The sequence below is a fragment of the Lolium rigidum genome, chromosome 1 (assembly GCF_022539505.1).
Source record: "Lolium rigidum isolate FL_2022 chromosome 1, APGP_CSIRO_Lrig_0.1, whole genome shotgun sequence".
NCBI classification, from domain to species: domain Eukaryota; kingdom Viridiplantae; phylum Streptophyta; class Magnoliopsida; order Poales; family Poaceae; genus Lolium; species Lolium rigidum.
The window spans coordinates 53,566,237-53,638,325 of record NC_061508.1 but is presented as its reverse complement, the minus strand read 5'-3'; the positions used below and the strand labels follow the sequence as shown (position 1 = coordinate 53,638,325).

The window sequence follows — 72,089 nt, the reverse complement described above, 5'->3', positions numbered from 1 at the left end:
TCCGGACGCTACAACCCTGGCGTCCGGCACACATGGTGGGACGAGAGCTCGTCGCATACGACTATCATTTGCCTCCTCTTCGTCGCGTCTTCCACGCGTGCGATCTTCCCCACGTCGTCCTGGTCGACTTTGCGCCCTGAATCGTCGGACTCATCTCCCGCCAACACTTGGCGTCGTACCCATCGCCTCGCCCCGCCGCGCAATGAGCATTGTCATCCACGAGCCTTCGCGCTTGTCCTGGGCTTGGATGCCCCATCGCTCGAAGAAGGAGCGAAAGGTGCCCACCCTCCATCTCCGGTGCCTGGAGAAGGAGGAACCCCATCCGCTGCCGCGTGAGTGCCTTTACTCCGGCGACCAAAGAAGCATAATGTCGTCCTTCCCCCGCTGGCGTCGAAGAAGAGGACTTGGTGGGAGCAGGAGCTGGAACTCTAGGTGGCGCTCCGCGCGCCCGATGACTATGAAGACGCGTTGGGGCCACCGATGCTGCTACGACGATGTCCCGCCGGCCAGCGACGCGTTCGTGCAATGGTGGTCGGCATGGAGATAACACCAACATCATCGACTACACCGCCTTCTATTTGTAGTTTTTAGTTTAAATTTCAGTTACTATGTATTAATTTCAATGAAAGTCCGCGTCTTTTAGAGTTTTTAAATTTTCTAAAAAAAAATCAGTTGTATTGGCTGAACTCCAGCGCCACCAGTAGCTCTGCCTGCGCCGCCTGCCGGCTACAATTTGTGACGGGCGAGGGTGGAGATGCTCTCATTTGCACAAATGATGATCCCCTCGAATCTAATTAGTTCTGCCCAATGCCCATAATTAGTTGTGCCCTTCCGGGCAGCTAAAGAATAGCACCGCCGCAGCGAGACCCCTCCTAGAAAGCTTCATCTGCTCAACTGAAAAGCCTCTTCACCAGGCCTCCATGGCAACACTAGTTTGACCGGCGGCGACCATGACGAAAAGCCTGCGCACCAAAAGCTTTTGCAGCACTGTAAAATTCGAGGCGGTTTGAGTATCCAGCATCCTATGCATCCGCGAAAGTAACCACAAACCCTTTCCATCCATCATCCATGTTCCTCTTGTAATCCACCGAGTATATTCTCGAGCACTACCTGCAGCATTATTTCCGCGCCACTCCAAACCAGACAGCCACGACACGAAAAAGATTATCTCTACAGACAAACATGGGAATCAGCTTAACATGCCGGTGACAGAGAGAGAAATAGACTCATATGCGCATGATAACAATGCTCCAAGATAAGATTCAAAGGCGAATCTGCTGCATAAACGCAGGATGGCCACGTTCTCATGGTCCTGGTGCGATGAATCCAACAAACGAGGAGCGGCCGGCCATTAGTGAAGCACATGAAGGGGCCAGAGCTGCCTGCAGCCAGCGAACAAAACAGTTTTACATTTGACAGGCGGCAGCTGCACAGCACCTCAGTGTTACTCAGCTACAAAAACTGACACTGCACTATTACTGCATCGTCACACCAACTTTTACCGAGAGAGCCCCAGCATGTACCTTGTGTTGCTCCTACACAGTGTGCATTTGCGCAACGTGGAAGTTTCACGAAAATACTTTGCCATATTGCTCAACGAAAAAGCGTCAACAAAGCACCCAAAACAACGGTCAAGATTCGATTGCCTTATCGATCATGATTGTGTGGGTAAGTACATTTCTCAGTTCTGTAATAGGAAAGGACCCTAGTTATATAGCTCACAGTTCCTTCAGAGCAACAACATAGCAGGGGCCAACAGGAGTCGGTCAAATTGTATACCCACCACACCCAGCTGTGATCTTTCCGAGAGAAATCGAGATGCTACTGCCTCCTGCCACCCCGTCCTTTCTTCGATTGCTGTTGCTCGGCCTGTTCCTTCCCTGAAACCTCGCTTATATCAGCTGCACAAAATAAATGAAAAGATCAGGGAGCCGAACCAGCGAGACGACCATCTGGGGCTTGATACAATAACCGTTAGCCTGGAGAAACGTTTATAATGCATACCGTCAGGTCCACGAGTCATGAGAGCGAAAAAGATGTTGTTGAGCTTCTCCATCTTCTTTGCGTCCTGAGCTTGGTCCGTCTTAAACTTCAAGCACTGCAAGTAATTCCATACTATAGTCAGCAAAGCAGGAGTCATTCCAATCAGCGTTTAAACTGTTTATAGCTGTCGTATAAATATTCAGACATTGTGGAAGGGCACATAATAAAACTTGCTGCTAGGTAACGTAATCATTAAACTTCAAGCACTGCAAGTAATTCCATACTACAAAGCAAAGCAGGAGTGCTTTACTTCAATGGATGCTTAAACAATTTATAGTTGTCATATTAATATTACAACACTCAGCCATTGTTCAAGGACACATAAAACAGCTCGCTGCTAGGCAACGTAATGTAAACCTCTGTTGATGGATGCCAACTGTGTGCATCAGTATTTGCTGTTCGTTGACTTCGTTGGCAAGAATAAGAGATCCATAAATGGCCATTCAAGTAGTAGCATCAGTTGAGTAATAAGCTAGGCATTATCAGTTTAACTAAACCAAGAGTGCACACAGCTGCTTCTATAATAATCGCGTAAGAAGCAAATATCTCTTTATGGGCAACCACAATGTAGCCAAAAACCTGATGTCAAATTATAATGTTGTGATTTAGCACCATAGCCAGATATTGCTGAACCTAGTACAAATATCAAAACGATGAAGCCGGAGGAGAAATCAAAAGCTACCTTAGCAATTTGACCAAGCAATAAAATAATCCATCCTCACCCTACCTCTTTTTTTGGCAGATTTAGAAGTAGCGAGTAGGGTGAGTAGCAACAAGCAATCGCAGATTCAGACAAAATAGACACATCTAATGTTTCGATTTTCAATCATAAAAGCCAGAAATGACTATGTGCTTTATCTATAGAACTTAATACAGTTATATTAAGAGGATAGAGAATAAGTATATAGAATGATGACTAACTGAAGAGAATAAGGTCAAGTCTAAAAGATGGGTCAAGAGTAGACATTCATTTGAACATAGCTATTACTGCTAGTTCAGTTAAGGTTACCATACTGGTTCTGGTAATGAGCTATTCACTAGGAGCTCTCAAGCACCCTATTTGGTTTGTAGTTTTACGCAGCACAATGCTAGCCAAGCCAATATATTGGTAAAAGTAAAGTTTTCTACGGAGTAATATATTTTCTCTGAATAGCATGCATTGGGTCACATTTCTATTAAGTGGGTAGCTAGTTACAGGTTGTGTGCAATATAGGAGATAATGTGCTTATCCTAACAAAAAAAAAGTAACACTAGATGAGAACATGTTTCAGATTTACGTTCATTTGAATTAAAATAACCACTATTTCTTATTTCATTTGACAGCGAATTACTGTCAGGTCATAAGCTTGTCCGCAGTGACATACAAAAGCCTAGAGATTCATTCAACTGCAGGACTCCTTAGCCTTTTTGCACATCAAACAGACAGCAACAATGCTGTCAAATAGATAATTGACAGTAATTTTTTGACACATTTTTACAGTTCTAATTAGAACAACAGATGAGCGCCAAGATAACAAAATCAGCACAATCATAGAATGATCAAGAATCTGATTAGAAAATGTAGGCATGCTTTACATATAATCCAGACTCTTGATAGCTTATATATAATCCAAACTCTGGATGCCATATTTCACATCCACCTATCAGTAGAATTGCATAGAAGCAATAGATAAAGAAATGCAGGGCTGCAGACCACATTTTATTTTCAAGACAGTGCATAGAATAGGATTGAAAATTTGAAATAACTCATTCAAAGAAACACTGCATTGAACAATAACAAACCAAGAAAATCGATCATTTGCACTAATGCACTGTGAACACATGAATAAATGCTAACGCTATGATTTTCCAAATCGTTGTGCGCAATCAGATGCACAACTACATGGTTTGTATTATATTCCAAAGCAAATATGTCAGAGGGACTAGGACTTGGAGTTGCGAAGCAAATAGTACCGATTGCACTATATGGCTGACAACAATACAACATAACACCAGATGTATGAAATGTGGACAGTGTAGTTGTATAAAAGGTTTATCGTGTCAATTTGAAAATCAAGCACCAACAAAAATATCTGAATATCTCAAGTACACTAAGATATAAGCTATGACTCAGTTTCCAACATTCGTGTCTAGAAGCTGCAGTATTTTACAAGTGCATGTTGAGCTGCAGCACCTACGGATTCCACAATGGTGCAAAAAAGCTTTCAAGTTGGAGCTTAACCAAATAGTCCTTCAACAGTTTACTAATCGCATATAAAATGCAAATATGACGATACATGCAAACTAAGTAGGTTTTCAAATGAAACCAGCAGATGGATGATATATGCAAAAGCAAAACTATGTCGTCTTCCACACAAAGCCAACCAAGGTTCACTAGGATAAAAAAAACCATAAAATTAAGCATATAGCCCCCAATATCAATTTCCTGCCTTCGCATTCACCAGGAAAAACAGGCTTACAATGGGCATAAGAGCACTTTCTTCATGCACAACATCATTTGCTTCCAAGTGCTAAAAAAACACGCATGACATACCTTTTTTCTTAATAACAGTAGTACATTGCTATATTCAATGATTGAGGGAGAGCGTTTTACAAAAAACATGGTCCCTATTGTGAGAGTGCTAAATCCTTTTTTCTTAAAGTAGGTTTTATGATAAAAGAAAACGCAAGGCAAAGATAATGTGCTCCATCCTATTGTGCCACCAGGGTAGGGTTCATAATGCTAACAGGGTAGGGTTCATAATGCTAACAGCTGCTAGGATTTAATCGCAAAATCACTGGGGTTTATGATAACAGGCCGACATTCAGGTATAATTAGCATCTCGCACTCTCACTACCTTTCTTTAATTGAAATAAGCTACAGTAACAGATTTAGTCTAAACTCCTGAGATAGGAGGTTACTGCATTTTGGTAATGCGGTAACACTAGTGTAGCAGTATTTTCCCAAGCCACCTGCTACTGTATAGCAAGATATGCTACACAACAAAAATCAATAAACAGTCCGAAGCAACAGAGTAAACCGTCCGTATGCGAGGCACACCAAAATTGCGTGCATAATATCTACCAGGATCCTCGATCGGCTCAATTCTGAGTTGTAACACGTATCTCGTAGTGACACTGGTGATCGGGATCTAAACTACACTACCTCCTCCTGGCCAAGAATCTAGAAACGATCACAAATCTAGGCAGAAGAGAAAGTCCGGGCGCGCGCCGTACCTGGCGGTCGTCGGTAACCTTGAGCACGAGCTTCCCGTCGCAGTGCCGGTACTTCATCATGTAGCGCGTCTGGAAACATGGGCGAAACGGACGAGGGGTTAGATCGAGACGCGGGATGGGGGGGGAGGAAGGGGAGGAAGGGCGGGCGGGGTCGCGGCGTACGGTGATGGGGTCGGCGCGGAAGAGCTGCACGGAGCGGTCGACGAACTCGTCCCACGAATCGAAGTACACCATCTCTGCTTCGGCGGCGGCGGCGACGGCGACGGCGGGGGCGCTGGCCGGAAAAGCTAGGGCTTCGCCGCGGTGTGGTCTCGTCGGATCTGGGGGTTTGGGTGCGGGGAGGAGTCCGCCGCGGTTCCAATAGGGTCGCGTTGGCTCAAGTCGTGTTTTGGATTTTGGAAGGAAAAAGTTCAAAACAAACCTTAAAGTTGTAGGCAAAAGCTAAACCAAACCCCCAACTCACGATCCTTGAAATCAGCACACCGAACTTATGAATCCCAGTCTATTTTAAACCTTGAGCCTATTTGAGTTACAATTTTGCTGACTTGGCAGGTCAAACCTGGGATTGTTGACTTGGGCCCACATAACAGCAGCACACCGTGTGCACAAACTCGCTGATGGGTAGCGCTGGCAACACCAAGCAGCAGTACCGCACAGCCGTGCCACCGCCGGTGATGTCCGCCCCAGTCAAGATGGCGAACATCATGGCCGTTGTCGTCATCTCCGTCTTCCCATCTCTCGGGACCTCGTCAGCTTCTTCACCAACGGACCGCCGCCCCTGACCACTACCTCCTTCGGCCTTCATCCGAGGCCCCCCGACCACCACCTCCTGTGGTCTCCTGTGCAGGGCTCAGTGCTGCCGCCTCCATTAGAGGGAGCCTTCTAGATCAAACAGGCCGAGGAAGGTTCCCTGGGAGGTTTGAGGATTTGGGGATGAGCATCGATAGAGGGAGGCGAACCAGGAACGACCGGGAGTGGAGGGGAACCTAGTCGTGGGCCCAGGAGAAGAGGGGGTGAGGCTGGGTGCGCGGGGAGGATCGACTCCGGCCGTTTCCATCCGGGGCGGGAGGTAGGAGAAGGCCCTGACAAGCTAGGGCCACATGTCGGCATCTTGTTTGTTCCTTTCGTTTATTTTTCATTGAATGGGGTCCATCTGTAATCCGAGTTGGGATCATAACTTCCTAGCATGCCAAACAGATCCAGGGTCGAAAATAGACCGGGATTGAGAAGTTTAGAGTACCAATTTCAGGGATTGTGAATTTGGAGTTCGATTTAGCTTTTGTCTACAAGTTCAAGGTTTGTTTTGAACTTTTTCCATTTTGGAACGACCGGGCTGGGCCGTTTCCCTGATAAAACATACTTTTTTTTTAAAGACGGAAGGCTGGAAATAAGTCCGGTTTTGAATTAACGAAATCATCAACCGGCCAGGAGTTACATCACACACATATAGCGGAAACTGAAAACTAACAATAAAAGACAACACAAATAGCGAAGCTAAGCGCCAGGTTGAGGGAGCCTTGTCTTCTGTTGCACCGGAGCGAGCACGTCGTAGTCCACGCCAACAAACCTCCTTCGTCCCAACACAACATCACAAGGGGAACTCGACGACGGGCTAGCAACCTAGCAGAACTTGAGGATCCAAAGGGGAGGGGAACTTGCGGTGACGCCTCCAAGAAGGTACATGGTGATAAGGGGTGGCCCGATCTTCTCAGTAAGCAACGGTGGTGATGATGATCACGGGATGAACACAGCGGAGATAACACGGTGATGAAGTGGATGATAACTTGTATGACGCACGAAGTCTCTCGATTGGTCCCTGTCGCCAATGCAACAGCTCTCAACCCTGCAAGATATTCGCAACTCCACACACTTGAGCACGTAGCCGCTGACCACGAAGCGGTAAGTTGCAACCGTCTAATTCCCAACGGAACAGCAGATCACACAAGACTTTCAGGGTATACACCAAATCGATGCAATATGGTGTAGGAATTCGATAGAGTTGCAAAGCAATCAACTATGAACTAGGGTTTATCTTAAACGTGGTCTCAAACCTAATTTAGAAGCGTCCTAAGCACTTATATAGGAGTTCAGGACGACCAGGGTTCGAGAAAATACATAGATAACCGACCCAGATCGGGATCTGGTCGAGACAGACTCGGACTCGGCCGGCTCAGGAGTCGGTCGACCGGGCTTGGGACCGGCCAGTCCGGTTTGGACCGGGTCATGACCGGGGCGTCGAGGTGACAAACAGAACACCCCCGGCTGGCACCAGTGCAGGATCCGGTTGAAACCGGGCTCACCCGGCGTGGGGGTCGGTTGGACCGGGTCTGGTGCCGAGTCGGCCGGCGTGGCGGCCGGTCAATCCGGGCCTAGCGCTGGCTGGACTGCTTCTTCTTCTTCCCTCGCGCATGCCTCCCGCTCCTCCCTCACGCGTCCATGGGATATCTTCATGTCCAGCTCCATGTCCAGCTTCACGTCCAGCTGCTCCTCTTCTCCTTGTGCGATGCTTGCTCCCTCTTCGTACATGATCATACATAAGTAATAGGACTTTGGCAGTATAAAGTTCTCATCGATCAAAGTATCACTTAGGAACAAGTTCACCTGTTGTTTGAGTAGCTTCGCACGAGCCCTTGTAATAGGTCCAATCCTGACTTCATTGGACTTGAGCTTCACAATAGCATGATACGTCTCCGACGTATCGATAATTTCTTATGTTCTATGCCATATTATTGATGATACCTACATGTTTTATGCACACTTTATGTCATATTCGTGCATTTTCTGGAACTAACCTATTAACAAGATGCCGAAGTGCCAGTTGCTGTTTTTCTGCTGTTTTTGGTTTCAGAAATCATAGTAACGAAATATTCTCGGAATTGGACGAAACAAAGACCCAGGGGCCTATTTCGCCACGAACCTTCCAGAAAACCGAAGAGCATACGAAGTGGGGCCACGAGGTGGCCAAACCACATGGCGGCGCGGCCAAGGGGGCCCACGCCGCCCGTGGTGTGGGCCCCTCGTCGGCCCCCGACTCGCCCTTCCGCCTACTTAAAGCCTCCGTCGCGAAACCCCGATGCGAAAAACCACGATACGGAAAACCTTCATCGAGACGCCGCCGCCGCCGATCCCATCTCGGGGATTCTGGAGATCTCCTCCGGCGCCCGCCGGAGAGGGGATTCATCTCCCGGAGGACTCTACACCGCCATGGTCGCCTCCGGAGTGATGAGTGAGTAGTTCACCCCTGGACTATGGGTCCATAGCAGTAGCTAGATGGTTGTCTTCTCCTCATTGTGCTTCATTGTTGGATCTTGTGAGCTGCCTAACATGATCAAGATCATCTATCCGTAATACTCTATGTTGTGTTTGTCGGGATCCGATGGATAGAGAATACCATGTTATGTTAATTATCAAGTTATTACATATGTGTTGTTTATGATCTTGCATGCTCTCCGTTATTAGTAGAGGCTCTGGCCAAGTTTTTGCTCTTAACTCCAAGAGGGAGTATTTATGCTCGATAGTGGGTTCATGCCTCGCATTGACACCTGGGACAAGGATGTAAAGTTCTAAGGTTGTGTTGTGTTGTTGCCACTAGGGATAAAACATTGGCGCTATGCCGAGGATGTAGTTGTTGATTACATTACGCACCATACTTAATGCAATTGTCCGTTGCTTTGCAACTTAATACCTGGAAGGGGTTCGGACGATAACTCTGAAGGTGGACTTTTTAGGCATAGATGCGGTTGGATGGCGGTCTATGTACTTTGTCGTAATGCCCAATTAAATCTCACTATACTTATCATGACATGTATGTGCATTGTTATGCCCTCTCTATTTGTCAATTGCCCGACTGTAATTTGTTCACCCAACATGCTTTTATCTTATGGGAGAGACACCTCTAGTGAACTGTGGACCTCGGTCCATCTATTATATTATTAAAACAACCAACAACCTACGGTGCAGATTAGCTAAACATACTTCATATAGAAAATCAATAGCCCAGATTAACTTGCGGACGTACGGAAACTCTATGGAGGAAAAAATATTCTCCGCGTCTCCACCTATATATCTTAACAGAACCTCTATCCCTTTGGCCATGCAAACCCTAAACGTATATATCCAATCTTCCTCAGCTTGCAGCCACAGCGCCGCCGATTGGCGATGGTGGAAACCAATGGTGCGGTCTGCATGGAGTCTGCCGCCATGGATTATCCACAAGACTGTGCGGAAGTCGTATCTGAAAATATGTTGTCTGCTGCCATGGATTGGCCACGAGGAGTTCAGACTCCATGCAAGTGTGCCTGCGTTTGAAAGTTGCATGGGCTTTAATTTGGCGCACAACCGCGATCACAGATTCCACAGGAAGCTTCACACAAAGGGCGTCGGCTGCGGGAAGAACAATCCGAATACATTATCTGGTGATAACATATGCAGGCCAGCCTTCAATTTGCTGTCGGGCATGGCAGTGGTTGTCCGGCGGACCAACTGATCCATCACCTCACCGTCGAACTTCAGGTTTGGTATTCTGCTTAAACGTAGATACCGACGTTCCTCTCTTCAATTATAGTGATACCTCACGATGCATGCGGATGCAATTAGTTCATCTGAATTTAGATCGTGAGCTGCTTTATGTGTGATCTGTGATGCTCAATAGGACTAGATGAAACTTAGAAATAAGAACCTGGAGTACTTGCCTTCCTCATCTCTCCTCCTCAGGGTATGTACGTTGTTCTTTATTGCTGGATTCAGTTTGTTGTGACGATATAATTATATTATACACCATGTACTTGATTAAACTAAGATCACAGTTGCTAATCCTTTGCACATTGCTACATATGGTATAAAACTTTGAAGGTGGACGTACATCAGAAGCAGCATATAATCTCAGGAAACATGTCCTTATTTGCCATAGGTCCTCTGCTTTGCCATGGTTCTGCATCGCAAAGGCTTACTTTTTCGCCGAGCGACCTTACATTAAAACGGGGAAAAACTCTCAGCGAAATAAGCCTCTCGGCAAAGATCAAAACTTCACGACAAAGGATGACCTTCGGCAAAGAAGCGGAAAAATTCACGGCAAAGAATCACCTTTAGAAAAGAAGTTGCCACATGTCCCCGTCATTCGTGCTTTCTGCGGAGGATACAACGCAAAGATATTTGCCATGAGCTAATTCCTGTGGTGATATGATGTTTTATCGCATCAGTGGCAGATAACACCACTCACAGATCACCAACATGTCAGCCTGCCAGGTACTGATTTTTTTTGTAATATATATCTACAAAGGTTATCTTAATTATTCCTTATTTTAATTTTCATAATGATTTACTAATAACAAATTACAACAGTAAAGATGGCACAATTTCAGCGAGTCTAATGGACAAATTGTTTGTGCTAAAATTGGTAAACGGGCTAACTTCCAAGGAATGGCTGCCATGCAAGGGAATTTTGTTTCTCATATGGAATTTATATTACATAGTATTTTGTATGTTATATGATTACGTTTGGAATGTGCCATATGTAGGTAAAACATCTAATCAAGAAAATAGACCAGCATATTTATAATAATTTATGAAAAGGTCATTTACAACTATTATTCACATTCCTATTTGTATTTTTGATAACATGCTAACTACGACCTCATGCAATCAAATCCCAACACGATTGTAGGTTTGCAAGGCCAAGGAATTGTAGATTTGCAAGGCCAAGGAATAGTAGATCTTGAGTCTCGATGATTGATCGATGCAGCTTACCAACAACGGCAGAAGCAAGTATTGAACTACATCTGCAGTGTAGATGATCAATTCAGATATGAAAGGCCCCTATGATGACGTCTTTTATTGATCTTGCGCCGAACTGTTTCCCGGGTAGCGAGGTCTAGACGACAAGCTTGATATCGATCTGGTGACAAGTGATAACATCTACAAAATGGATTCATTTTCATCCACATCTCAACAAAGCTATTATAGCATTTACCAGAGTATCATTTTTCGGCCTGCACCGATGTTCAGCTCTAGCTCAATAGCAGAGCGCAACAACATCTATAACGGGGCATCGGTGTTGCTGTGGTTTCCAGGTACTCCGCGCAGTGGTCATGGATCTCGAGACCAACAAAGTGAACTCTGGTCATACTTTCGTCTTCGGGCAGTCCAGCACCAAAGGAGAGTATAAAGGCTGACTGTATAGTCCAAATATCTCAGTTGTTTAGGTTCATGAGCATCTGCCACACGTACGAGATGGATTAATCTCTTGCAATTCATAAAGGAAACATATATTAGCTGGATATGATCCTTCATCTCATGGATTAATGGCAACTCAGAAGCGGGGTACAAATCAATAGCATGGTTCATTTTCATGGTCGACTGTGATGCATACAGTGCGAGCTCACGCCCGCTTGAACGCCTAACTTGACTTCATATCACCGCAGACTGCACCCAATACACGACTTTCAATTTGTTTTTCCGTCAGTTTTGAAGCGCGATATAATTCACACCACTCTTTCATCAAAGATTCTAAATGTTAATTTGGCAACTTCAAAGTTGTAGAATCTACAGAAAACTTTGTCCGGTAAGAATTCAATTAATATTACTTTTGGGTACAAAGTATAATTTAAGGAGGTGAAGGATTCATCATATTTTTTGATTTTAAAATTATGATACGTTTTTGATGTGTTTTGTGTTTTTATCGTACATAGATACAAACATATATATATATATATGTTTTTAATCTCTCAAGATAAAAAATAATATTTAGAAGTTTAAATTCTTCATATCATTATATAAAATAAAATAAATCATTTAACTTGATAAAAAGATAAATGCACAATACAGTAAAAAATAGAAATATGAGCTATAATGAGGGAGATATAAAGACAATGTTATAGCATTTTCTATTTCAACTACTCAATAGATGAAAATATAAAAATATTAGTTCGACTTTGGTTAGTACATGAGGAAGAATGCATTGCACCAATAAAATAATACATCTATCTAGCCTTAATGATAAGGCAGACGAACGAAGAGAACACCAGATTTAAACATGAGTGTGACTTTATATTTAGTTATTTATTTCAGAAAAAACAAAATATGAAAAGAAAATTCACACTACTAAACCAAAAAAATACATTGAGGGGAATATGTGTGAACACAGCTCCTAACTTTAGATTTTAGTGTAGTATTATCATTCATAACTATATACAATCACATGATGCTAAATAATGGCCAAAAGTCATATAGGAAAGAAAATGACAAAAGCCAAAACATCATTCACAACTCATATATCTCAAAAATCTAGCCGCGCAAATGCGCGGGTCAACATGCTAGTTCTTTAATACTGAAATACAAATCTGCTGCAATACTTGTTTTACTGTTTTCTCTGCAAACAATCATCTTCCACACAATACGGTTAATCCTTTGTTACAACCTCACTGTTTCGTTGGGGCAAAGTACTTTGGTTGTGTTGTGCAGGTTCCACGTTGGCGCCGGAATCTCTGGTGTTGCGCCGCACTACATCCCGCCGCCATCAACCTTCAACGTGCTTCTTGGCTCCTCCTGGTTCGATAAACCTTGGTTTCTTTCCGAGGGAAAACTTGCTGCTGTGCGCATCATACCTTCCTCTTGGGGTTGCCCAACGAACGTGTGAAATACACGCCATCAAGCTCTTTTTCCGGCGCCGTTGTCGGGGAGATCAAGACACGCTGCAAGGGAGTCTCCACTTCTCAATCTCTTTACTTTGTTTTTGTCTTGCTTTATTTTATTTACTACTTTGTTTGCTGCATTATATCAAAACACAAAAAAATTAGTTGCTAGCTTTACTTTATTTACTGTCTTGTTTGCTATATAAAAAACACAAAAAAATTAGTTTACTTGCATTTACTTTATCTAGTTTTATTTACTACTGCTAAAATGGCCAACCCTGAAAATACTAAGTTGTGTGACTTCACTAGCACAAATAATAATGATTTCTTATGCACACCTATTGCTCCACCTGCTACTACAGCAGAATTCTTTGAAATTAAACCTGCTTTACTTAATCTTGTTATGCGAGAGTAATTTTCCGGTGTTAGTTCCGATGATGCTGCTGCCCATCTCAATAATTTTGTTGAACTATGTGAAATGCAAAAGTATAAAGATGTAGATGGTGACATTATAAAATTAAAATTGTTCCCTTTCTCATTAAGAGGAAGAGCTAAAGATTGGTTGCTATCTCTCGCCTAAGAATAGTATTGATTCCTGGACTAAATGCAAGGATGCTTTTATTGGTAGATATTATCCCCCTGCTAAAATTATATCTTTGAGGAGTAGCATAATAAATTTTAAACAATTGGATAATGAACATGTTGCTCAATCTTGGGAAAGAATGAAATCTCTCGGTTAAAAATTGCCCAACCCATGGATCGACTACTTGGATGATCATCCAAACCTTCTATGCATGACTAAATTTTTCTTCGCGGAATTTATTGGATTCAGCTGCTGGAGGTACCTTTATGTCCATCACTCTTGGTGAAGCAACAAAGCTTCTTGATAATATGATGGTTAATTACTCTGAATGGCACATGGAAAGAGCTCCACAAGGTAAGAAGGTAAATTTTGTTGAAGAAACCTCTTCCTTGAGTGATAAGATTGATGCTATTATGTCTATGCTTGTTAATGGTAGGACTAATGTTGATCCTAATAATGTTCCGTTAGCTTCATTGGTTGCTCAAAATTCTAGGCCGAATCCTGCTAATAATAACTCTTATGGTAGATATGTTTCGCCTAATGAGGAAAAGATGTTAGAAATTGAAAGATCCACCAAGAGCTTTATGCAATCACAATATGAGCAAAATAAATTGTTTACTAAAACTATGAATGAGCAATCTGCCTTGTTGAAGAATATAGGAAATCAACTTGAAAATTTGAATATGGAGATTTCTGGGTTGCAAACTAAACTTGCAAATGTTGAAACCCGAATCTCATACATGTCTGCGTCACAATCTTCTTTAATTAATAAAATGGTTGCTAAACCCGAGGATATTGAAAATAAAATTGTTACTACAGCAAATGCCATCCAAGTTAGAATTAATGAGAATATAAGATTAATGGCTGAACTGCATGCTAGGTGGGATAGAGAAGAAAATGAAAAACTAGCTAAAGAGAAAAATGTAGCTAAAGTTTGGACTATTACCACCACTAGCAATGCTAATGATTCATATGTTGCTGCACCTCCTACTATCAATGGTAAAATAATTGGTGTTGGCAATGTTTCTACTCCTAGTGCAAAGCGCGCAAAATTACTCGAAACTGCTAAAACTGCTGAAACTGCTTGTGATAAAACTGCTGAAATTTTTTCCAACCTTGGGGATGATAACCCCATTGCTTTAGATTGTAATGATTTAGATTTTGATGATTTCCACATCTCTGAAGTTATAAAGTTCTTACAAAAACTTGCTAAGAGTCCCAATGCTAGCGCTATAAACTTGGCTTTCACAAAACATATTACAAATGCTCTCATAAAAGCTAGAGAAGAGAAACTAAAACTTGAAACTTCTATTCCTAGAAAGCTAGAGGATGGTTGGGAGCCCATCATTAAAATGAGAGTCAAAGATTTTGATTGTAATGCTTTATGTGATCTTGGTGCAAGTATTTCGTTATGCCTAAAAAGTCTATGATATGCTTGACTTGCCACCATTGAAAAACTCGTTATTTGGATGTTAATCTCGCTGATAATGCTAAAAAGAAACCTTTGGGGAGAGTTGATAATGTTCATATTATGGTTAACAATAACCTTGTCCCCGTTGATTTTGTTGTCTTGGATATAGAATGCAATGCATCTTGCCCCATTATATTGGGAAGACCTTTTCTTCGAACCGTTGGTGCTACTATTGATATGAAGGAAGGTAATATTAAATATCAATTTTCTCTCAAGAAAGGTATGGAACACTTCCCTAGAAAGAGAATGAAGTTACCTTATGATTCTATTATTAGAACAAATTATGATGTTGATTCTTCATCTCTTGATGTTACTTGAGTTACACTTTCTGCGCCTAGCTGAAAGGCGTTAAAGAAAAGCGCTTATGGGAGACAACCCATGTTTTTACTACAGTATTTTTGTTTTATATTTGTGTCTTGGAAGTTGTTTACTACTGTAGCAACCTCTCCTTATCTTAGTTTTGAGTTTTGTTGTGCCAAGTAAAGTCTTTGATAGTAAAGTAAGTACTAGATTTGGATTACTTGCGCAGTTCCAGATTTCTTTGCTGTCACGAACCTGGGTCTACCTCCCTGTAGGTAGCTCAGAAAATTAAGCCAATTTACGTGCATGATCCTCAGATATGTACGCAACTTTCATTAAATTTGAGCATTTTCATTTGAGCAAGTCTGGTGGCCTAATAAAATCCATCTTTACGGACTGTTCTGTTTTGACAGATTCTGCCTTTTATTTTGCATTGCCTCTTTTGCTATGTTGGATGAATTTCTTTGATCCATTAATGTCCAGTAGATTTATGCAATGTCCATAAGTGTTAAGAATGATTGTGTCACCTCTCGAACATGTGAATTTTTATTATGCACTAACCCTCTAATGAGTTGTTTCGAGTTTGGTGTGGAGGAAGTTTTCAAGGATCAAGAGAGGAGTATGATGCAATATGATCAAGGAGAGTGAAAGCTCTAAGCTTGGGGATGCCCCGGTGGTTCACCCCTGCATATTATAAGAAGACTCAAGCGTCTAAACTTGGGGATGCCCAAGGCATCCCCTTCTTCATCGACAAATTATCAGGTTCCTCCCCTGAAACTATATTTTTATTCCGTCACATCTTATGTACTTTGCTTGGAGCGTCGGTTTGTTTTTGTTTTTTTTGTTTTGTTTGAATAAATGGATCCTAACATTCACTTTATGGGAGAGAGACACGCTCCGCTGTAGCATATGGACAAATATGTCCTTAGGCTCTACTCATAGTATTCATGGCGAAGTTTCTTCTTCGTTAAATTGTTATATGGTTGGAATTGGAAAATGCTACATGTAGTAATTCTAAAATGTCTTGGATAATTTGATACTTGGCAATTGTTGTGCTCATGTTTAAGCTCTTGCATCATATGCTTTGCACCCATTAATGAAGAAATACTTAGAGCTTGCTAATTTGGTTTGCATATTTGGTTTCTCTAGAGTCTAGATAACATCTAGTATTGAGTTTTGAACAACAAGGAAGACGGTGTAGAGTCTTATAATGTTTACAATATGTCTTTTATGTGAGTTTTGCTGCACCGTTCATCCTTGTGTTTGTTTCAAATAACCTTGCTAGCCTAAACCTTGTATCGAGAGGGAATACTTCTCATGCATCCAAAATCCTTGAGCCAACCACTATGCCATTTGTGTCCACCATACCTACCTACTACATGGTATTTTTCCGCCATTCCAAAGTAAATTGCTTGAGTGCTACCTTTAAAATTCCATCATTCACCTTTGCAATATATAGCTCATGGGACAAATAGCTTAAAAACTATTGTGGTATTAAATATGTACTTATGCACTTTATCTCTTATTAAGTTGCTTGTTGTGCGATAACCATGTTTACGGGGACGCCATCAACTATTCCTTGTTGAATATCATGTGAGTTGCTATGCATGTCCGTCTTGTCCGAAGTAAGAGAGATCTACCACCTTAATGGTTGGAGCATGCATATTGTTAGAGAAGAACATTGGGCCGCTAACTAAAGCCATGATTCATGGTGGAAGTTTCAGTTTTGGACATATATCCTCAATCTCATATGAGAATAATAATTGTTGCCACATGCTTATGCATTAAAGAGGAGTCCATTATCTCGTTGTCCATGTTGTCCCGGTATGGATGTCTAAGTTGAGAATAATCAAAAGCGAGAAATCCAAAATGCGAGCTTTCTCCTTAGACCTTTGTACAGGCGGCGTGGAGGTACCCCATTGTGACACTTGGTTAAAACATGTGCATTGCAAAGATCCGGTAGTCCAAGCTAATTAGGACAAGGTGCGGGCACTATTAGTATACTATGCATGAGGCTTGCAACTTGTAAGATATAATTTACATAACTCATATGCTTTATTACTACCGTTGACAAAATTGTTTCATGTTTTCAAAATAAAAGCTCTAGCACAAATATAGCAATCGATGCTTTCCTCTTTGAAGGATCATTCTTTTACTTTTATGTTGAGTCAGTTCACCTATCTCTCTCCACCTCAAGAAGCAAACACTTGTGTGAACTAGTGCATTGATTCCTACATACTTGCATATTGTACTTGTTATATTACTCTATGTTGACATTTATCCATGAGATATACATGTTACAAGTTGAAAGCAACCGCTGAAACTTAATCTTCCTTTGTGTTGCTTCAATACCTTTACTTTGATTATTGCTTTATGAGTTAACTCTTATATATGCAAGACTTATTGATGCTTGTCTTGAAGTACTATTCATGAAAAGTCTTTGCTTTATGATTCACTTGTTTACTCATGTCATTACCATTGTTTTGATCGCTTCATTCACTACATATGTTTACAAATAGTATGATCAAGGTTATGATGGCATATCACTTCAGAAATTATCTTTGTTATCGTTTTACCTGCTCGGGACGAGCAGAACTAAGCTTGGGGATGCTTGATACGTCTCCGACGTATCGATAATTTCTTATGTTCTATGCCATATTATTGATGATACCTACATGTTTTATGCACACTTTATGTCATATTCGTGCATTTTCCGGAACTAACCTATTAACAAGATGCCGAAGTGCCGCTTGTCTGTTTTTCGCTGTTTTTGGTTTCGAAATCCTAGTAACGAAATATTCTCGGAATTGGACGAAACAAAGACCCGGGGGCCTATTTCGCCACGAACCTTCCGGAAGACCGAAGAGCATACGAAGTGGGGCCACGAGGTGGCCAAACCACATGGCGGCGCGGCCAAGGGGGGCCCGCGCCGCCTCGTGGTGTGGGCCCCTCGTCGGCCCCCGACTCGCCCTTCCGCCTACTTAAAGCCTCCATCGCGAAACCCCCGATGCGAAAAACCACGATACGGAAAACCTTGCGAGACGCCGCCGCCGCCGATCCCATCTCGGGGGATTCCGGAGATCTCCTCCGGCGCCCTGCCGGAGAGGGGATTCATCTCCGGAGGACTCTACACCGCCATGGTCGCCTCCGGAGTGATGAGTGAGTAGTTCACCCCTGGACTATGGGTCCATAGCGGTAGCTAGATGGTTGTATTCTCCTCATTGTGCTTCATTGTTGGATCTTGTGAGCTGCCTAACATGATCAAGATCATCTATCCGTAATACTCTATGTTGTGTTTGTCGGGATCCGATGGATAGAGAATACCATGTTATGTTAATTATCAAGTTATTACATATGTGTTGTTTATGATCTTGCATGCTCTCTCGTTATTAGTAGAGGCTCTGGCCAAGTTTTTGCTCTTAACTCCAAGAGGGAGTATTTATGCTCGATAGTGGGTTCATGCCCGCATTGACACACGGGACGAGTGACGAAAGTTCTAGGGTTGTGTTGTGTTGTTGCCACTAGGGATAAAACATTGGCGCTATGTCCGAGGATGTAGTTGTTGATTACATTACGCACCATACTTAATGCAATTGTCTCGTTGCTTTGCAACTTAATACCGGAAGGGGTTCGGACGATAACCCTGAAGGTGGACTTTTTAGGCATAGATGCGAGTTGGATGGCGGTCTATGTACTTTGTCGTAATGCCCAATTAAATCTCACTATACTTATCATGACATGTATGTGCATTGTTATGCCCTCTCTATTTGTCAATTGCTCGACTGTAATTTGTTCACCCAACATGGTTTTATCTTATGGGAGAGACACCTCTAGTGAACTGTGGACCCCGGTCCATTCTTTAATACTGAAATACAAATCTGCTGCAATACTTGTTTTACTGTTTTCTCTGCAAACAATCATCTTCCACACAATACGGTTAATCCTTTGTTACAGCAAGCCGGTGAGATTGACAACCTCACTGTTTCGTTGGGGCAAAGTACTTTGGTTGTGTTGTGCGGGTTCCACGTTGGCGCCGGAATCCCTGGTGTTGCGCCGCACTACATCCCGCCGCCATCAACCTTCAACGTGCTTATTGGCTCCTCCTGGTTCGATAAACCTTGGTTTCTTTCTGAGGGAAAACTTGCTGCTGTGCGCATCATACCTTCCTCTTGGGGTTGCCCAACGAACGTGTGAAATACACGCCATCATAGCATCGACTTCATCTTGCAATGGCGGAGGTAATAGTGTAGTAGGGATGTCATCATCAGTCTACCAGGTATGCCTTCGGTTTGCTGCACACCAAGCTATCTAGAGTTGCAAATGCACTGAAGAAATGGAGCAAAGAGAGGAGAGCTGAGCGGAGGCTTCAGGCCGAGATTGCAAATGATGTGATTTTCCACCTAGACTTGGGGCAAGAGGAGCGGGAGCTAGAAGATTATGAGTTGCAGCTAAAGAGGCAGCTGAAAGCCAGTTTACAAGGTATTGCTGCCATTGATAGGCTCACGTGGCGTCAGAGATCGAGGATGGTGTGGATTAAGGTTGCTAACGCCAACACAAAATTATTCCATCTGAAGGCGAACGGAAGGCGCAGGAAAAATCACATACCTATACTGAGAGCTGAAAATGTTAAGGTCACAAACCATGAGGCAAAATCTGAGATTCTATGTTCTTTCTTTTGTGATCTTTTGGGAAAGGAGGCCCCTCGTGGTCTGAAATTTATATGGGACAAAATTGACGTTCCTAATCGCGATCTGTTGCACCTTGATGAAGATTTGTCCATGGATGAGTTAAAATCGGCGGTGTTCTCCTTGCATCCTGAGAAATCACCTGGACCGGATGGTTTCATTGGCAAATTCTACAAGACATGATGGGACTTCATGAAATCTGACCTCCTTCGCGCAGCAAACCAGTTTCACTGTTTGCGTCCGGGTTGTTGGCACTTGCTCAATTCTGCAAATATTGTTCTCCTACCTAAAAGAGATGGCGCATCCGAACCGCAGCGCTTCCGGCCGATCAGCTTAATGCATAGCTTCCCTAAAAAAATTTGCAAGTTGCTCGCTAACAGGCTGAGTCCATTTCGAAAAAAGGCCGGCTCCCGAGTTGCATGATCTCATTTCAGTTTGCCAAAGCGCATTTATCAAACAAAGAACTGGCCTTACCTGCTTGATGTGTTGGCCAAAATGGGTTTTGGGCCAAGATGGAGGGAGATGATCTCCTTGCTGCTTTCCTTGGCGTCTTCTCGTATCCTTCTCAACGACATTCTTGGGCGCCCATTTCTGCATCGCCATGGGCTTCGTCAGGGAGATCCCCTCTCCCCGATGCTTTTCATCATCGCAATTGAACCATCGCAGCTTCTTTTTCGCAAGGCCATTGAGTCTGGAATGCTTACCCCTCTTGTTCCCAGAGCTGGCAAGTTGCAAGTCAGCATGTATGCTGATGATGTTGCTCTGTTTGTCAAGCCTCTGAGGCATGAGGTGGCTGCTGTTAAGGAGATTCTCCATGGTTTTGGCCTCACTTCTGGTTTGATTATCAACTCTGAGAAGTGTGTTGCGTTTTCCAATCAGATGTGACGAGTTGGATATTCAAGCTATGCTTCAGAATTTCAATTGCCCTCTTGGTAGTCTTCCGTGCAAGTATCTTGGTTTGCCTCTCAGCTTAAAGAAACCTAGACGCGTGGAAGTGCATCCGTTGATCGATAAGCTTGTTTCCAAGGCAAAAGGTTGGATGGGTAGGCTGATGGCCAAGCCTGGAAGGTTGATCTTGATCAACTCTGTGTTGTCTTCTTTCTCCACCTACTTCTTAACGATGTTCGCTGCAAATCCTTGGGCTGTTAAAAAGATGGACAAAATTCAAAGAAATTTTCTTTGGGATATTGAAGAGGGCGCAAATGGAGGCGGCAAATATGTGGTTAGCTGGAAGCAGATTTGTAGCCCCAAAGATGTTGGCGGCCTCGGCATTAAAGATCTTGTTGCTTTTGGGAGAGCCCTGCGGCTCCGGTGGCTTTGGTACCAATGGGGTGACGATGACAGGCCATGGAGAGGCACCGAGGTGCCGTGCGACTTGGTGGATAAGCAACTTTTCTCAGCTTGCACCCAGATTGAGCTTGGCAATGACGAAAAGTGCAAGTTCTGGACTGACTGTTGGCTTGATGGGATGGCTCCTCAACACATTGCGCCCCTTCTTTTCCCCCTGGCTAGAAGGAAGAACTTAACAGTCAAAGAGGCTTTTGTGGAATGCAGATGGATGAAGGGCCTCGGGAGGATGGGCACCTCTGAGCAGCTTGACCAGTTTTTCTCCCTTTGGCTTAAAATACAAGCAGTGAGCCTCTCCGACTGCCCTGACACCATTCGCTGGACTCTCACTGAAAGTGGTTGCTACTCGGCAAAATCTGCTTATGATCTTCAATTCAAGATGAGAATCCCTTTGCCTCAACTCAACCAAGCATGGAAGATTCGTGTTGAACCTAAGATTAAGTTCTACTGCTGGCTGATGCTTCAAGGGAGGTTGTGGACAGCCGACAGGTTGCATAGGCACGGTTTGCCAAACCAGAGCATGTGTCCTTTTTTGTGATCAAGTGCAGGAGTCTGCTGCTCATATCTCTTTGTTCTGCACTTATGCCAAAGAAGTCTGGCACTCCTCTCCAGATTTTGGGCATGTCGTTGGCATGGCTACTTCCTCTACTTCCCTCTCTGGCTGGTGGGTCGAGATATGGAAGTTGCACAAGAATAAAGTGTCTAGGCCTCAGGCAACTGTTGCCGTTTATGTTGTTTGGAACCTACGGAAAGAGTGCAATAAGCGAGTTTTTGAGTCCAAGGTTGCTTCACCTTCGCTAGTTGGTAGCTTAGCTAGAGATGAGTTAATCCTTTTTGAGTTGGCTTGTAAGGTTTAGGCTGTTCTTTGTGTTTTTTCCCTGCAGCTAGTCTGCATTGTACAGTTTCCCTCTTCTGAAATGAAATTGGCAGAGCTCCTGCCTTGGCCCGTCAAAAAAAAAAACTTGAGACTAAACTAAGGGAATGTACTAAAACAAACTTTGTGTAATTATTTGTTCAAAAGCTAAGTCTGTTTTATCTGCCTTTTATGGATTGTAATGTCTACCTATCTATGTTAATTCCATAGAGCCACATCCAAATCATGCCTTTGAAAAAAATGGTCGCCACTATTCTTTTCAGCATTATGGGCCACATCGTTACAAACTTCTGCATCTCTTTTTTTTTGAACAAGGAAAAGTACTGGAGGAGCCAACATTTTATTCAGCTCATAGATAGTATACAACGTGTAGTACAATTCCCTGTATCATAAGATTTTGAAGAGAAGAAGATATAGGACAATTGCCTAACATTACATGAGCCGAATTAGAGCAGTTGAATATAGGCAACGCCTAGGAATGTCTAATTTCGTGTTGTGCACAATTATGAGGTATACCATTGAGGTCTCTTTTGATGTGATAACTTTTTTTTTGAGAATTAACGGCTGCCTTTAATTAAACATCAACATCCGATGCTACAAGGTTTATTACAAATTCTGGGGGTAATCCCAACCAGACTTCACACACATTATTACTGCAGCCTTCTTTTGCTAAACGATGCGCAACTCTGTTACATGATCGTCGCACGTAGGTGACTAAAGATTCCGTCAAACTCGCGTAGAAGCAGCTTGATATCTTCAACCAGGGGACCATTAGCCGATCGGTCCAGCTCCTTATTATTCAGTTTTGACACAGCTCCAGCACAATCCGTCTCCAGAACCATCTTTGTCGCTCCCACCTCCTTCGCTAGGAGAACCGCTCTCTGACATGCTAGTAACTCGGCGCTCTCTGTATCATCAACACGAGGGAAAAAATGGCATGCACATGCAATATGTGCTCCATGGTGATCACGGACGATCACACCTCCACCGCCATGATTATCTACCTTAGAGAACGCTTCGTCTGAGTTCGCCTTAAACCAGCCCAGTTGAGGAGGTAGCCAGTGCTCCTCCGCCTGGTTCCCACGTACCACTGCAGCTTCCTTTAGAGATCGCCACTCCTCCGTGAGCTGTTGCGGTCAGAAACCCACCGGCGAGCAGCGACGGGCAACACAGTAGAGCCGGGAGGCTCCCAGGACTGCGGCTGGCCCTGGTCCCTCGAGCGACGGCCCGCAAAGACTCGACACGCACGTCCGATGCTGGTGCAAGGGCGTGCCACCTGACCTATACCTGGTCAGGAAGGTGATGGATTTGCTTCGCTTAGTTTCCTCGCATGGCATACACGTAAACATTAAATACGAGCCTCGATCGGCTCTCAGGTTGTCCTGTGAATCGGCTCAAGGAGCCGATCCACCCATGATTCGTACGAGGTGCACGATCACATGGTGGTCCTGCTTGATCAATACAAAGCTAAAACGACCTACGACGATTTAGGGTTTTCACCACATAATCGGAACATCCTACGCGTGATTGAGCCCCGGCGGCCACGCACGGTGATCATAAACCGACCCTAGACAAGGCCTAAAAACCAACATGAAGTTGATCCCCGGAACATCTTGTCTAGGGCTAGCAAACTACACCCTACGTGCCACTCGGATCCTTCAACCCGTTTGTAAGGCCTAACTATGCAGATATTAAACTAATCCTTGAAGAACAAGGAGCAATCATAACGGATCGGATCTACTAAATAATGATCAAGCGAGGTGCCGCCCTTACACCTAAGATAGGTGTAAGGGCGGCTAGACGTCTAAGGGTTGCACGGACGAAAGCATATGATACGATGAAGCAATGCTAACCCTAACACGTCTATGATAACTACGTTGCTCGCCATCAACAAGGATTCAGCACGAGCAACGCATGAACAACGAATAAACGTGTACTGCCTAGATCACAAGATGCGATCTAGGCAGCATGATGCTTATCCGGAAGAAACCCTCGAAACAAGGGAGTTGGCGATGCGCCTAGATTGGTTTGTGGTGAACGTGATTGTTGTCTTTCTCAATAACCCTAGATACATATTTATAGTCCGTAGACTTTCTAACGTGGGAATAATCCCAACCGTGCACGAGCCAAATTCTATCTAACCGACACGTATCCTACTATATTTACAGATACACGGGCCAACTAGCCCAAACTTTGTATACAAGGCCGATTCATGTATTCCTTCCATGTATATTCTTCAAGCCCATCTTTAATCGCGGCCCACCTCTCGATCCGGTCAAATTCGGTGATAACACATGCCCCCCTGGTTTTGGAAATGACAATTCCAAAATCACTCGCTTTTTCTTCGTCGGGTCATGTCGTGGCGAGAGCGGAACCGTCGCGAGATCCTTCACCATGATGCCTTGCCTCCTCCACTTCTCCGCGTGACCTGGCCAATTTTTCTTTGGGCACCACTTCCTCAGAAACTGCTGTGGCATTGAATCTCCACTATATCCCTTTTTATTTAACCGCCCCAAACAGTTCGCCACTTCATCCCCTTGCTCTGTTCTGGCCATCGGCACCAAGAAACCCCAATCTTAGAGCAATGTCTTCCTCCTCTTCCTCCTCCGCCTCGTCGGATCTCTCCTCCCAGACCTTCTCCTCCTCCTCCTCCTCCTCCCGCGAACCCACGCCAGAATGGGATCCGGTGGCGGCTCAGATGGCGGCGCACGACGAGCACGCCCCGGAGGAGTGGGACCAGGAAGACCACGCCTCCTCCGTCTGGTCCGAGGACGACAAGTCCTTGACCAGCGGAGATGAAGACCTCCAGTTCCTCGCCGATGGGGAACTGGAACCGGAGAGCGAGGACGACTCGTTCTCCTGGGACGGTTACACCCCCTCCGAGGAAGAGGAGGAGGAAGACGACGACGACTCCCTCGAGGGTTACCCACCGGCGAAGCGCCTCCGCACCTGGTGGGATGACGACGACAGCGACGATGACGAAGAGGATGAGGCTCCCGTAGAGGGCTACGGGAGCAGCGACGAGGAGCCCGCCGGCAACAGCGCCGACGAGGGCTCCGAGGACGACGACGAGGGCAGCGACGGCCCGTAGACTAGGATCTACTAGTACAGGCCTAGTAGTAGTAGTGCATTTGGCATCGGATGATCCTTTTGAGAGCCATCGGCTCTTTCTTGTAAAGCCGTTCCTTTGAATTAATAAGAACTGTTCTTCCAATTTGACTCTCCATTTATCCAATTTCAAGTATTCCATTTGCCGCACTAAGAACCGATAGCAACGTATCGGACTTTTCCTCTCAAACGCCCATGAGGCCAGACTCAAATATCCGACCACGATACTTTGCAACCCTGAAGCCGATGGCTGTTCATCGGCTGTTTTGAACATCCAGTCTCCTTCAGGGATAGTTTTACCGATGATGTCCCTTCATCTCCTTGCAGCAACAGGACAGTCTAGACCCGCCTTCGAAGAAGGTTATGATGCAGGGCCAGCCGATGACACCCCAATCGGCTTCCAAAAACAGAGTGTCTACCAGGTCAGCTGCCCCCCGAGCCTCAGTCAAGGCGAGAACAGCGGTGAGGACACACAATTCAGTCGAAGGGACTCGAGCTCGAGCAATTCTGAGAAAACCACCACGCAGAGCCAGCCAGACTTGCCACCATCGGTCTCCAAGAAAAGGTCAGCCACTCTGGTCCTAGCAATTCCTACGAGTGTAGCTGAGAAGGTGGCCAACTTGGCCAAGCCGACAGTAGATACACCAGAGCCGATCACCTTTTCTTTCGTTGAAAGCCGATATTGCAGACGAAACACCAACGGCTTAATGAGCAAAAGGCTTCCTTGTACGCCAAAACTGACACCTCTGACAGCAGATCGCTGAACTGGAGACCTTGCGCACAGGGTTGGAAGTCCTCGAAGAGAAGGTTCGGGCAACAAAACAGCTCATTGAAGCTGAGGAAGCTCTCATTGTTCACTCCTTCGAGGAAGCAGAAGGCCTCGAAGCTGAACTGAAGACCGACTTGGTCGAAATCCGCGTCTTGAACACGCAGCTGGTAGATCCTGTGTAATTTGTACTAGAGTCGATGGTTGTGCATCGGCTTTGTTTCTTAGTTCTAAAGTCGATGTCTGTGCATCGGCTGTACATCATGAATTTTTTTTACTGGCCGATTTTTCTATCGGCCCCCAATATTTCACTACACATGTATCGCACATGTTCATCTGATTAGGTGCCCCCCGAGCCGAATCTGCCAGGTAACTGTGGATATCGGCTCTGTAGTTAGCCAAGGCACTGTATTTGAACATCGGCTCCGTTAGGACGATTGTTGACTTCTTCCAGCTCGTCAGCCGACGTAAACCTGTATCCCCGCTTTCCGCCGCCCGTTAGATCGACGTTGAACACGGGCAGAACGTATGGTGAGGATACTTTTGGCCGATTGCTGGAATCGGCCTCCATGTTGATTGAATCGCTAACTGAAGGTTTTGCAACGTTTGTCCATAGATCTTTGGGGCCGATCACAAGGATTGGCCTTGCCACGTTCGTCCATAGGTTTTGTTCTTGCTATACGGTCAGGCCGGTGGATAAGACCAGCCTAACCCCGTCCTTCGTCACGTCGATGCGCTCGCAGTCGTCCAAAGTGATGCCTGAGAGTGGCTCTTGGCCTGTCGTCTCCCAAACGTTCATGCCAGCCGTTGAAATCTCGGCTGAGTCATCTGCGTGGACGACCTCTACTTCATCTCCATCCCATCGTATCAAGCATTGGTGCATCGTGGATGGAATGCAACGATTGGCGTGGATCCAATCTCTCCCTAGCGAGGACAGCATAGGTGCTCTTGCTATCGACAATAAAGAACGTCGTAGGGATGGTTTTTCTTCCTACGGTCAAATCCACGTTCGGAACACCTTGTGCTTCAGATGCTTGGCCGTTGAAATCGCTCAGTGTAACGTTGGTCTTGATCAGATCCGAGCTAGAGCGTCCCAACCGACGTAGCATGGAGTATGGCATAATGTTGACTGCCGCTCCGGTATCCACCAGCATCTTGTTGACAGGCTGCCCATTGATATAACCTCGCAAATACAGGGCCTTCAGGTGTCTGTAGCTTCTTTCTCGTGGCTTCTCAAAGATAACTGGCCGTGGGCCGCAGTCAAGTTGTGCCACGGTGCTTCGTCTAGTCCTGGAGCACTAAACTCCGTCGGAAGGATGAACACCATGTTTGTGCCAGCCCGATGTCTCATCATCGGCTTTCTTTTGTCCGGGGCGCCACTCTTTCTTTTGTGGCCGTCCTTCTTCGTCCGAGTTCGCTGAATTTTCGCGGCCGGATCAGGCCGCGCCTTCCTTAACGTGTGCAGGTATAACCTTTCAGCTTCCTCCAAACCACGTAGCCGCTGAACCCTACGCTTTTGGGAACGGCTGAGTCCATCAGGGCACCACCTTGGCCGGTGGTACTTATCTTCTTCTTCTTCATCATCGTCTTCTAATTCCTCGAGATCTTCCACCCGAGAGGACTCAGCGTACTTGTTCCGAGGCGGGAGAGGCCCTAGACGTTTGAACACGGACACGTCACCTGCACCCTTCTTCTTCTGTCTACATTCTGGGCAGTTGCCGATTGTAGGTAATCGGCTCATTCCTGAATCCCGAGCGATGTATTGAAGAAGGGACAGTCCCAGTGCCTATCCACGTCGTCTTGCTCTCTTGACTTTTCCTTGGCGTGGCGCTCATATCTCTCCTCGTCGCGATCATGCCGACGATGTCTCCTGGCGTCCCTAGCCAGACGATCTCTTTCGTCATCGTTGTCGTATCGTCGGCGTTGGTCGTATTGACTCACGTATTTGTTGAGGAGGTGATCAGAGAGAGGTCGCTGATATCTCACATTCTTTACTTCTCCCTCTGTGATGTAGCGCTTGCCATCGTGCCGGAGCCGATCGCGTGGAACGGCTTCCTCCTTGTCCTCGTTATGAGAGCAGCTGCCCTCGTCTCTGTCCTTACCAGGGTGGTGCCCAGGTCCTACCATGTTGATGTTGAACGAGAAACCTGGCTGGCCCCTCCCAGGTTAAGTGCATTCCACCATGTTACCGGCGGGGAAGGGGTGTGTGTCGACTTTCATGGCGTACTGGCTGAAAATTAGACGCCCTTGTTCTATCGCCATTTGGATCTGCTGACGCCACACCCTGCAGTCGTTGGTGGCATGGGTGAACGTGTTATGCCACTTGCGGTATGGCTTTCCGTTCGGCTCCCGAGCCGTGGGGATCTTGTGGCCTTCGGGTACCTTTAGCTGCTTCTCCTTAAGTAAGAGGTCGAAAATTTGCTCAGCCTTGGTCACGTCGAAGTCAAACCCTCTTGGAGGACCTTGTGGCTTAACCCACTTGCGGGACACGGGGCTTGCCCCCGAGTCCATTCAGCCACTGCTACCTCTTGATCTCCCGCGAGCCTTCATCTTCATCCGCCTCAACCAGGACCACCGCACGCTTGAATTTATCCTGGTATACCTACGGGTGGCGCTTGTTCATATAATGACGGCTTCCGCACCATATGCGCCGGTGAAGGGTAGTACCGCTTGGGAGGCCACATCCTTGATTGGTGATGCGAGACCCACCACCGCCAACTCGAGTGCTTCTTTTTCAGTCACACGAGCCGAATAGCATCGGTTCCTAACGGTCCTGAAGCGTTGGATGTATTCTGACACTGTTTCTCCGCGTTTCTGTCGTACTTGTGCTAGATCGGCAATGCCAGCCTCGGAAGCCTCTGAGTGATACTGCATGTGGAACTGCTCTTCCAACTGCTTCCAATTCCGGATTGAGTCTGGTGGCAGCGATGTGTACCACCCGAAAGCCGATCCTGTGAGGGACTGTGCGAAGAACCTCACACGCAGCTCATCTGACGTTGAGATCGTGCCCAGTTGTGCCAAATATCGGCTCACATGCTCGATTGAGCTGGAACCATCTGATCCACTAAACTTGGAGAATTCAGGGAGCCGGTATTTGGGTGGTAGCGGGATCAACTCGTACTCGTTGGGGTACGGCTTGGAATAGCCGATTGCCCTCCTTTTCGGCACCATGCCGAACCGGTCTCTCAAGATTGTACTCGATCCGATCCGCGGTGCCGGTTGCGGGAGTTGAACTCGAAGATTCGCCGGAGTGGCATGCCGATACGTCTCCGACGTATCGATAATTTCTTATGTTCCATGCCACATTATTGATGATATCTACATGTTTTATGCACACTTTATGTCATATTCGTGCATTTTCCGGAACTAACCTATTAACAAGATGCCGAAGAGCCGATTGCTGTTTTCTGTTGTTTTTGGTTTCGGAAATCCTAGTACAGAAATATTCTCGGAATTGGACGAAATCAACGCCCAGGGTCCTATTTTTCCACGAAGCTTCCAGAAGACCGAAGAGGAGTTGAAGTGGGGCCACGAGGCGCCGCCACACTAGGGCGGCGCGGCCCCGGCCCTGGCCGCGCCGACCTATGGTGTGGGGCCCTCGTGTGGCCCCCCGCGTTGCCCTTCCGCCTACTTAAAGCCTCCGTCGCGAAACCCCCCAGTACCGAGAGCCACGATACGGAAAATCTTCCAGAGATGCCGCCGCCGCCAATCCCATCTCGGGGGATTACGGAGATCTCCTCCGGCACCCTGCCGGAGAGGGGATTCATCTCCCGGAGGACTCTTCACCGCCATGGTCGCCTCCGGAGTGATGAGTGAGTAGTTCACCCCTGGACTATGGGTCCATAGCAGTAGCTAGATGGTTGTCTTCTCCTCATTGTGCTTCATTGTTGGATCTTGTGAGCTGCCTAACATGATCAAGATCATCTATCCGTAATACTATATGTTGTGTTTGTCGGGATCCGATGGATAGAGAATACTATGTTATGTTAATTATCAAGTTATTACCTATGTGTTGTTTATGATCTTGCATGCTCTCCGTTATTAGTAGAGGCTGCGGCCAAGTTTTTGCTCTTAACTCCAAGAGGGAGTATTTATGCTCGATAGTGGGTTCATGCCTCCATTGATATCTCGGGACGAGTGACGAAAGTTCTAAGGTTGTGGATGTGCTTGTTGCCACTAGGGATAAAACATTGATGCTATGTCTAAGGATGTAGTTGTTGATTACATTACGCACCATACTTAATGCAATTGTCTCGTTGCTTAGCAACTTAATATCTGGAAGGGGTTCGGATGATAACCTCGAAGGTGGACTTTTTAGGCATAGATGCATGCTTGGATGGCGGTCTATGTACTTTGTCGTAATGCCCAATTAAATCTCACTATATTTATCATGACATGTATGTGCATTGTTATGCCCTCTCTATTTGTCAATTGCCCGACTGTAATTTGTTCACCCAATATGCCTTTATCTTATGGGAGAGACACCTCTAGTGAACTGTGGACCCCGGTCCATTCTTTTATACTTGAAATACAAATCTGTCGCAATACTTGTTCTTTACTATTTTCTGCAAACAATCATCTTCCACACAATACGGTTAATCCTTTGTTACGGCAAGCCGGTGAGATTGTCAACCTCACTCTGTTTCGTTGGGGCAAAGTACTTTGGTTGTGTTGTGCGGGTTCCACGTTGGCGCCTGGAATCTACGGTGTTGCGCCGCACTACATCCCGCCGCCATCAACCTTCAACGTGCTTCTTGGCTCCTCCTGGTTCGATAAACCTTGGTTTCTTTCTGAGGGAAAACTTACTGCTGTGCGCATCATACCTTCCTCTTGGGGTTCCCAACGAACGTGTGAGTTACACGCCATCAAGCTCTTTTTACGGCGCCGTTGCCGGGAGATCAAGACACGCTGCAAGGGGAGTCTCCACTTCCCAATCTCTTTACTTTGTTTTTGTCTTGCTTTATTTTATTTACTACTTTGTTTGCTGCATTATATCAAAACACAAAAAAATTAGTTGCTAGCTTTACTTTATTTACTGTCTTGCACTCTATATCAAAAACACAAAAAATTAGTTTACTTACATTTATTTTATCTAGTTTGCTTTATTTACTACTGCTAAAATGGCCAACCCTGAAAATACTAAGTTGTGTGACTTCACTAGCACAAATAATAATGATTTCTTATGCACACCTATTGCTCCACCTGCTACTACAGCGAGAATTCTTTGAAATTAAACCTGCTTTACTTAATCTTGTTATGCGAGAGCAATTTTACGGTGTTAGTTCGATGATGCTTGCTGCCCATCTCAATAATTTTGTTGAATTGTGTGAAATGCAAAAATATAAAGATGTAGATGGTGACATTATAAAATTAAAATTGTTTCCTTTCTCATTAAGAGGAAGAGCTAAAGATTGGTTGATATCTCTGCCTAAGAATAGTATTGATTCATGGACTAAATGCAAGGATGCTTTTATTGGTAGATATTATCCCCCCGCTAAAATTATATCTTTGAGGAGTAGCATAATGAATTTTAAACAATTGGATAATGAACATTTTGCTCAAGCTTGGGAAAGAATGAAATCTTTGGTTAAAAATTGCCCAACCCATGGACTGACTACTTGGATGATCATCCAAACCTTCTATGCAGGACTAAATTTTTCTTCGCGGAGTTTATTGGATCCAGCTGCTGGAGGTACCTTTATGTCCATCACTCTTGGTGAAGCAACAAAGCTCCTTGATCATATGATGGTTAATTACTCTGAATGGCACACGGAAAGAGCTCCACAAGGTAAGAAGGTAAATTCTGTTGAAGAATCCTCTTCCTTGAGTGATAAGGTTGATGCTATTATGTCTATGCTTGCGAATGATAGGACTAATGTTGATCCTAATAATGTTCCACTAGCTTCATTGGTTGCCCAAGAAGAACATGTTGATGTGAACTTCATTAAAAATAGTAATTTCAACAACAATGCTTATCGGAACAATTCTAGTAATAACTATAGGCCATATCCTTATAATAATGGTAACGGTTATGCTAATTCTTATGGGAATTCTTACAACAATAATAGTAATACACCCCCTGGACTTGAAGCCATGCATAAAGAATTTATTAGTACACAAACTGCCTTTAACAAATCTGTTGAGGAAAAGCTCAATAAAATTGATATTCTTGCTTCTAAGGTTGATAGTCTTGCCTCTGATGTTGATCTTTTGAAATCGAAAGTTATGCCTAATAGGGATATTGAAAATAAAATTGTTACTACAGCAAATACCATCCAAGTTAGAATTAATGAGAATATAAGATTAATGGCTGAACTGCGTGCTAGATGGGATAGAGAAGAAAATGAAAAACTAGCTAAAGAGAAAAATGCAGCTAAAGTTTGGACTATTACCACCCACTAGCAATGCTAATGATTCACATGTTGCTGCACCTCCTACTATCAATGGTAAAATAATTGGTGTTGGCAATGTTTCTACTCCTAGTGCAAAGCGCGCAAAATTACTCGAAACCGCTAAAACCGCTCGAAACCGCTCGTGATAAAGCTGCTGAAATTTTTTCCAACCTTGGGGATGATAATCCCATTGCTTTAGATTGTAATGATTTAGATTTTGATGATTTCCACATCTCTGAAGTTATAAAGTTCTTACAAAAACTTGCTAAGAGTCCCAATGCTAGCTGCTCGTAAACTTGGCTTTCACAAAACATATTACAAATGCTCTCATAAAAGCTAGAGAAGAGAAACTAAAACTTGAAACTTCTATTCCTAGAAAGCTAGAGGATGGTTGGGAGCCCATCATTAAAATGAGGGTCAAAGATTTTGATTGTAATGCTTTATGTGATCTTGGTGCAAGTATTTCCGTTATGCCTAAGAAAGTCTATGATATGCTTGACTTGCCACCATTGAAAAGCTGTTATCTGGATGTTAATCTCGTTGATAATGCTAAAAAGAAACCTTTGGGGAGAGTTGATAATGTTCATATTATGGTTAACAATAACCTTGTCCCCGTTGATTTTGTTGTCTTGGATATTGAATGCAATGCATCTTGCCCCATTATGTTGGGAAGACCTTTTCTTCGAACCGTTGGTGCTACTATTGATATGAAGGAAGGTAATATTAAATATCAATTTCCTCTCAAGAAAGGTATGGAACACTTCCCTAGAAAGAGACTGAAGTTACCTTATGATTCTATTATTAGAACAAATTATGATGTTGATGCTTCGTCTCTTGATGTTACTTGATAAACACTTTCTGCGCCTAGCTGAAAGGCGTTAAAGAAAAGCGCTTGTGGGAGACAACCCATGTTTTTACTACAGTATTTTTGTTTTATATTTGAGTCTTGGAAGTAGTTTACTACTGTAGCAACCTCTCCTTATCTTAGTTTTGTGTTTTGTTGTGCCAAGTAAAGTCTTTGATAGTAAAGTAAATACTAGATTTGGATTACTGCGCAGAAACAGATTTCTTTGCTGTCACGAATCTGGGTCTAATTCTCTGTAGGTAACTCAGAAAATTAAGCCAATTTACGTGAGTGATCCTCAGATATGTACGCAACTTTCATTCAATTTGGGCATTTTCAGTTGAGCAAGTCTGGTGCCTTAATAAAATCCATCTTTACGGACTGTTCTGTTTTGACAGATTATGCCTTTTATTTCGCATTGCCTCTTTTGCTATGTTGGATGAATTTCTTTGATCCATTAATGTCCAGTAGCTTTATGCAATGTCCAGAAGTGTTAAGAATGATTGTGTCACCTCTGAACATATTAATTTTTATTGTCCACTAACCCTCTAATGAGTTGTTTCGAGTTTGGTGTGGAGGAAGTTTTCAAGGATCAAGAGAGGAGTATGATACAATATGATCAAGGAGAGTAAAAGCTCTAAGCTTGGGGATGCCCCGGTGGTTCACCCCTGCATATTCTAAGAAGACTCAAGCGTCTAAGCTTGGGGATGCCCAAGGCATCCCCTTCTTCATCGACAACATTATCAGGTTCCTCCCCTGAAACTATATTTTTATTCGGCCACATCTTATGTGCTTTGCTTTGACTCGTCGGTTTGTTTTTGTTTTTTGTTTTGTTTGAATAAAATGGATCCTAGCATTCACTTTTTGGGAGAGAGACACGCTCCGCTGTAGCATATGGACAAGTACGTCCTTAGGCTTTACTCATAGTATTCATGGCGAAGTTTCTTCTTCGTTAAATTGTTATATGGTTAGAATTGGAAAATGCTACATGTAGTAATTCTAAAATGTCTTGAATAATTTGATACTTGGCAATTGTTGTGCTCATGTTTAAGCTCTTGCATCATATACTTTGCAGCCATTAATGAAGAAACACTTAGAGCATGCTAATTTGGTTTGCATACTTGGTTTCTCTAGAGTCTAGATAATATCTAGTACTGAGTTTTGAACAACAAGGAAGACGGTGTAGAGTCTTATAATGTTTACAATATGTCTTTTATGTGAGTTTTGCTGCACCGTTCATCCTTGTGTTTGTTTCAAATAACCTTGCTAGCCTAAACCTTGTATCGAGAGGGAATACTTCTCATGCATCCAAAATCCTTGAGCCAACCACTATGCCATTTGTGTCCACCATACCTACCTACTGCATGGTATTTCTCCGCCATTCCAAAGTAAATTGCTTGAGTGCCACCTTTAAAATTCCATCATTCACCTTTGCAATATATAGCTCATGGGACAAATAGCTTAAAAACTATTGTGGTATTGAATATGTACTTATGCACTTTATCTATTATTAAGTTGCTTGTTGTGCGATAACCATGTTTACGGGGACGCCATCAACTATTCTTTGTTGAATATCATGTGAGTTGTTATGCATGTCCGTCTTGTCTGAAGTAAGAGAGATCTACCACCTTTATGGTTGGAGCATACATATTGTTAGAGAAGAACATTGGGCCGCTAACTAAAGCCATGATTCATGGTGGAAGTTTCAGTTTTGGACATATATCCTCAATCTCACATGAGAATAATAATTGTTGCCACATGCTTACGCATTTAAGAGGAGTCCATTATCTGTTGTCCATGTTGTCCCGGTATGGATGTCTAAGTTGAGAATAATCAAAAGCGAGAAATCCAAAATGCGAGCTTTCTCCTTAGACCTTTGTACGGGCGGCATGGAGGTACCCCATTGTGACACTTGGTTAAAACATGTGTATTGCGATGATCCGGTAGTCCAAGCTAATTAGGACAAGGTGCGGGCACTATTAGTATACTATGCATGAGGCTTGCAACTTGTAAGATATAATTTACATAACTCATATGCTTTATTACTACCGTTGACAAAATTGTTTCATGTTTTCAAAATAAAAAGCTCTAGCACAAATATAGCAATCGATGCTTTCCTCTTTGAAGGACCATTCCTTTTACTTTTATGTTGAGTCAGTTCACCTATCTCTCTCCACCTCAAGAAGCAAACACTTGTGTGAACTATGCATTGATTCCTACATACTTGCATATTGCACTTGTTATATTACTCTATGTTGACAATTATCCATGAGATATACATGTTACAAGTTGAAAGCAACCGCTGAAACTTAATCTTCCTTTGTGTTGTTTCAATACCTTTACTTTGATTTATTGCTTTGTAGTTAACTCTTATGCAAGACTTATTGATGCTTGTCTTGAAGTACTATTCATGAAAAGTCTTTGCTTTATGATTCACTTGTTTACTCATGTCATTACCATAGTTTTGATCGCTGCATTCATTACATATGTTTACAAATAGTATGATCAAGGTTATGATGGCATGTCACTTCAGAAATTATCTTTGTTATCGTTTTACCTGCTCGGGACGAGCAGAACTAAGCTTGGGGATGCTGATACGTCTCCGACGTATCGATAATTTCTTATGTTCCATGCCACATTATTGATGATATCTACATGTTTTATGCACACTTTATGTCATATTCGTGCATTTTACTGGAACTAACCTATTAACAAGATGCCGAAGAGCCGATTCTTTGTTTTCTGCTGTTTTTGGTTTCAGAAATCCTAGTAACGAAATATTCTCGGAATTGGACGAAATCAACGCCCGGGGTCCTATTTTGCCACGAAGCTTCCGGAAGACCGAAGAGGAGTCGAAGTGGGGCCACGAGGCGCCGCCACACTAGGGCGCCGCGGCCCGGGCCCCGGCCGCGCCGACCTATGGTGTGGGGCCCTCGTGGGCCCCCCGCGTTGCCCTTCCGCCTACTTAAAGCCTCCGTCGCGAAACCCCTAGTACCGAGAGCCACGATACGGAAAACCTTACTGAGACGCCGCCGCCGCCAATCCCATCTCGGGGGATTCTGGAGATCTCCTCCGGCACCCTGCCGGAGAGGGGATTCATCTCCCGGAGGACTCTTCACCGCCATGGTCGCCTCCGGAGTGATGAGTGAGTAGTTCACCCCTGGACTATGGGTCCATAGCGGTAGCTAGATGGTTGTCTTCTCCTCATTGTGCTTCATTGTTGGATCTTGTGAGCTGCCTAACATGATCAAGATCATCTATCTGTAATACTATATGTTGTGTTTATCGGGATCCGATGGATAGAGAACACTATGTTATGTTAATTATCAAGTTATTACCTATGTGTTGTTTATGATCTTGCATGCTCTCCGTTATTAGTAGAGGCTCTGGCCAAGTTTTTGCTCTTAACTCCAAGAGGGAGTATTTATGCTCGATAGTGGGTTCATGCCTCCATTGATATCTTGGACCGTGACAGAAAGTTCTAAGGTTGTGGATGTGCTGTTGCCACTAGGGATAAAACATTGATGCTATGTCTAAGGATGTAGTTGTTGATTACATTACGCACCATACTTAATGCAATTGTCTGTTGTTTAGCAACTTAATATTGGAAGGGGTTCGGATGATAACCTGAAGGTGGACTTTTTAGGCATAGATGCATGCTGGATGGCGGTCTATGTACTTTGTCGTAATGCCCAATTAAATCTCACTATATTTATCATGACATGTATGTGCATTGTTATGCCCTCTCTATTTGTCAATTGCCCGACTGTAATTTGTTCACCCAATATGCCTTTATCTTATGGGAGAGACACCTCTAGTGAACTGTGGACCCCGGTCCATTCTTTTATACTGAAATACAAATCTGCTGCAATACTTGTTCTTTACTATTTTCTGCAAACAATCATCTTCCACACAATACGGTTAATCCTTTGTTACAGCAAGCCGGTGAGATTGACAACCTCAGCTGTTTCGTTGGGGCAAAGTACTTTGGTTGTGTTGTGCAGGTTCCACGTTGGCGCCGGAATCTCTAGTGTTGCGCCGCACTACATCCCGCCGCCATCAACCTTCAACGTGATTCTTGGCTCCTCCTGGTTCGATAAACCTTGGTTTCTTTCTGAGGGAAAACTTGCTGCTGTGCGCATCATACCTTCCTCTTGGGGTTCCCAACGAACGTGTGAGTTACACGCCATCACATACTTAGCCAGCCACGCTTGCTTCTCAAGCTCTGAGCCAACTGCAGAAGTTGAGCTCTCGAGGTTTGTCGGAGTGGCATACTTAGCTAGCCACGTCTGCTTCTCAAGATCTGTTCCCGAAGTTCCTCCTGCTGTTCCAGAAGTCCCTGCTGTTGCAGTCTGGTTCGTGAGTGCCCGATTCTTGCGGTCCTGGCACGTATGTGCACGTGTATCCGTGAGGGATCTCCTTAGGCGCCTCATACAAGAAGCTGGTAATCACTAGGGTCACCACCGATCTTGTAGACGACGTATGCCGGTGAACTCGGCACTTCTGGTGCTGCCAACGCGAATGGCAGCGGTGGTCGGGACTGGAGTGGCATCTCTCCTTGGTGAGTCCCTAGAGCTGGTCCTAACGGAGAGTACTGATGCCTCATGATTTCCTGGATCACCCGAAGGGCGACACGCTCCAAAGTGTTCACCAGGCTCTCAGAATGGCGGTGTAGCGAATGAGCTACCATGAAATTAATCTCCTGACGCAGAGTCCTGGTGCGTTCTTCTGACGGGGCGGACAGGTCCACTCCATCGAGCGCGCCTTCGGTGAGAACCCTTTCCACCTGATGCCGTGTGAGCGGGTTCTCTGGAAAGAGCCGATGAGGTCGGCTTCGAGGATCGCTTTGACCTCGTCATACTTCTTCTTGAGCTCCTCAGTCAGATCCTCGTACGTGACCGGAGTACCTTCCGCCATCTCAGATGTAGATGGTGATGCAGTTGATGTCGAAGAGTGTCCCACGGGCGTGCCGAGAATGTGTTGCGGTCGGAAACCCACCGGCGAGCGGCGACGGGCAGCACGGTAGAGCCGGGAGGCTCCCGGGACTGCGGCTGGCCCTGGTCCCTCGAGCGACGGCCCGCAAAGACTCGGCACGCACGTCCGATGCTTTGGTGCAGGGCGTGCCACCTGACCTATACCTGGTCGGGGAAGGTGATGGATTTGCTTCGCTTAGTTTCTGCATGGCATACACGTAAACATTAAATACGAGCCTCGATCGGCTCTCGGGTTGTCTCGTGAATCGGCTCAAGGAGCCGATCCACCCATGATTCATACGAGGTGTACGATCACATGGTGGTCCTGCTTGATCAATACAAAGCTAAAACGACCTACGACGATTTAGGGTTTTCACCACATAATCGGAACATCCTACGCGTGATTGAGCCTGGCGGCCACACACGGTGATCATAAACCGACCCTAGACAAGGCCTAAAAACCAACATGAAGTTGATCCCCGGAACATCTTGTCTAGGGCTAGCAAACTACACCCTACGTGCCCTTTGGATCCTTCAACCCGTTTGTAAGGCCTAACTATGCAGATATTAAACTAATCCTTGAAGAACAAGGAGCAATCATAACGGATCGGATCTACTAAATAATGATCAAGCGAGGTGCCGCCCTTACACCTAAGATAGGTGTAAGGGCGGCTAGACGTCTAAGGGTTGCACGGACGAAAGCATATGATACGATGAAGCAATGCTAACCCTAACACGTCTATGATAACTACGTTGCTCGCCATCAACAAGGCTTCGGCACGAGCAACGCATGAACAACGAATAAACGTGTCTTGCCTAGATCACAAGATGCGATCTAGGCAGCATGATGCTTATCCGGAAGAAACCCTCGAAACAAGGGAGTTGGCGATGCGCCTAGATTGGTTTGTGGTGAACGTGATTGTTGTCTTTCTCAATAACCCTAGATACATATTTATAGTCCGTAGACTTTCTAACGTGGGAATAATCCCAACCGTGCACGAGCCAAATTCTATCTAACCGACACGTATCCTACTATATTTACAGATACACGGGCCAACTAGCCCAAACTTTGTATACAAGACCGATTCATGTATTCCTTCCATGTATATTCTTCAAGTCCATCTTTAATCGCGGCCCACCTCTGATCCGGTCAAATTCTGGTGATAACATGAGCGCAACGGTACGACGAGCAATATGCTCCGAGTTTTCAATCATCGGTTCATCCCTAGCGTTGTTCCTTGCTAGCCACATATGATATAGCGCCATCAGGTACACTGCCAAATCCTGCTCCGCCATCCTCCCAAAGAGCTGCAACAGCCAGTGCTGAATTTCGCGATGAGAATGGCATTCCTGCGGCGGCCCTGGCAGCTCGAGTCCAGTAAGCTTCCTAATTGCCTCCCATACATGCACCGAGTGAGCACAGGACCAGAAACGGTGGAGGATCGTTTCATCCCTATTACAGATGATGCACTTGACGTCTAGCTTTATTTTGCGCCTCCTCAATTCCTCCCCCACAGCCAGAGCATTTCTTGTCACTCTCCATCCATGCACCTTCACCTTGCCTGGAATATTAGCCGACCATAATGATAACCATCCCTGGTGTTCTGAGACATTAAGCGAAGAGCTCGCTCTACCTACAGCCGCCGCCTTGAGGTGTCTCTTCAGGTGATATGCCGATCTTACCAAGAAAACACCATTTTTTGGTGTAATTCCATGCAACATAGTCTTTGGATCCAGCTCTACCCACTGGTATCTTCAGTATATCTTCGACATCCGCCTGATAAAACACATCATTCAGCTTATCACTATTCCATCCTCCTCCATCTGGTAGGAGAAGCTCCTTCACCTTCTCAACGTGTTGGTCAGGTTTACTTCCAACAGGCCTTTTGATAGATGATCTTGGGATCCAATTCTGGTTCCATACTTCTATATTCTCTCCATTGCCCACCCTCCAAATTAGTCCCTCTTTCAACAACTCCCGCCCATACACAATGCTTCTCCAAGTATAAGACGCTCGCTTCGGGCATCCCGCGCTCAGAAACTTTCCTTCCTTGAAGTAGCGAGCACGCAGGACCCTCACACAGAGAGAGTTCGGTGCAGAAATAAGCATCCATGCCTGCTTTGCTAGAAGAGCTTGATTAAAATCTTGGTAGTCCCTAAACCCCATACCTCCACTGCGTTTTGAGGCGCACATTTTCTCCCAGCTTAACCAATGAACTCTCTTCTTTCCTTTCAGATCCCCCCACCAAAACCCTGATGAAATCGATTTCAGAGTATTGCATTGCCCCTTGGTTAGCTGAAAACAGCCCATCGTATATGCTGGTACAGCCTGTAGTACCGATTTCACCAAAATTTCTCTCCCTGTCTTGGACAATCCCTGTCCCTTTAGCCCAGCCACCTTCCCTCTTGATCGGTCACTTAAATGTTTAAAGGCGCCATTCTTTGATCGGCCCACAACAGTGGGTAGACCAAGGTACCGTTCAGGCAAAGCTTCACATTGAATACCCACATTGTTCTTGAGCTGTGCCTTGACAGAAGCATTTGTCCCTTTCCCAAAAAAGATTGCAGACTTCTGTAAATTAACCCGCTGCCCCGAACACGCTTCATATCTCTGCAGAATTTGTTTTAAAGCCTCCAAATTACCAGTACTCGCTTCAAGGAAGACTACACTATCATCCGCAAACAGTAAGTGGGTCAGAGTTGGTCCGCCACTTCCAAACCTCACCCCAGACACCTCTCTCTCCAACTGAGCTTGGCGAAGTAGAGCGGAGAAACCTTCCACACAAAACAAGAAGAGATAGGGCGATAGTGGGTCCCCTTGCCTCAGGCCACGGGAAGGTCTAAAAGAGCCAGACAGACACCCATTTAGTTTGACTGAGAATCTGACCGTGCGAACACACCTCATGATCATATTTACCCATGCCTGAGAGAATCCCATTTTCAGCATCATCCTTTCGAGGAAAACCCACTCAATGCGGTCATACGCCTTCATCATGTCGAGTTTCACTGCACACAACGGCTGCTTCCTCTTCCTTGTTCTGATAGCATGGACACACTCGTATGCGATGAAGACGTTGTCCGTTATCAACCTTCCAGGGACAAACGCGCTTTGTTCTTCAGATATTAAGACCGGGAGAACTCTCTTCAGCCGGTTGGCAAGCACCTTTGACGCGATCTTGTATAGTACATTGCATAGACTGATCGGACGGAATTGAGTGAGAAGCTCCAGCGCATTGATTTTTGGGATAAGAACCAAAATTGTGTCATTAAAATCAGCCGGAGATTCTTTCCCAGCCAAGAAATCTCTCACCGCCTGGCACACCATTGGTTTCAGAAACGACCAGTGTCGTTGGTAAAACAGAGCCGGCAACCCGTCTGGACCCGGCGATTTGGTCGGACCCATCTGGAAAAGCGCTTCAGAGATTTCTTTGTCAGTAAACCCTGCTGTCAGGGCATTATTCATATCATTTGTCACCGCCTCATTGATCAAATCCAGTACCTGGTCACCACCATCAGATCCTTCAGAGGTGTAGAGGTTATGATAGAAGGCATGTGCCAAGCTACCAATTTCCTCATTCGTCGTGCACATCGAACCGTTCTCCCTTCGAAGGCCACGGATTGTATTTTTGCGACGACGGTGCGAAGCTCTATTATGAAAATACTTGGTGTTCTTATCTCCTGCCTTCAGCCATTCCTGCCTAGACCTTTGTCGGTACATGATTTCCTCTTTCTCAAAGACGTCATGCAGTTGTTTCTCCAATTCAATAATCTGCGGAGAAGTACCCTGTAATCGGGCAGCATTACGGGCATCCTCAATTTGTGATCTCAACCGCTTGATCTCAGCCTTGACCGACCCAAAAGTTTCAAAGCTCCATTTTTCATATCCGCCGATACCTCTCGGAGCTGTCTCCAGAGGCCCTGAATTCCCTGCTCACCACTGGACCGATCCTCCCATGATTTCTTGATCATTTCATCAAAACCCTCATGGCGCAGCCACATTTCCTCAAACATGAACCCTCGCGATATGGCACTATTTTGTGTAGGAGCGTCCGCTGCAATTTTTATCAGCAATGCCAGATGGTCTGATTCTTCAGTCACAATGTGCTCAACCAAGGAGAAAGGATACATTTCCAGAAACGATGTTGTCGCCGTTCCCCTATCCAGCCTCACTTGGATATTGTCACCTTCTCCTCTCTTGTTATTCCAAGTAAAATCATATCCCTTATACCCCATATCTATAAGGTTACAATCCGTCAAACACTCTTGGAAGGCTTGCATGTGTGCTTGACTTCGTGGATTACCCCCATCTTTTCATGCTGCATGAGAATCTCGTTGAAATCGCCGGCACACAACCACAGAAGATTATCCTGTGATTTCAGATACCGCATCGCCTCCCAAGTTTTACTTCTCAGGTCAGTCCTCGGCTCTCCATAGATTCTAGTGAATCTCCACGTCTTACCCTCGACACAAATCTTTGCATCAATGTAATACTGACACCACGGTCTGACCGAGACCTCCACTTCTTCTCTCCACCATAACGCCAAACCCCCACTTCTTCCTTCACAACTCACTGCCACTCCATTAGAGAAACCCAGACTCCATCTAATCCTCTCCATCTCCTTGTCTCTCTTTTTTGTTTCACACAGAAAAACCACCGATGGATTGTATGACCTACACAGGTCACGCAATTCGCCTACTGCCGCGTCCAATCCCAATCCGCGGCAGTTGAGGCTTAGGAGATTCATTGTCCCCGGCGGCCCTGCGCCACAGGGTCCGCCATGGGGTCTTCAATTCTATCAAACACCGATGCATTTCTGCTCCTTCCTTGCTCATCACCAGCCTCCTCTATCCTGTCAAAAACCGAATTGGTTCTCTGTCTTTTCCCTGCCGATTCCGAACTTCCTTCTTCAATGACCTGAACCTCCACCGGCATCCAGACCTGCTTGGTCCCTCTCTTCCTATTCTTCGTACCCTGTGGTACGTGATGCTTTTCAACACCGTGCAGCTCGGGTTGGTTCCTTGGTCTCCTTGTAAAAGTTCTTTGTTGGTTCCTTGGGGCCAAGGCCATGGAGGTCTTGTCAGCTTGTTGTGCCCCTCCTTGCATCCTGTGAAGCTTTTCGGGGTTAGAGACCTTCGCCCTATCTCGCCGCTGCTCATTCCCACCAGTGTGGGAGGAGCTCGAATAGTCGAAATAATCATAGTCCCGTGAGAGGTTTCTTCTGGGTGGTATATCCCTCACTGTTGCCATTCCTCTCCCCCTCGATTCTGATCCCGTAGACCAGCTTCCATAGCTTCCAGAAGAAAAGGCCGGCCTTGGTGGAGCCGGTGGCTTCAAGTTTCGTCCTGGTGATGCCCTAAGCCATTCCCCCCATTGTTTCACTTCTTGCTTCTCCGCAGAACAGAGATCCTCAATGTGCACAAGACAGCCACAATCAAAACAAAAATGTGGAATCTTCTCATACTTCAAATCATACCAGGTCCCCTCCACATCATCTTCTGATTCCTTTACACTCACCCCTCTAAGTAGAGGTTGATCCACCCGTACTTGCACTCTAATTCTCAGTTCCTTTCCCCATGCCATACCTTCCTCATCCACGTCAGCTGCAATGTATTTTCCTATCCATCCCCCAATCAGCTTTGCGAAGAACAGATTCATCATGTCCATAGGAAGGTCCAGAACTCTTACCCAGATATCCACCGAGTCAAAAACCATATCCGAAGGCCTGATCGATCCCAGCACCATCTGAAAATCAAACTGCCAAGGGCCGTTGTTCATCGCATGTTTCCAATCCCCCTCCGATGCAAAGCGAACCACAAATCTATTGTTTCCAATATCCCTGAATTGCGCCACCCGGTGGAGCCCCCACGCTCGTGTCATTGCTCTATCTAGGGCACTAATCACAAGCTTTCGCTGAGAGCAAACTTTACCTACCGCCGCCCACCGTGGCCGAGGGATCTGTGCCGAATCAGCCCCACGGATAATCAGCCCAGTGGCTTCCTTGTCCGTAAGCAATAGATCTCCAAGCTTCGCCGACAACCCTGCAGCGAGATCCTCCGCTCCCGGCTTGCCTGGAGATTTTGATGGCGTCCTCGTCGGACCACCACCTCTCCCTGCCGATCTGGACGGGGTAGCCATGAGAAACTAACACCTCCACGTCTCCCGAGCGCCTGGACTCCGGAGAGATTGCACACCAACGCGCGCGAGCAATCTTGCCGTCAAGATCGATCCCGCCGCCGATCACACCACCCGCCAGACGCAAAACCCTAGCTAGCCACGATCGCCTGGATGATCGCCCTAGAGTAACTTCCGTCTTTTCGGTGGACCCACACTTTTGATGTGATAACTGATAAATCTTTGGTTGCAGCTCTTCTGAAACTTTCTTATATGCTATCTCGTGCCTTAGCTCCCAGGAACCTATGTATCTGTGATCTTCGGAGATGAAGCGGCTCTTGCAAGTATTAGATTAGCAGTAAGGAAGGTAACCCCTTGAGCTTCGATTTTTTCAGCAATTCGAGCTGCAAGAAGAGCTAGCGCTTCTGCTTGTAATGGCGAAAGGGCTTTTGCCGTTGAAGCTTGAATCAGGATCTTCTTCTCTGAATTATGTCTGGGTAGTTGACAGTATACTCCCAAACCTGTTGTACGGAGTAACTCTTTCTTGAGAACCTGGAGGTTTTGTTGTTTTCCATGCCACATCGGAGAAGATTTTGCTTCCGTGGATGGAAGATCCGTCTTGATTGTGTCGCCCTGCCTGATATATGGTTTCCTCTTGTGCTATGATGCTTTTCCCTTTTTTGAAACCTGTCCGTCGATAACTGCATGACATCCAACATTTCCAAGTTTCGGTTGATAGCGCTAGCCATCTATATAACTCCATCCCGAATTTTATTCCGAGTACCACGCATGTTCCTGCCAAACTTGCTCGACCGTTAATAAACTACACCGATAATTTTCCAAACAGATCACGGCTGGACGGAGGTAGTATATCCGCTAACCCCTATAATCTCTGCCTGAAGGAATGGTGATGGGATTTTGAACGTTTGAATTTCGCGGCTCTTCGCTTGGCAGCTCCACTAATCCAGGATACATCCGGCCTATTTATTGCCCTCTCCTCTCGTCTCCTCCCCATCCATCTCATGTCAGCATCTCAAACAGGCAGAGAAGAAAATCTGGGAGAGAGAAAAACTCATGGAGATGGCGTACGAGGAGGCCATCAGCATGAGGGAGGAGCTGCGTAGGATCTCCGGCGACCCCATTTTTGTCAAGCCTATGATGCAGTCTAACGTCATCGGAGGGTTCTGGCTGGTAAACAAATGCTCCCACTGTTCACCTTCTCTCACACCGACGACCTTGGCCGGTTGTTGATCTGATCATTTGACACTGACAGGGCCTCCCGGCGGAGTTCTGCCAGCAGAATCTCCCGCGGCATGACACGACGATCACTCTAGTGGATGAGGCGGAAGCCGGGACCGCTGCGTTCTACCGTGCGGATAAGACTGGCATCAGCGCCGGGTGGAGGAGGTTCGTCCTGGAGCACGGCCTGGTTCAAGGTGACTGCCTGGTGTTCCAGCTCATCCACCCGGCAACGCTTAAGGTGAGACGAGTCATTCTACACAGATCTAACAGTGCCTGTTTACCCATGGCCTTCCTTTGATTGTCCAGGGATAGCAATGAGTTCATGTGATGTAAATGGTGCAGGTTTACATCGTCAGAAAACATTGATGCAGGCATGGAGGCGTGAGATTCACGCGCTTGGATCTAGCAGCAGACTGTCGGGAATGCCACATACATTGCCTGAATAATTGAATCGAGTATTTTAAATAGTTTGCTTCCAGGGGATCAACCTGTTTGCTGTGTGGCTTAATAATAAATAAATAATTGTGAAACTAATGCTTAGTTAACATAACTTGTCTTTATAGCTCGCCCATCTAATATTTAGGAACGGAGGTAATACCAACAAAGAGAAACTTCTTGGGGTTTTCAGTTATGACTTTACAAAGATCGTCGTTTTACCACATTCTATGCAGAAGAACGCTCAAAACTCTGTATGGGATGAAAACAAATACACGGGTGAAAAATTCATATATCTGTCAATAAAAGGGATCAGTAAGGTCTCTGCAGCTATTACAAAACAATTGACAAAGGCTTATGTGAAGACTACAACACCAAACATCTAGCCCAACTTTATCAGTGACCGACAATTTTTTTAGGTCTTTACTAAAACACACCACCATATTATGTCTTTGCTCCGTAACATAGTGTCACATCTGCTAGAACATACCACATAGCCTAAAATGGAATGTTTGACTTTTATTTGGATGACCATCATACGATCCGGCTTTCAACAGTTTTTATATCTCTATAATTCAACTTTTGGGTCCAGGAAATCTGTGCGTATCAAGATTTTCACCGAAATCTTTGAAATTGAAGCAATCTCTACCAACTATTTTCGGTTCATCTCTAATTGGATGGCACAATTTTCCATGATCACCAAATTCAGCAGTTCACATCAATTAGGAGGGGAATTGGGGAGATCTCGTGGGGCACGCAGGCCAAGTATCTCTCCATGGTCGTCTGCAGCGTCGTGCTCGAGCATGATGGCGCTGATTACTGCAGCCGGGAGCACCCGTATAGGTCCCGAACAGAGGAACGACACCATGCGACTTTGCGGCTCGTCGCCATGGGGGCCTCAACGGCAGCAACAGATGGTGGACGACCTGGTGATATAGGAGTTGGGGGAGAAGGCGACGGGCTAGATTAAAGATGGGGTTGATGGCGCTAGGGTTTCTCGATTAGCCCCTCGTTAGGCTTCGTCTTGTATGCGGCAGGAAAAAACTGTTCAACAAAGGCTTGTGTTCAACAAAAGCTTGTTAACATTCTGTGAAATGTTGAACTCATGCCATCATATAAGTCTATCTTTCTATTTTGGGCCATACGGTGTGTTTTAGCAAAGATTCCACGAAATTGTAATGATATTTAGCAAAAACATGATTCGGTGGTGTGTTTTTGCAAAGACCAGAAAATAACAGTGTTCTAGCAAATTTAACGATCAGATGCGGTTGGGAAGAACTAATCTGAAAGCCATGGGCGCAGCTCAAAATGCTCTCCTGGTTCGTGCTACACATTACGCAATAGGTGTTGGACCTCGGATCATCTTGCAAGCCCCCGTGGTCTTCCACAAAAACGTAGTACCCCTTATGCTCTCAAACAGCGGAGGACATGAACCACCCGTTAGTCCAAATACCCATTTGCTAGGGAGAGGTTTGCTTCTATGGACTCTCCTGGATGGGTTATACACATGGCCTCTCATGTGCATATGCACTGTTTATCTAATTTTTAAAAAATGTTAAAAAATGTACGAAAAAAATTGCACATATATTTCCACATTCTATGTGCGCAGGCAGTGTGTCACTGAAATCCGCCACTTTTTCGTAAAAAATACAAAAAAATGTCTTGTTTTAGTATCGAATTTTATCTTTTTTACACCGGCTGCACAAGAAGTCGGTTTTTGCTGAAACAACTTCATGAGCATGTAGGATGTAAAGATATTCATGCGACATTTTTATAATTTTTTAATATTTTAAAATATATTTTAAATAACTAGAGCATATGCACATACGGCTCATGAAGTTGTTGCAGGGATCCGGTGTAAAATTTTGAGGACATGTTCGTGAGAAACTTCCATTCCACGTCACTACAGGAATGGAGCTCTACGCCGACGGCCGGCTGCCCTCGGCGTAGCCACGCCTGGCCCTCGGCGTAGGCTACGCCGACGGCAGCCCTCGGCGTACCTCGTCGGCGTCCAGGTCCCTCGGCGTAGCCCGGCCTGCCCTCGGCGTAGAAGCAGCCGTCGGCGTCCTCGCTCTATGCCGACGGTGAAGAAGACCCTCGGCGTCGCTGCCGTCGGCGTCCGGCCACGGCGCGCCGTCGCCGGTTGACGGAGGTGATCCGGACGCCGACGGCTTTCCCCTCGGCGTAGCCACGCCATGCAGGGGCCGTGGGGCGACGTGGCCCGTCGCGAGGCTGCCACGTTCGGCGTCTACGCCGGCGGCCGAGCCCTCGGCGTCCGCATGGGACATGCGGTGGACACGCGGCACACGGCTGGGCGCGGCTGCCGGTGGGAGCATACGCCGACGGCAATGCCCTCGGCATAGGCTCGACCATATGGTCATGCCGGGGCCCTATGCCGACGGCATTGCCCTCGGCGTATGCCCTACCATTTGGTTTTTTCGATTTAAATTGGGTTCCAATTCATCTAAATTCAGTTCAGCAGGTCCAATACATCCAAATACATCGAAATTCATCATCGCTCTCACCAGCCATCATCGCTCTCACGCTCACTCTCATACTCCATCTCTTTCTCTTTCTCTTTCTCTGGCCCACTATCACTATCACTATCTTGTGAGTACAAAGTTGAAGGGTCGACGGGTGGAGGCTCATCATAATTGTCATTCGCCTCAAGTAACTTCTCGAGCATAGATATGTCCTTTAGATCCACCATTGACTCACCACGAGTTTACGCATCGTTCCCGAGGTCTTCTTGAACAAACGGTTCTAAAATATATTCCCCGAAGTCCTGTTCCTCTTGATAGAAAATCCCCTCGTATGTCACGGGGTCAATGTTGTTGTAATCATCCTCAGAGGGAATCGGTAGGTTACCATGTGGCGATACCTGGAAGTCAGGGTGGGCATAAAAACCGTGAAGCCGAAAACCGAACCGAAGCCGAAACCAAACTAACCGAAATCTCGGTTTTTTCCATTAACCGCTATTTTTTCGGTTTCCATTTATACTAACCGAATTAAATTTGGTAGAATTCGGTTTTTAGCCCCGCCAACCGAACAAGACCGAATTGACCGAATTGAGTAACCTACCATCAATTTGTGCATAAACCGATCTGTATGACTTTGGTCTTTGATGTACTAGCTTTTTCTGAATGTAGCGTGAAGCCTGCATAATAGAACACGTCGCTCGAAGTCTTAGCTACCCCTTTTAATCGCTCACGAGTGATGCACCTCTACCACGAGTGCCGCAGCCTACCAAATAGCATCCCTCCATGATTGATGCTCATTTGTCGATTTCTTGCGCAGTTGATGCTTTTTGTGTTGATATGTCAATCACTATTTGCTTTCTTCGTAGATGCCTACTATTTGTTCAAGTGAGTAGGTTCATTTGGTTTTAACCGAAAACCGAACCGAATTTGTCGGTTAACCGAATCTTCGGTTTCCTAAATTTTCATGCCAATTTCGGTTACCATTTTTGAAAACCGAATTTGTTCAAAAACAGCAAAAACCGAACCGAAATTTCGGTTAAAACCGAATGCCCACCCTGACCTGGAAGACGACTTCCCAACCCTTGAGTTCCGCTTTCTGGCATGGGTAGGGCAAATAATAAACTTGCTTGGCTTGGTGAGCCACAATAAAGACATCGGCTCCGCTATAGGTGGTTGAAGGCTTAACTTCAACTAACCCAATGGACTTATCACTTCTCTGTCCACCTATTGGGTCGAACCAATGACACTTGAACACGACGATATTGAGTTGCACGTTCGTACGATTGAATGTCAACTCGTATACACTTTGTAACCTTCCGTAGTAATCAAAGTTGTTGGCTCCTTTGGTGAAGACCCCAGTATTTATCGTTTTGGGATTCGCCGGCCCTTCGGTGCGTCTCCGTGTGGAAGCGAAACCCATTCACATCATACTTCTCATACTTGGTCACCTCACGGCTACAACCTTGGGAAACACATTTCAACTCATCTATCATATCAACGTTTCTCTCACGGCCCTACAAGAACATTTCAAATTTGTTGTGTGCATTAGTTACGTGTAATAAGAGGGACAAGTCACATGTTGCAATGTAAGAGGAAAGGTTAGAAATTACTTTTTCCATGAACCATGTCACAAAGTTTTTATTAATTCCGGGAGCACCGTCTTTCGGTAGAGTGTCCATCTCCGAGGTTTCGGGCAATTCATCATACGGCCACATTTCATCCGTGAATTCGCTGAAAGGAGAAAATAAGCATTAGACCGAGACGAGGTTACTAGCTGCAAAGTAATTTGTTCACCATTTTACCTTACGAATGGGATCACTTCCTCCATGTTCATAAGCACATATAGCATTATACAATCCTTCTCTTCGTTCTCCAATTTATATTTTGTTCCTTTACCAGCCTTGCCACCGGGGAATTGGAATAGTTTTAGCTTGGGGTCATTCTCGGGCACGTCGACATTGTAACGAGTGACCGGGTTATGCTTGAGTGGGAACATCATCGGGATAGTACGTTGTCGCGGCATCTGCCATCTCCCGAAGGCATATTGCCTCAGCTATGCATGCTTCAATCTTGGCCTTGTTTCCAGTTATCTTTCGAATATACTTAAACTCTCTCTCAATACAGAACTGCCAACGAAGCGCACCGGACCACCCAAGAGTGCCTCGTTGGCGAGGTGCGAATGAGATGTGCCATCGGAGTAAAGAAGCCTGGCGGAAATATCATCTCCAAATTGCATAGCAACTCCGACGCTCGTATGTTGTAGCTTTGCAATAACCTCGGGACATATACGCTAGCACGGAGCGTGCGGAAGAAATGGCTCAAGCTGCGCAAGCACTCGCCGGACTTTCTCGGGGATATACCCTCGAAGCATCACCGGCATGAGCCGCTGAATCCATATATGATAGTCGTGACTCTTGAGCCCGGTGACTTTTCCCGTCGAAAGATTAACTCCCTTACTCATATTCGAGCAATAACCATCCGGGAATCTCACGACGTATTTGAGCCACCTGAATGCCTCCTTCTTTTGGATGGAATCAAGGCAGAAGTTGGCATGCGGCTTGAACCAATTCTTTTGACGGCCAATAGGACGCTTCATGTGTAATTTTTCCCTATCACGAGAGGATCTCAATATCGACTCTAGCCTTGACATTATCCTTTGACTTCCCGGGAATGTTCGAGCATGTGTGAAAGACGGACTCCGCGACATTCTTTACGAGTGTGCATCACATCGATGTTATGGGGAAGTTCGAGGTCCTTGTAATACTCGAGCTTCGTTAAAGCCGCCTCGTGAGTCCAGTTGTGCGTTACACCATATCCCTCAAATTGATGGCCAGTTAGGCGTCGCTGCCGGCACGAGAGCACGTAGCTCGGCTTCAACAAGTGTACCATCAAACTTCGGCACATCTTTTTTTTCATGCACAACTTTGCCCTTCTTGAAGTTCTTTTTGTCTTCTCTAAACGGATGCCTCCTTTTGAGGAACCGTCGATTCGTGTCAAACGCAACATACTTGCGACCCTTCTGTAGCCAAAGGAACTCAAGCCGATGCCTGCACACCTGGGCATGGCCACTTACCAGCTGTACACCATCCACCTGTTAGGGCGTACCCGGGCATGTCATGCATGGTATACCGCAACCAAACTCTCATGCAGAAGTTTGTCTTCGATGCTCGGTCGTACGTCAATGTCCCGTGGTGCCAAGAGTGGTTCAAATCTTCCACAATCGGCTGCATGTAGACACTCAAATTCTTCCCGGGTAATGAGGGCCTGGAATGATCGGCGACGAAACATGGTCTTCCTCGTCATTAGGACTCCGGGAGGGAGATTGAGCGGAATAACAAACACGGGCCAGCAAGCGTAATTGGCATTGGACATACCATATGGATTGAAGCCATCCTGTTGCTATCGCAATTCTGACATTCCGAGCCTCGGCTGCCTTAAGGCGGTGTTTTGTATCGAAGTTCTTCCATGCCGTACCATCGGATGGATGTCCCATCTTCAATTTCTTGTTTTCGTCCACGAATCTCTTCCCATACTTGTGCCACGTCATCTGTTTGGCTGTCTCCTCGTGCATGTAAAGCCGCTGGATTCTTTTTATGAATGGGAGATATCGAAGAATCGACTTTGCGGTGCTTGATCGCCTCACTCGACCATCCTTTCCCGTTACCTCTTCATACCTAGACTGCTTACAGATGGGACAGTACTTGTCCTCCGCATACTGTCTCCAAAATAGAACGCAGCCTTTCGGACAACAGTCTATCCTTTTATAATCCATGTTGAGGTCCTCGGCGGACGGAGAGAATCACGGACACGGCGACAAGGAGGTCACGACGGGGCGGTCACGACGGGCCGGTCACGAGGTCGGCGGTCACGACGGCACCTATTTCCATTCAATAAAAAAACAAATTATTTCACATTTCACATTTTCTATTTGTATTTCTATTTCACATTTTCCATTTTCACATTTCACATCTATTTTCAAATTTCACAAACATTTGACATTTCACAAACATTTTCTATTTTCACATTCTACAAACATTTTGTATTTTCACATTTCACAAACATTTCCTATTTGTATTTCTAAGTAGCATACAATACACGAAATAAAAGTTACAAAAAATGAAAAAAAATGCAAATACATGTACCATATATGGAGGCGGGGGCGGCGTCGGGGAGGTAGGGGCGGCGGGGACGACGGGGGCGGCGGCGGCGCAGGGGCCGGCGGCGCGAGCAGGGGCCGGCGACGCGCGGCAGAAGGGGAGGCGCGGGTGGCGGCGTGCGGCAGAAGGGGGAGATGCGAGCAGGGGCCGGCGGCGCGCACAGGGGCCGACGGCGAGCGGCAGAAGGGGGAGGCGCGGGTGGCGGCGTGGAGGCAGTGGGCGGCGGCGTGCGGGTGGCGGCGTGGAGGCGCGGGCGGGGGAAGTGGAGGCGCGGGCGGGTGGGTGGCTCGAGCGGGTCTGGCTGGACCCGCTCAAGTCATACCCTAGCCTATATGCCGAGGGCCGGTTATACGCCGAGGGCAGCCCTCGGCATAGCCCCATTTTTTTATTTTTTCAATTTATTTTCTGTTTTAAATTTTGTTAATGTCAATTATATTTATAAAATATATTAATATAGGTCCATGCTTAGTTGTTTCAATCTTCTACATTCCCAAGCTATGCGTATAATTTTTTTTTACCATATCTTAACTTAATATCTCCGGTAGACGAGACCCTGATTCGCGAGCCCCGCAGATCTACCCCTTTGACTGGCCTCCAAAAACAGTTGACCCATGGACTTTTCTCTTACTTTGTGTTTTGTTAGGTCATTGTAACATGTAGTATCAATAATTACCCTATCTTACATCAATATTCCCTCCGGTAGACGAAACCCTAATCTGGGAGCCCCGCAGATCTACCCCTTTGACCGGCCTCCGATAACTGCTGACCCATGGAGTTTTCTCTTCCTTTGTGTTGTGTTAGGTCATCGGAACATTTAGTATCATCCCGTATGATCCCAAGTTTCTCTCCGGTTCAACTCCGAGGGAGTTCCCCCCTATACATGCAGAATCTGCCTAAGTGTAGTAACCTCCTGTCCGAGAAGCCGGACACACCTGGGGGGGTAGCCTTGGATATAGAACCATCTCAAATCACTTTTGTGCATTCCATGTGGACACACACAAGTTTTGGGGCCCTTCCCTAGATCCGATGCTCGATTTCCGAAGAAACCCTAGTTCACGTTGACCGCGCGGTCTACCCCTTTGATCGCATCCCATCGGGGTCCCCCGGTGGGCATATGCCTCCATTTGAGCTTGGTTAGGTCATAGGTACATTTGGAAACAAGGATCATCCCATATGATCCCAAGTTTCTCTCCGGTTCACCTCCGAGGAGTTCCCCTATACATGCGAGATCTGCCTAAGTGTAGGAACCCCCTGTCCGAGAAGCCGGACACACCTGGGGGGTAGCCTTGGATATAAAACCATCTCAAATCACTTTTGTGCATTCCATGTGGACACACACAAGTTTTGGGGCCCTTCCCTAGATCCGATGCTCGATTTCCGATGAAACCCTAGTTCTGTTGACCGCGCGGTCTACCCCTTTGACTCGCATCCCATCGGGGTCCCCGGTGGGCATATGCCTCCATTTGAGCTTGGTTAGGTCATAGGTACATGTGGAAACAAGGATCATCACATATGATCTCAAGTTTCTCTCCGGTTCACCTCCGAGAGAGTTCCCCTATACATGCATAATCCGCCTAAGTGTAGTAACCCCCTGTCCGAGAAGCCGAACACACACAGGGGGGTAGCCTTGGATATAAAACCATCTCAAATCACTTTTGTGCATTCCATGTGGACACACACAAGTTTTGGGGCCATTCCCTAGATCCGATGCTCGATTTCCGACGAAACCCTAGTTCCGTTGACCGCGCGGTCTACCCCTTTGATCGCATCCCATCGGGGTCCCCGGTGGGCATATGCCTCCATTTGAGCTTGGTTAGGTCATAGGTACATGTGGAAACAAGGATCATCCCATATGATCTCAAGTTTCTCTCCGGTTCAACTCCGAGGGAGTTCCCCCTATACATGCGAGAATCCGCCTAAGTGTAGTAACCCCTGTCCGAGAAGCCGGACACACTCGGGGGGTAGCCTTGGATATAAAACCATCTCAAATCACTTTTGTGCATTCCATGTGGACACACACAAGTTTTGGGGCCCTTCCCTAGATCCGATGCTCGATTTCCGATGAAACCCTAGTTCACGTTGACCGCGCGGTCTACCCCTTTGATCGCATCCCATCGGGGTCCCCGGTGGGCATATGCCTCCATTTGAGCTTGGTTAGGTCATAGGTACATGTGGAAACAAGGATCATCCCATATGATCTCAAGTTTCTCTCCGGTTCACCTCCGAGGGAGTTCCCCTATACATGCGAGTACCGCCTAAGTGTAGGAACCCCCGTCCGAGAAGCCGGACACACCCGGGGGTAGCCTTGGATATAAAACCATCTCAAATCACTTTTGTGCATTCCATGTGGACACACACAAGTTTTGGGGCCCTTCCCTAGATCCGATGCTCGATTTTCGATGAAACCCTAGTTCCGTTGACCGCGCGGTCTACCCCTTTGATCGCATCCCATCGGGGTCCTCCGGTGGGCATATGCCTCCATTTGAGCTTGGTTAGGTCATAGGTACATGTGGAAACAAGGATCACCCCATATGATCTCAAGTTTCTCTCCGGTTCACCTCCGAGAGAGTTCCCCCTATACATGCGAGACCGCCTAAGTGTAGGAACCCCCTATCCGAGAAGCCGGACACACCTGGGGGGGTAGCCTTGGATATAAAACCATCTCAAATCACTTTTGTGCATTCCATGTGGACACACACTAGTTTTGGGGCCATTCCCTCCGCCCTGCTACTTCTCTCCCGCCCTTTTTTCCCGCTCACCCTTTCCCGCTTCTTCTCCCCCGCCCTTTTTTCCCGCCATGATTTCCCGCCAAGTTTTCCCGCCCCACCCTTTCCCGCTCATTCTCTCCCGCCAAGTTTTCCCGCCCACCCTTTTCCGCCCATTCTCTCCCGCCAAGTTTTCCCGCCGTTTCAGCCCCTCGTCGGCCTATATATAGCCATGTCTTCTCCACTAACAGACACCAGCAACATTTCTCCCCTCATCACTTCTCTCATCCAACAACACCACAAAATCCTCCGAGCTGAGCTGCCGCTGAGATGGCTCCTCGTCGCCGTAGCAACACGGGCTTCATCGGCGTTCGCCTGCGGCCTGCGGGACATTTCGTGGCTGAAATCACCGCCGGTGGTACGCGTGTGTGGCTCGGCACCTTCTACACGAAGGAGGCTGCTGCCCGCGCATACGACGTTGCGGCTTGGAGGTTGGCCGGCCGCGCCACGAAATGAACTTCCCGGAGGTCAGGTCTCCGACGGAAGCTCGTAGTCTCTCATCGAGCCGCTACTTCGCTCACGGTGGTGAAGCGCGGCGGTACAGTGTCCGGCCAGCGGCGGATTGATACCACCGAGGCGGACGAGCAGTTCATGGCACGATGGCGCGGAGACCATCCCGGAGCCGTCGAGGCAGAGCGCGCATTCCGGAAGGACAAGCGGACGTACAGGGAGAGAGAGGAGGGCGGGAAAGCGGCAGAGGAAGGCTGCGGTTGAAGCAGAGTACGCCAAAGGAGAGGCGTCGACATAGGGGGAGGATGATGAACGGTGGTCGTGGATCTTCACAACCACCGCTTCAGAGGACACCCCCAGTGAGGACGAAGATTTTGACTTCTCTGATTAATATGTGTGTGTGTCGAGTCCGTGTGTCTAGCGTTAAGTGCTTTATTCGTGTGTGGGTGTAGTTCTTTAAATGTTCTGGTTTGTGTGTGCGTCTAGTTCTTTAAGTGTTTTGGTTCCTGTGTGGGTGTAGTTCTTTAAGTGTGTTGGTTCCTGTGTGTGGGTGTAGTTCTTTAAGTGTTTCAGTTCGTGTGTGGGTCTAGTACTTTAAGCGCTTTGGTATGTGTGTGGGTCTAGTTATTTAAGTGTTTTGTATCGTGTCCGGGTCTTAAGTTCTTAAATGTATCACTTTTCTCTCCAGTTCACCTCCGAGGAGTTCCCCCTATACATCCGGAATCCGCCTAAGTGTAGGAACCCCTGTCCGAGAAGCCGGACACACCTTGGGGGGTATCCTTGGATATAAAACCATCTCAAATCACTTTTGTGCATGCCATGTGGGCACACACAAGTTTTCCAGCGATTCCGACGCTCCGGTGGTCTCAGTAACTTGGAAAACCCTAGGGCGGGGACCCCACACATCTACCCCTATAGCTTTCTCTGTGCGAGGGTTTACCAGTGGACTTTTTCATTTATTTTGCTTTGTTTAGGACATATGTACATGGAAACCATAGGTTGGGCATACTTTACCATAAAATAGGCTCCGTTCGAGCCATGGCGGGGGTTTCCACATACAGATCCTGGATTTTACCAACTGGTAGCCCATTATGCGGAAATCGTCAACGCCGGGTACATCCAAGGTTAGCCAAACCTTACATCACACTTGTACATGTATTTTAGGGGCAGAAGCAAGTTTTCCAACAATTCTGACGCTCCGGTGATCTGTTAGGGTTAGAGTTAGGGTTAGGGTTAGGGTTAGAGTTAGCAATGTATGTGGAAACCCTAGGGTTAGGGTTAGGGCTAGAGTTAGGGTTACGGTAGGGCGGGGACCCCGCGGATCTACCCATATGCCACATCGATAGCAAATGTTGGGCCTAGTGGCTCCGGTTGACCCGTCTGCGAAGAGCGTCACCCATGGGACCTACATATGCCATCTACGAATTCTTAAAAAATAGAACCATTTTTTACATAATTCATACTAGTAAATAAATAATAGAAACATATTATAAAGTAATATGAGAGAGGGAAAAAAATAAAAAAATAAAAAAATCCTATATGCCGAGGGTGGCCGTCGGCATAGGGTGCCCATGCCCTATGCCGAGGGTGGCCGTCGGCGTCTGACTGACGCCGTGAGCGGGCGACGACGGCGCGGGCTGGGCCAGAGGCGATGCCGGTGCTACGCCGAGGGCCAAGGTGACGCCGACGGCTGCCCTCGGCGTAGCCTCCTCTACGCCGACGGTATTTGTACGCCGACGGCCGGCTTCCTGAGCTGCCCCGGCGAGGCCGTACGCCGACGGCCCCGATAAAAAGCCGTCGGCGTACAGTTTGGCCGTCGGCGTCTTCTCCCATTCCTGTAGTGCGTGCAAGAAGCCTGCATCAATAGAGCAGCTAAGGGACTGCAAGCAAAAGTATGATGAATCGATGAGGATGTATATCCAGCGATGGAGCATCATAAAAAATTCGACAGAAAACGTATCCGATGAAAAAAAAATTGACGCATTTGTTGCAACAAGCAAAAGTATGATGAATCGATGAGGATGTATATCCAGCGATGGAGCATCACAAAAAATTCGGTAGAAAACGTATCCGACGAAAGAACAATTGACGCATTTGTTGCATGGATCTGAAGAAGAGACCTAATCGAGGATTTGGGTAGATCCAACCCGAGAACAATAGCAGACCTTATGGAGGTAGCAAATCGCTAGGCAGATGGCGAAGATGTTGTTCAAAATAAACGTCAAAGGTCACCCGAGGAGGATCGCAACGATACCGCCACTTCTCAGATTACGACGGTCCCGACCAAGTGGCGGCTGGCTTCTGAGGAAATAGTGGAGGAAATCATAGAGATGATTATCAGAGAGGCAACGATCAGCGCAATGATCATAGAGATGTGCCAAGATCCAGCAGATAAAATAATCGACCAAGGTTTCCAAGGCCATACAACATATCACCCGAAGATCTTCTGAACGGGCCATGTCAGATGCATTTTTACCTCAACAGCGATGGAAAAAGACAATCAAGCCATCTTCAGAAGGACTGCCAAACATTCCAAGCTTTGCGAAGGAATGCAGAGAACACCAACGCACAATCGGCAAACAGGGGGTATGTGCAAGGGCCACAGAGTGAAATACACCTGCCACCACCACCTCCAATAACCAATGCAAATCAACATCAGATGCAACTTGCGACACCTCTAGGCAATAATGGCGAGTTCATTGACACAACGGGAGCAATGTCGATGATTCAGAAAGGTAGACCCTCGAATAGGGCTCAGAAGATAATCTCGCCCAGGTGTACATGGAAGAAAAGTCGCATCCTGTTGGGGGGATGACCCCCGGTATGCCAAAGGCATGCCAAACCGGATGGTTTGAGCCATCAGGATACCGGTTAGATGTTCGTACCGGAGTCTAAGATAGGCGTTTGGCTGAACAGGTTAAGCCGGTATCCTCATAAGAGGGATACCGGAACCGAATAGAAAAGGTACCGGGCCACCGGAAGGAAGGGCCTGTCGGCGGGACCGGTCAAAGATTCTTTCCAGAGCTAGAAGACAAAGATGAGCTAAGCAAAGTAGCTTTTGACGAAGGGCTGACGATAAAGAGAAGAGTGACGGTCAAAGAAGCCGGAGGACGTCAGCGCCCCTGATTAAAGAGGACTCCGGTGTCAGCTATGATTAAAGTAGCTTTGTAAAGTAGTTTGTCTAGTCAAAGATGCCATTAGGGTTTCTTCCAGTGTAAGCCACCCTCTCCCCTATATAAGGAGAGGGGGCAGCCCTTCTTCACGGGCACGTAGCGAGACCATAGAGAGATCTGTGTACTGAGAAACTTGTAACCATGTTGAGATCAATGAAGCTAGCGATCTAGTAAAGAGTTCTTCCTCTTGTCTCTCTTCTTGTATACCTGCCTTTGGGTGTGTTCTTGAGGAGAGCATCCGGAAGTTCTTCCCATCTAATCGCAAACCCTCCCCCGAATCCTCATACGTCCATTCGGCCCCAACTTAAGCCATCCTATGGCAAGCCGCTCGTTCACCACGACGACGGTTGGCGCCCACCGTGGGGCGAGAAGTGGCGCATCTTTGGAGTTCACATTCGGGCGGGCCTCCTCGGAGTTCGCCGGCGAGCGGACGGTGTCCGCGCTCGTGCGGAACTTCTACTCCATCGATTTCATCAACGACAACGCGGGCTGCTTCGCCAACGGCGGCATCTTCCCCAAGAACGGCCGCATCATCGAGTTCGGCAGCCACCGCATCTACTTCGGCACCGTCCCCGTGCGCCAGCGCCTCTCGCCGGTGCTGGTGGCACCGGACCCGCCAAGATGGCTCTGCGCCGGTCGCGCGCCCGGCAGCGTCGAGGTAATGATGACCGGTGTGGCTGGTGCAGGAAAGGAGGTTGAGGCTGAAGGTGCTGGTCGCGCGGTTTCGACCCGTGCGGCTAAGCCACCGCTGGAGCGCGGCGCAGGCGCAGCGGGAGCATCATCCGCGCCACCGGCAACGCCTCTCCAAACGGCGATGAACGCGCTGGCAACCCCCATCGCGCAGAACATCGACCCGGCAGCGGCTCAAGCGGAGCTGGAGGCGCAGCGCCTGAGGATACTCGAGAGCGGCAAAGACGTCGTCAAGGCGCAGCGCGAGCTGAACCTAACCGTACGTGAGTATAACGCTGCCCATGGCTTTGCTTACGTTAGCGCTCATGCTGCTAGGATACCGGAAAACCGGCTTAAGGCTCGCAATCTAGATCGAGATTTGCGTAAGGAAGTTCTTACCGGCAAAAGTACCTCCGCATCCGTTAGCATTGTAGAGAAACCTAAGTACAGCAACCGGATAAAACAATAAAAGCTGCTAAGGCTGCCGTAGATCTGTGTGATTCGCTTACTGGAGAGGCTCTGGCAAAACAACAAGAGCGTGTCAGAGAGCTGCTAGATGCTGTAGAGCAGCAGAACGCTGAGCAGCTGGTTAAGCTGAACAAGGCTATAGCCTCGAAATCCGCGCGTTCAACAAAGAATGCCGGAAGCAAGTCCCAGGGGCAGGCCTCGTCCCCCCATCCGGACAGAAGAAAAGAAAAAGAGGTGAACGCACGGCAGATGACCGTATATGATCCGGTCCTTGCCGGTAAACAGAAAGCCGGGCAACACGATGCCGGTAGAAAAAGCCAAGGGGCAGAGCGAGGCTACGCCAGAGAAGGGTATGCCGGAAACAAACATGCCGGTAAACATGAAACCGGCAAAACTATCCGGCTGCAAGGGCAGCGTATGATGAAGATGAGGAAGAGATGCCTCCACCAAGGTACCGGCAGGCAAGGGCCGCGGCACGGAACGTTACGATGAAGCCGATTCTAACATACCGGCAGCATACCGGAACCCCTTGGGAGAACGCTTGGGAGAGAGATACTTACCGGAACGGGATGCGAGGCACCGTCTGGATAGAGTATACTTGTCAGAAATGATCGAGGAGGAAGGTCCTCCAGGTCCAAAGTGCTTTGGCCCAATAATCATGAGAGAAAAACCACCAGTTCGCAACTTCACGTTGCCCCGCGACACGAAAACATACGATGGCACTACGAAGCCGGAAGATTGGCTTGCGGATTACGTGACCGCGGTATACGTCGCAGGAGGCGGAGGAACCGTAGCAGGAGGAGGAAACCGGCGTTGGGCCGTGAGGATCATACCATCGTTTCTGGTTGGACCGGCAAGAATCTGGCTAAATAACTTGCCGGCAGGAAGCATAAATGGCTGGCTGGATTTTGAGGAGGCTTTTGTGAGCAATTTCAGCAGCACCTATCAGAGGCCAAACAGGCCGCGAAGCAACTTGCTCGTGCGTGCAACGCCCGAACGAAACAGACCGGGATTATCCGGCCCGGTGGAACACCACAAGGAACTCTTGTGAAGGAGTAATCGAGGCACGTGCCATTGCTTGGTTTAGCAAGTGGGTGCAAAAGAGGTTCGCCGTTGTGGCAAAAGCTGGAGCGGAACATGCCGACAACGTTGGCAGAGATGATACGTGTGGCGGATAACTACGCGTTGGGAGACCCAACGCAGCCGGCAGTGCAACCTGAACCGGAACAGCAACGCCAAGAGCAACACCGGGACAACCGGAACAACAAGAGGAGAGAAGATTTTCCGGATCGAAGGTACGGTCCGCAGCAAGTTGTTGCTGTGCAGGAAGACTCTGATGCCAGTGGCGGCCGAGAGCGCGAGAACCGGATCGCAGCCATGGGCGGGTCCAAAGAAACAATGGGTGGAAAAGAAACCCCGGGTCCGAAAAGAAAGCGGCAAGAACCCGCAAAGTACACCATGGAAGCTGCCATGGATCAACCTTGCCGGTGGCACACACCGAATCCGGCACACCCGTCAAACCATCTGACGAAGGATTGTACCTGGACCAAGTACTTGATGGAAAAAGGGACAGTGAAAGATGCCCAAGGGCGAGGAGGCAATCCAATGATGCCACCACCGGACATGCCGCGGCAGCAGCAGCTACCGCCACCACCGCCGCTTACCGGGCCAAACGCCTTACCAGTGCAGCCAAACCGGCAGCAGTACCAGCAGGTTAACCGGGTGGAGCAAGGTGATAACCAGCTACCTCCACCGCCACCTTTGGGCCGGAATGTTTACGAAGACCCACATGTGTGCTGTGTTGTTTTTGTCACTGAGCCGACAGACAGGCAAAGTCTACATCGCCGCTCCATGGAAGTAAATGCTGTGATGCCGGCAGTGCCTAAATACATGCCGTGGTCCAACCAGGAAATTGCTTGGTCGATCAAGGATCACCCCAAAATCATGCCGAATCCGGGTGGATATGCTCTTGTTGTGGACCCAATCATGAAAGGGCCACAAACTCGAGTGAAGTTCAGCAAAGTGCTGATAGACAATGGCAGTAGCATCAACATCATGTACAAGCATACCATGCATACGCTGGGCATAACAGAAAACATGCTTCAGCCGACGCGCACGACGTTCCACGGGATTGTTCCTGGCTTGTCCTGTGCTCCGGTAGGAAAAGTCCGGGTGGACGTGGCATTTGGAGGACGTGACAATTGCCGGGTGGAAAATCTGGAGTTTGAGGTGGTGGATCTAGACAGTCCCTACCATGCATTGCTGGGGAGACCGGCATTGGCAGCCTACATGGCCACAACTCATACGGCTTACATCAAGATGAAGATGCCGGCACCTCGTGGACCACTAACTGTGGTGGGAAACTACAAGATTTCGCTGGAAACAGCGTCAGCCGGATCGAACCTAGCGGAATCGCTGGTGATCGCGGAGGAAAAGAAAAGAATGCAAACAGCTGTTGCGCTGGCTCAGTCCTCACAGCTGAGCTTAGCGGCAATGAGTGCAAGTCTGAGCGCTCCGGCATTCAAGCCAACAAATGAGACAAAGGACATCGTGCTGGATCCGGCTCACCCAGAGCGCACCGTTCGTATCGGTGCCGGCCTCGATCAAGCATAGGAAAGCGCACTCGTCAGCTTCCTCCGTGAGAATCGGAATATCTTTGCCTGGTCAACTGAAGATTTGGTAGGTGTTCCGAGGGAGCTGGCTGAGCACTCCTTGAACGTTCGAAAAGATGCCAAGCCGGTGCGACAACCTTTGCGCCGGTTCGCTGAAGATAGAAGGAAGATCATAGGAGAAGAAGTAACCAAACTGCTTGTTGCCAAATTCATTGTGGAGGTCACGCACACAGAGTGGCTGGCCAATCCGGTGATGGTTGAAAAGAAGAAAGATGAGAACCTGGAGGCAAAAGCTCCGAAGGTGTGGCGCATGTGCATCGACTACACCAACCTCAACAAAGCTTGCCCAAGAGACCCTTTTCCTTTGCCACGAATCGATCAAGTGATTGATTCAACCGCTGGGTGTGAGTTGTTGTCCTTCCTAGATGCCTATTCAGGTTTCCACCAAATTCCCTTGAAAAAGGAAGATCAAATAAAAACTGCGTTCATTACCCCGCACGGGGCTTACTGCTATATCACTATGCCTTTTGGTTTGCGCAACGCTGGTGCAACGTACCAGCACTTGTATGCAAAAATGCTTGTTTGATCAAATCGGAAAGAATGTGCAGGTGTACGTGGATGACATCGTGATAAAAACTAAGGTAAAAGATACCACGATCAATGATCTCCGGCAAACATTTGATAACCTAAGGAGGTTCCGGATGAAACTCAATCCGGCAAAATGTACTTTCGGTGTCCACTGCCGGCAAGCTGCTGGGTTTCCTTGTCTCAAGCCGAGGCATTGAGGTCAATCCGGTAAAAATCCGGGCAATCGAAAGAATGACAATACCACAGGATTTGAAGGACATACAAAAGTTTACCGGAAGCTTAGCATCGCTAAGCCGGTTCATAAGCAGGTTGGGAGAAAAGGCCTTGCCGTTGTATGCCTTAATGAGAAAATCCGATAAGTTCGTCTGGACCCCTCAGGCAGACGCAGCATTCAAGGAGCTGAAAACAATGTTAGCTACCGCGCCGATATTGGCTTCGCCGTTGGAAAGAGAACCCATGTTGTTGTACATAGCAGCAACCAACCGGGTCGTGAGTGTTGTTGTGGTAGTAGAAAGAGAAGAGGAAGGAAAAACCGTCCAGAGGCCGGTATACTACCTGAGCGAGGTGCTCTCCCTCTCAAAGCAAAACTATCCGCACTTCCAGAAAATGACCTATGGCGTGTTTATGGCCGCCACCAAGCTCAAGCACTACTTCGAAGAACATCCTATGAAGGTGGTGAGTGAAGCACCCATCTCTGACATCATGTGCAACAAAGACGCCAGCGGCCGGATTGCGAAATGGGCGATCCAGATATCACCATACGTACCGGTGTATGAAAGAAGAGATGCCATAAAATCACAGGCGCTGGCTGATTTCCTTGTCGATTGGGCGGAGATGCAATACAAACCGCCGGATCAGAAGATAGAGTACTGGAAAATGCACTTTGATGGATCCAAGCTCAAGGAGGGTCTGGGTGCCGGTGTGGTGCTTACCTCACCAAAAGGAGATCACCTCCGGTCGCAAAAGAAATCGGTGCGCACCGGATCATTTGCTATGGCGACTCAGATCTTGTGGTACAGCAGTGTTCCGGAGATTGGGATGCAAAAGATGCCAACATGGCCTCATACCGGTTTCATGTGCAAAAGATTGCCGGATTCTTCGAAGGTTGTGAGTTTCACCATGTGCCACGCGCGGAAAATGAAGCCGCGGATGCTTTGTCCAAGATAGGCTCATCCCGACAAGAAATTCCTCCCGGAATAGCTCTGGCACACCTGAGAGTACCATCAATCAAGCCAAGTCCCGAGTCGGAATCAATTTTTGTTCCGGAGTCACACATTGTGCCAATGGATATCGATGGAGGGAACTCGGGGACTGCTCCGGCGAACCCGGGGACTGTTCCGGCAAGCTCGGGGACTACCGTGCCCGTACCGGAAGAAATGATGCTGGTGGATAGCATGGAGATAGATGCACCCGCGTTTTTGGTTCGAGAGATACCGTCTTGGGTTAAACCTATTAAGGAATTCCTGATCAGCGGCACCTTGCCAGCTGACGAAAATGAATCAAGGAGGATACAGAGAAGGTCCAAAGCTTACACATTCATCAATGGTGAAGTGTACAAGAGAAGCGTTACCGGTGTCCTTCAAAGATGTGTGGAACCGGAGGAAGGGAAAGAAATGCTTGAGGAAATTCACCAAGGAGAATGTGGGCATCATGCTTCGTCAAGGGCGCTAGTAGCAAAAGTATTCCGGCATGGGTTCTATTGGCCCACTTGCTTTGGAGAACGCTCGAGGATTTGGTAAGAAAATGCAACGGGTGCCGAGGTACGCCAAGCAAAATCATACCCCAGACGTCCGGTTTAAAGACAATACCGCTGACATGGCCATTTGCTGTTTGGTGCCTGGACATGGTTGGCCCATTCAAGACTGCAAGGAGCAGCATGACTCACATCTTGGTCATGGTGGATAAGTTCACCAAATGGCTAGAAGTAAAACCTATCGCAAAGTGTGATGGGCATACAGCTGTCAAATTCTTGAAGGATATCATCTTGCGGTATGGATACCCGCACAGCATCATCACTGACAATGGAACCAACTTTGCTCAAGGGGAGTTCAAAAGGTTCTGTGAGGATAAGAACATCCGGTTGGATTTGTGCTCGGTGGCACACCCACAAGGCAACGGCCAAGTAGAAAGAATGAATGCTTTGGTACTCTCCGGTATCAAACCCAGACTCATTGACGCAGTGGAAAGAGCACCGGGGTGTTGGCTTGATGAGATACCATCAGTACTGTGGAGCATAAGAACAACCCCAAACCGGTCTACCGGATACACTCCTTTCTTCATGGTTTATGGAGCAGAAGCGGTGATACCAACCGACATCATCCATGATTCACCAAGAGTGCAGCTCTATACTGAGCAAGAGGTCAAAGAGGCCAGAGAAAATGATGTGGACTTGCTAGAAGAAGCAAGAGAGCTAGCGTTGGCAAGAACAGCCATTTATCGACAAAACCTAAGACGCTATCATGACCGAAAAGTCAATCCAAGAGTTTTCCGAGAAGGAGATCTTGTGCTTCGCCTAGTGCAGCGCACTGAAGGCCGGCATAAGCTCTTGCCACCTTGGGAAGGTCCCTTCATTGTAAGCAAGGTGCTTCACAATGATGCATACTACCTAATTGATGCACAGGAGTGGAAAAAAGGAAAGGCGGACAAGTCCGGAGAGGAGAGCAAGCGTCCATGGAACATAGCTCTGTTGCGTCCTTTCTACTCTTGAAGTGGTGGTGTAAGAAGTTCCTTTTTTGTACCTTATATGCTATGAATAAAAGATGTCGGAACATTAAATGAGTCTCGGGGACTACCCCAATAAGGTTGCATGTAACTTGTTTATTTTTTCAGTTTACCGGTTGCTTATTGAATGTTTTATCTTTCCGGTTTAGTAGTGTGCTAAATCCTACCGGAGTCTTCGACTCGCTGCTGTCCGCAAACCGGCTTCATGGCAAGCAAGATAAACCGGTAGGGGATAAGCACATGAACTGCGGAGAGGGAGAGCAGGAAAGAACAATCCGGAAAATTTAACTAACCCCGGCCAAACCGGTTTTTTGCAAAATTTCAAAGTTATTTCTAAGTTCAAAGAGATGTTTGTTTGGTGAAAGAACCTTGTGCTCATACGCCAAAGAATGCCCAGAGAAGGCAGGCAGAGCCAAGGCAAAAGAACCAAGTATGCATCAAATTGGATGCGGAAACAATTGGGAAATCTTTGCGGTACAGGATAAAAGCAAAACCAAAAGCAAATGTGCTAAAGCAAACTCAAGATAATTAGCTACCGGTATAACCTACCGGCAGAAAATGTTGTACCACAACCACAAGCAAACTTAAGTTTTACATCATAGACCCCGGCATTCCGGGGCAGAATTTAACAAACATTGTTTTTAAGGCAAGCAGGGCAAACAGATAAGTCTCAGGCAAATAGTTGATAAGAGGTCATCAGGCAGCGGGGCGTCGGATGGAGCGTCACCGGCTTCGGCATCTTCAGGAGGACCAGCGCCGGCTTCGGGAGCTTCCGGCGGCACGTCCCCGGCAGCTTCACCTTCATCTCCCTCGTCTTCTTCTTCCTCATCGCTGAGGTAGTCCTTGACACCAGGAGGGGTGGGATGAAGGTGCGGACCTCGGCATACTCAGCAAGCCGGTATGCACGGTCCTGCCGCTTCGCGGTGAGCGCCGGGTCTGTGTCCGTGGGAGCATCCGCGCGCACGCCCTGAAGAGCGTCCAGATCAAGAGCCGGATACCATGAGCACGCGGAGCGCGGCGGCAGTGTCGGCTCCGGCACGAGCCGCAGAGCACTGCCACTCGCGGATCCGGTGCCCGGCATCTTTGAGCCGGTTGGCGGTGAGCGTGATGTTCTCCGGCAGCTCCTCCTCAGGCCATAACACCTTGAAGATCTGGATGGCGGCGGTTGGCAGGTCGACAAGAAGCCGGTCGACGCAACGCATGTGTTGGACCCGCGCTGAGAGGGCGACAAGATAGTCGTACCCATCCCAGGGCGCATCCATGTTGGGGAACTCCCGCGCAATCCGGTCCTCCTCACTTTCTTCACGAGCATAGGACCTGGGATTCCGGGAAGTGCTCGCAGAAGGAAAGAAAGAACATAAACACAAAATGCGAGGAAAAGAGTGTGTCGGGAAAGAAAGGAACAAAGATATAGCTTCAAAGGAAAAAAGGCCGGTAAGCAAGAGAAGGGACAAGGCAAGGACTTACGGAGAGCTAGCGCATCTATTTTCATAACCAACCGATCATACTCCCGGTGATCGGTGGTCATGGTATCAATAAGCTGCTCCGCTGCTTTCCGCGCCTTCCTTTCCTCCTCCAGTTCTGCCGCCAAGACGGTGTTGGCGTTCGTGGAGTCCTCCACAACCTCCGCCAGCCTAGCCTCCGCTGCAACCCGGGCATCCTTCAAAGCTTGCTCATGCCGGAGCGCGGCTTGTATGGCCTGCTCCTTGAGCTCCCCCAGGGCGGTCTTCTGGGCCTCCAGCGCCTCGTTGTGCTCCTTGAGGAGCTGCTCCTTCTCGCCTAAATACCAAAAAGAAAAGTCTTAGCAAGCAGCACTAGATCGAATGAAAAAAGGAAAGGGTCAGCAGAAAAAGAAAGAAGGGTACCTTGAAGCTTGGCAACCTGGGCCTTCAGGGCCTCGAGGCTAGCTTCCAGAACAACTGATAAACAGAAAGTGCGTAAGTATCAAGGAAAGAAAAATTCCGGAGAAAAGATGCCGGAGGGAAAAGAGACGAACCTTGGCAGTGGCTGTGAGCCTCAGCAAGCTCCCGATGCTCCCACAAAAGCTCCTCGAAGAGTTGCTTCCGGGTGTCAGCAGTGCTCTGTTCAAAGGAAAGTAGTTGTGAGAAAGAACCAAGGTTCTTAACCCGAAACTCGGGGACTGGCAGTGCCGGTTTTGCGCTAAGTTTTTGAGCTAAGTTTTGCGCTAAGAACAAGGTTCTTAACCCGAAACTCGGGGACTGGCAGTGCCGGTTTTGCGCTAAGTTTTTGAGCTAAGTTTTGCGCTAAGAACAAGGTTCTTAACCCGAAACTCGGGATCTGGCGAGTGCCGGTTTTGCGCTAAGTTTTTAGCTAAGTTTTGCGCTAAGAACAAGGTTCTTAACCCGAAACTCGGGGACTGGCAGTGCCGGTTTTGCGCTAAGTTTTTGAGCTAAGTTTTACGCTAGAGAACAAGGTTCTTAACCCGAAACTCGGGGACTGGCAGTGCCGGTTTCACGCTAAGGTTTAAGTTAAAGTTTTGCGCCAAGAGCTGCGCTCTCACCACAAAACTCGGGGACTGGGAGAATAGATAAGATCTGGAAAGAGAAGGAAACCGGCATCAACAGAAATTATGAAAGAGGTTTAGCAGAACTTACCACCACATTGTTGGTAGCATCATACCAAGCACTGTCGAACTCTTTCACGGCGCGTTTGACACGCGTGAAGTGTTCTTCAGTAGACCGAGCCCCGGCAGGATCCGGCGCAGGAAGGCGGTCCTTCCCCAGGCCGCGGGTTGAGGCAGAGATATCCGCCTCGTTCCACTTCTGGGCATAAGGGAGGAGGTGCCCCAGGTCCTTGCCCGCGCGCTTCAGTTCAACAATCCGACCTAGGAGGCCGGTGGGCTTGTCCTGTGCAGCGAGCGCGGCGGGGCTGACGTGCAGCACCACATCTCCTGAACCACCAGAGGTGCCGCCCTCCACAGCCTTGCCGCGGGAAGCCCCGGGCTTTAGATAAGTGGTGATCTTGGGGGTCTTGGACGGCACCGGCTGCTTGGCCGCGGAAAATCCTTGGCTGGGTGGCGGTGTTGGCGTGGCCTCAGGAGGAGGAATAAAGACCGGCGCGGAAGCATCCGGCGCGGTAGGGGAAGAGCTTGGCTTCTTCTTCTTCTTCTTCGGGGAGGAGGGAACCAGAGGTTCCGCCCGCCCGGCATCAGCTTGGCCGGCGCCGATGTTGCCTGGCGCCGGTGTCTTGGGTCTCCGGAGGGGAGGTAGAGTCCTCCTCCGCGCGGTGATCCGGAGGTGTTGGGGCCGCGCGCCCGAACTTGTAGTGCCCCCGAAGGGGAGGCGGAGGTGTTGCTCGGCACCAGATGGTGCCGGACTTGAGTGAGGAGGAGGAGTTGAAGTCCTCGCGGAGCCGGCGGAGCCAGCAGAGCCGGCCGAGCCAAGCTCAAGTGCAGGGCTGAAAGAAAGGAAAAGGAGAACGAGTTGGAAAAAAGCAACCGGAGAAGAATTCGGTGGAAATAAAGAAAGTATAAAAAGAGATAAAACTTACCCGGAAGACATCGGCATCCGCCTCTGCTTGTAGCGCTTGGTGCTGACCTGCTTCCCGCCAATGACCTCGGTCCGAGGGCGCTTGCCGGAAGAGGCACGGCTGGGGCCGGCATCAGCAGCCGGAGGATCACTCTTCTGGCCTTCGGCCATAAGGTTATCCAGGAACTCGTCCCCCACCTCGGCTTGCAGCGGAGGCACGTGCTCGTGGACCTGTGGTTTGTTGCTGACTGAGGGAATGTCTACAGAACGGAAATAGCAAAAGAGCATAAGAAAACGAACAGAAAGGCTACCTCAAGCATGGTCAAATCATCAGACGAACCAGCTGGTTCCGGCGGAGACTTGCCGAGGCGGGAAGCTGGAGTCCGGCCCATCCTCAGATCCAGCCAGTGAATGACAGGATCCGGATCGTACTTGTCCAAGGGCCGCTTCTGGACAGGGCCTCGCCGGTCTGAGTCAATCCGGGGGAAGCGGGCCTTGGCCTGAAAGCAAAGGAAAAAAGAAAAGTTAGACACTAGCACAAAAGTTACCGGTAACACGACCCGAGCCGCATATCTTCTTACATCTTTGGACGGAGGGTTCCTGGCACTAAGAGGGCAAAGGCCCCACTCCCGATCATCCGGCATGTCCGTTTGGCAGATTTGGCCCGCCTTTAGGACCACGTCCTCCTTGCTCAAAGCCAAACCGGTGATCTTGGTGGGATCGCCGGGGCCGTACATCTCACTAATTTTGTGAGCGCGCTGCTGGAGGGGAAGCACCCGGCGGCTGATGAAGGCACGGATGATATCATCGGAGCAGATCTTGGTGTCCCTCATCAACCCTCGCATGAAGCGCACCACCCGGTTCGTCTCGGTGTGATCCCTTCCGGGGTTGTACCGCCGTTGGTCTTGGTGGGTGGCGCCGGGTTGAACGCCAGGCAAGTTGATGAGGTCCTCGTCGCCCGCGTTCTTCACATAGAAGAACGTCGTCTGCCACAAGCGGCAAGACTCGAGGCCGTTGAACTTAAAAAGGGGCTCCCTTGGCGGGAGCCGATAATACAAGACCCGCATTGAACGGGGGTTTGGGCTTAGGAATGTCCTTGCCCTGGACGGAATTGATCCGAAGGGAGAAAAAGCGGGCAAACGTCTCGCGAGCGGGACGGATGCCAATGTAGCCCTCCATGAAGGCCACAAAGCAAGAAAGATAAAAACGGCGTTGCCGGGGAGATGATGAGGTTGGAGGCGATAGAAGTCAAGGAGTTGGCGAAAGAAATCCGAGGCAGGAAGGCCGAAGCCACGCTCAAAGTGAGCAAGGAAAACAACGGCCTCACCCGGTTCGAGCACCGGTTGGATTTCGCCGCGAGGAAGCCGGCAGGTAACTCCTTCCGGGATCCTCCGGGACCGGTAAAGCCGATCAATCTCATATTGGGTCACGTCGGAACCTCTCCGAGCTCCGCGTGTCTTGTCCTTTCCGGAGGCCCGGCTAGATGTGCCGGCCTCTTGCTTCCGGCTGGATGCCTGGCCCATCCGGGCGAGGTCGTCGGTTAACCCGTCGGAGGCGTTGCTATCCCGGGTGCTAGAGGTGGCAGCAGGAAGAGATCCTTCGCTAGACATGGGAATCTAGGAGATGTCGAAATCTATCGAGAAACGAGTTTTCCCCAAACGAACCCTTGCGCGAAGATCTACGAGTAAGAGGAAAAGCAAAACAAAGAGCGAATAAATACTCTACCGTCCCCGAGATCCAAAGTGCAGAAGAGAAAGAGGTAAAGGCGCGTCGAGCCTAACCTGAGGCGGCGAAGTCGCGAGGGAGAAGTTTGCTGGAGGAGCGGCGAGCCTGGGGCCGGCGAGGAAGTCCGGCGACGGCGAGGCGAAGAATAGCTTGAGGAAACACAAATGCTGCGGGCGCGGTGAAGTTGCAGCAAAGGATCTCCACGCGGCGAGGTCCGGCGGAACGAAGGAGTAAGTTCGCCGGGCGACGGGCTCGAACAAGCGGCAGCGACGGAGAATGGCAAAGGCACGGAGGCGATGAACTCTGCGCGCAGGGAAGTGGAGAATGCGAAGAAGATGAAAGAGGAACGGCGGTTGCGCTTATAAAGAAGGAGGAAAGTGGGCTGGAAACCGCTGGGCCGCGGCGGTTCGCCTCGCGGCCCACGGCGGTTTGCACCATGGGCCGCCACGCGTCGAAGGGATACACGCGAAAAAACCTAAGGCCACACGGGGGCACACAGAGATCTGGAACCGCTAGTGGGATCCGCTGCGGTGCATTAAATGAGCGCGCGGGAGTCGAAGCGAAATGACAAGCCGACAACGGCGCGTCAGTCACAGTGCGCATGTCTTTGTCAGGCGCGGGGCCCGAGATATTCTCGACTTCGCCGAGGAAGCGTTTAATGGTTAAGATACCGGAAGATAAGATACCGGGGTATGACTTGCAAAGAAAAGATGAGGAGGATCCGGGCAAAGATGCCGGATCCGAGCGTGACGCCGGATGAATCAAACCGGTATC

At 47.5% G+C, this 72,089-nt stretch overlaps 2 protein-coding genes across 2 annotated transcripts; one reads left to right on the top strand and one right to left on the bottom strand.

Moving 5' to 3' along the window:
* Positions 1-1,562: 1,562 nt before the first annotated feature.
* LOC124673088 (signal recognition particle 9 kDa protein) lies at positions 1,563-5,559 on the bottom strand. The gene is made up of 4 exons (XM_047209219.1): positions 5,422-5,559; positions 5,260-5,328; positions 2,005-2,098; positions 1,563-1,901 (listed from the first exon to the last, which is right to left on the bottom strand). The coding sequence occupies exons 1-4, from the start codon at positions 5,491-5,493 to the stop codon at positions 1,822-1,824; spliced, it is 315 nt and encodes a 104-aa protein (XP_047065175.1). The 5' UTR covers positions 5,494-5,559; the 3' UTR covers positions 1,563-1,821.
* A 39,781-nt stretch (positions 5,560-45,340) lies between these two features.
* LOC124673077 (B3 domain-containing protein Os06g0194400-like) lies at positions 45,341-46,040 on the top strand. Its single transcript, XM_047209210.1, has 3 exons — positions 45,341-45,533; positions 45,616-45,822; positions 45,927-46,040. The coding sequence occupies exons 1-3, from the start codon at positions 45,417-45,419 to the stop codon at positions 45,948-45,950; spliced, it is 348 nt and encodes a 115-aa protein (XP_047065166.1). The 5' UTR covers positions 45,341-45,416; the 3' UTR covers positions 45,951-46,040.
* The last annotated feature ends 26,049 nt before the right edge of the window (positions 46,041-72,089 follow it).

What these genes read in the sequence shown, in the direction of transcription:
- LOC124673088 (XM_047209219.1), bottom strand. Translation starts at nt 5,493, where the DNA reads ATGGTGTACTTCGATTCGTGGGACGAGTTCGTCGACCGCTCCGTGCAG. An exon ending in AGGTTACCGACGACCGCCAG is followed by an intron (nt 2,099 to 5,259) that starts GTACGGCGCGCG and finishes AATTACTTGCAG; the next exon opens with TGCTTGAAGTTTAAGACGGA. An exon ending in CATGACTCGTGGACCTGACG is followed by an intron (nt 1,902 to 2,004) that starts GTATGCATTATA and finishes TATTTTGTGCAG; the next exon opens with CTGATATAAGCGAGGTTTCA.
- LOC124673077 (XM_047209210.1), top strand. Translation starts at nt 45,417, where the DNA reads ATGGAGATGGCGTACGAGGAGGCCATCAGCATGAGGGAGGAGCTGCGT. An exon ending in TCATCGGAGGGTTCTGGCTG is followed by an intron (nt 45,534 to 45,615) that starts GTAAACAAATGC and finishes TGACACTGACAG; the next exon opens with GGCCTCCCGGCGGAGTTCTG. An exon ending in TCCACCCGGCAACGCTTAAG is followed by an intron (nt 45,823 to 45,926) that starts GTGAGACGAGTC and finishes TAAATGGTGCAG; the next exon opens with GTTTACATCGTCAGAAAACA.